The sequence below is a fragment of the Nicotiana sylvestris genome, chromosome 3 (genome assembly GCF_000393655.2).
Source record: "Nicotiana sylvestris chromosome 3, ASM39365v2, whole genome shotgun sequence".
Classification (NCBI taxonomy): Eukaryota; Viridiplantae; Streptophyta; class Magnoliopsida; order Solanales; family Solanaceae; genus Nicotiana; species Nicotiana sylvestris.
Genome location: NC_091059.1, coordinates 86,699,332 through 86,771,420, shown reverse-complemented (window position 1 = coordinate 86,771,420; position 72,089 = coordinate 86,699,332). Strand labels below are relative to the sequence as shown.

General features: G+C 38.4%; 3 protein-coding genes across 7 annotated transcripts; 2 read left to right on the top strand and 1 right to left on the bottom strand.

Annotated features, from left to right (window-relative positions):
* Positions 1-4,639: 4,639 nt before the first annotated feature.
* Positions 4,640-8,424, top strand: LOC104246834 (probable CCR4-associated factor 1 homolog 7). Of its 3 annotated transcripts, none has more exons than XM_009802726.2 (4): positions 4,644-4,842; positions 6,142-6,223; positions 6,410-6,507; positions 7,333-8,424. In XM_009802726.2, exon 4 carries the CDS (start codon positions 7,381-7,383, stop codon positions 8,203-8,205), a length of 825 nt encoding a protein of 274 aa, XP_009801028.1. In that variant the 5' UTR covers positions 4,644-4,842; positions 6,142-6,223; positions 6,410-6,507; positions 7,333-7,380; the 3' UTR covers positions 8,206-8,424. The 3 variants fall into 3 exon arrangements, with proteins under 3 accessions (XP_009801027.1, XP_009801028.1, XP_070026962.1); XM_070170861.1 differs by lacking the exon at positions 4,644-4,842 and adding an exon at positions 4,911-5,875; XM_009802725.2 differs by lacking the exon at positions 6,142-6,223 and having other exon boundaries at positions 4,640-4,842.
* Positions 8,425-8,939: 515 nt separating this feature from the next.
* On the bottom strand, positions 8,940-13,300 carry LOC104246833 (SUN domain-containing protein 4-like). 3 transcript variants are annotated; one of them, XM_070170860.1, is made up of 6 exons: positions 12,857-13,300; positions 12,611-12,705; positions 11,856-12,085; positions 10,332-11,617; positions 10,120-10,205; positions 8,940-9,250 (listed from the first exon to the last, which is right to left on the bottom strand). In XM_070170860.1, the coding sequence occupies exons 3-6, from the start codon at positions 12,016-12,018 to the stop codon at positions 9,022-9,024; spliced, it is 1,764 nt and encodes a 587-aa protein (XP_070026961.1). In that variant the 5' UTR covers positions 12,019-12,085; positions 12,611-12,705; positions 12,857-13,300; the 3' UTR covers positions 8,940-9,021. The 3 variants fall into 3 exon arrangements, with proteins under 3 accessions (XP_070026961.1, XP_009801023.1, XP_009801025.1); XM_009802721.2 differs by lacking the exon at positions 12,611-12,705; XM_009802723.2 differs by lacking the exon at positions 12,611-12,705 and having other exon boundaries at positions 11,856-12,029.
* Positions 13,301-34,814: 21,514 nt separating this feature from the next.
* Positions 34,815-44,121, top strand: LOC138887624 (uncharacterized). Its single transcript, XM_070169391.1, has 3 exons — positions 34,815-35,018; positions 35,250-35,375; positions 43,882-44,121. The coding sequence occupies exons 1-3, from the start codon at positions 34,815-34,817 to the stop codon at positions 44,119-44,121; spliced, it is 570 nt and encodes a 189-aa protein (XP_070025492.1).
* The last annotated feature ends 27,968 nt before the right edge of the window (positions 44,122-72,089 follow it).

Genomic DNA, 72,089 nt, shown 5'->3' with positions numbered 1-72,089 from the left:
GACATTACTTGATGAGTTTTCTTATAGAACCTTCTATTTCAAAGGAATAACATCTCCTAGCCTACGCACACACCTTAATATCATTAACATGCACGACATTGCATCAAGTGTAATGTAACATTGTGCTCAGACCTTTCCTGGTCAACCTCTTTCCTCCTTGTGTGCCTTATAGGATTTAAGAAACCACTCCACTTTCCCTTGTAAACATTCTCGTGATCTCCCTTTACTGTTCAACACCACCCAAAACGCATATCAACACCCTTCGTACATATTCAATTCAGAAAGCGCCACTAGCCCGAACAATATATTGGTACCATCTTTTCTTTCTAAATGGAATATTCATTCCCATTCTATTTTGCTCATCGTGCATAATTGATAGCCTTATTTTGCCACACACTTATCTACCTCCCGTGAACTTGTAATATCATTGTGCCTGGTTTAATGCGTTTATCATATCGCAACTTCACCACCAGTAGTCTTACTTTCCATTATATATAGACATGAACTATCTCTAGCTCCTTTAGTTACCATTCAGTGTCACCCAAGTCGATAGCATTACGGTTAGTCCTTTATACCTTCTATTAACACTTGTGCTCCAGGCAAGTCCACCATTCTGATATGAACTATTTTGCGATAACCATGGACATCTCAATTTATAGATTTTCTTCTTATTTCTTCTCGTCTCATTATTCCTAGATAGTGAATAGCCACGCACTCTTCCACATATTACGTGATCTTTTTCCTTAATTTTTTTTAAACCCGCTCACCTCTTAATTCTTGTTAGGATATTCGTGGGAAAGTGTGTTCATCCACATATCACTTAACACTTATTTGCTTGTAAGGTTTCCATTAAGACCAAATACTCTCTTGGGTTATTATAGCATCATATTTATTTCTCCCACTCGTTCCACCTTTCTTAACGTCTTGGAACTTTAGTTGAATCGCAATTCCTTGACCCCGACCCTGTTAATTGCTATGCGGCCTCTGCTTTCCCTTTCTATTGTTGGGTGTATGTGTAGTCTTGGGTGATGCAGTAGCATTCCCGAGCAGTGCGTTGCTCTCCTTGGATGTTGAATACCCTCTAACGGGTGGAAAATTTGATGACTTGATATAAGATGGAGGGGACGACTTTCATGGTGTGTATCCAAGGGCGACTTATGATGGCGTTGTAGGCCGTATCCTAGTCTATGATGTGGAATGTAGTCTCCAAGGTGACGTCACCGGCCAGGATGGGGAGCGTGATTTCTCCAAATGTCCGCTCAATTGCATTGTTAAAACCTGTTAGTGTGATGCAATGTGGCACTATCCTATCCCCGAGCTTCATTTTGTGAGAACTCGAGGGTGGACAATGCACGCACCGCTCCCATCATCGACCATAATACATTTTACGTCAGTATCTAAGATGCGTACAGTAATAACAAGGGCGTCATAATGATACTCTCTTCGAGTTCGTCATACCATTCATGAGTGATTGACCGTTTCAACTTGTGGGTGGTCGTGAATTTTACGCTATTGGTTGACGCGTCGTTGCCTCCTCTGATGATCATTTGGATGGTTCGAGTTGAGGAGGATGGTTTTGGTGGACCCTGATGCTATTCGCATCCTCGAGCGAAGTTTGTCCTCCCCTAATCACTCAAAAGTTCCTTCAGATGTCCTTAGTGAAGCATGTTCACGACCTCTTTCCTAAGAGCGATACAGTCCTCGATTTTATGGCCCCTTTCCTTATGGAACTCGTAGAGGGCGTTTAACTTTCTGTTGTTTGGGTCGGACTTCATCTTCTGCGGCCATTTCACTTTTGGGCCGAGCTTCTCTAGGGTCTAAACTATTTCTGAAGGAGAAACATAGAAATTATGAGCAGATAGAAGTGGAGACATACCTCTTTTGCTTCGGTGAGTCCCTGTTGGCGGCCTAGATGGGCCGTCGCCATGACGGGGAGGTGGTATAACATTGGCTCTGACATATGGTTGATGTCCTTCACAGTTGAGTCGCGGGCCTGCATGGTCCTTTTTGTTGTCATTTCTTCGGTCTTTCCTGGATTCCATTTGGACAGAAGTTAGCCGTTAAGTTGGCCCGTTAGGTCGTCCTCGTCAGCTTGCACTTTGGCGTAGTAAGCATTGTGTATCTCGTCCCAAGTGGTTGGGGATATTTCATGAGTAGGCTTAATAATTTTCTGGTCGCCCTCGAACCGTTTCTATTTAACCCATTCTAGAAAGCTACTACTGCTATTCCTTTTGATACATTCAGTAAGTTCATCCTCACACGGTTGAATCGGGTGAGGAAATCTCTTAGTCCTTCACCGGGCGATTGTTTGATGGAAAATATGTCATTTACCCTCGCTTCTACTTTCTTAGCCCCGGCATGGCAGTCACAAACTTGTCGGCCGTTTCCTCAAACATTTCAATTGAGCATGCAGACAGCTGTGAATACCAAGTTAGTGTTGCCCTGGTGAGGGTTTCGCCAAACTTCTTTAGTAATATGGAAACACTTGTTCTTTGGCGAGTTTGTTTCCTTTTACTGCGGTGACATAGTGGGCCACATGATCCTCGAGGCCCACCGTTCCATCGTATAATTTCAAGTACGACGGCATTTTGAAGGTTTTAGGTATGGCGTGTGGTGCAGCTTCTTCACTGTATCATTGCTCATTGAACCGACCGACATCCCTTTTTGGTAAGAGTTTTGGGGTGCCTGGTATCTTGTCTACCCTTTCTTGATGCTCTTTCATTTGGTCACAGAGTATTTTGTTCTCGTTCTCCATCACCTCCATCTTCCTCAAAATGGTCGTGAGGGTGTCGTTACCTGCATCACTAACGTTGTGAGTAATAACTGTCACAAGAGGAGGGCTATGCTGATCGTCTGTCAATGGTGTGACGCAGACTCTCGCAGTTTCTCTATTCGTCCTTTGGGCCAGTTTGTCGAGAATGCTGGTCAACGTGTTTGTCAACCACGCATCGTGCAGCTTTTACACTGCTGGTGGTGCCTCTTCCATTGTAGATGTAGAGGCCCCTTCACCGTGTGAGGTTGTGATGCTTCCATGAGGAGGGGGCGAGCTGTTTCGCCGGGGAGATGTATTTGGTATTACATCCTCACCCTCCGTTTCATTAACTTCGTTGATGGCGTTAAGGAGATTAGTGGTGAGGTTGGCTATTGCCTTCCTCTTTTACTCTCCATTACCTGTCATGTTAGATTTGTGTGCACAAGAAAGTGTTGTGTTTTTTGCGTTTTTATATAGATCTAGAGGAAACTAAAATTTTAACTAGAAGGTCCCCACAGACGGCGCCAAATTGTTTGACCAAAAAATATGAACCTTTGGACTAATTAAATAAAAGGATAAGGGGTTAATCCTAGTTAAAGATAATGACCCTAGACCTAAAATCAGTTTATGCAGATAACGTGAGATCGTGTCGAAATGGATTCAATGCAATATACAATAAATATTGTGGTTACTAATGGGATGAGAATAAAGATAATTAATAAATAACAATAAATGGACCTAAATATAAATAAGGAGGAAGATTCACCCAATATTGAATGAGGTGGATAATTCTTTCCTCTGACAATGATGAATGAAAAGAATACGAGAGAATATTGGACACTTTCTCGGATCTGGTGGAAATGATAATGGATAGAATATAAAGATCGAATCTCTCTTAGAAAGTTATTCTTTGTATTTATTTAAAGAGCTTACTTTTTAAAGTGTTCTTATCAAAATGGAATATTACATGTCTTTTGCCTTATCTCTCCTACTATTTTATGAAATATTCCCAAAGAACCCTAAAAGGTGCAATAGAAGGAATATTCAATAGAATATTCCCTTTGAAAGTTCCAAAACCGTTACTTCTGTCCATGCTGCTCGACCTCGGCCTCGATGAGCCACTCAACGTCCTGTTTTATTGACCACTGATCGACCTCGGCCAATCTGCCCACAATAGTTACAAATCTCACGATAATCACCTCCTCGTACTGAATTTCCTCGATCGGATTTTGACCCATACAATATTAACATAATTAGGGAAGAATTTTAAGATTGATTTTGCCGTTTTTGATTTTACTTTGACGATATACATGCTTTGGTATACGATTTTTTTTTTTGGGGGGCTTATTATATAATTTTACTTGTTTAAGTTAGAAATTCATAACACTATCAATTTTATCATGGTTCACATTAAAAGTAGCTATTTTCAGCTAATTTTCAAATACTAACTATTTATTCACAACCATCCGACAAGCTAGCACATATGACTTTGGGCAAGTTACACATTTGGCCAATTAGTCAAAAATAATTATATCCGCTAGACAAATATAAAAAATATATCGATTATTTATAAATATATATATATATATATATATATATAAAATTATAATTATATTTTTTCGACTATTATTTTTGGGAGTGACTATACAATGTTGTTTCCCTATGGTATTTATGCTTAAAATTACTGTTGGGCAATGAAAATGCAGATAGATGGGCTTTGTCAGTTGAATAAGCCCATACTAATATAGTAAACCCAATCCAATTGTTATAATAATTGAAATAGCCCACAGGGCCCCGTTCCGACCACGTCCTAATAATGAATAGCTGACCATTATCTAACGCGCTTTTATAAAATAATAAATAAAATAAAAAACCGTAAACCAAACACAACCTGCCCACTCGTCAAAAGCAGACTTCAAATAAATATAAATATAAATATTAAATAAAAAGCCAAAAAAGAAAAAGCAAAAAAGAAGAAGAAAACACCATCACTACACATCACACTTTTCTCACATAAGGGCCTCTGCTTTTTCTTCTTCATCTTTGATGAGCTCTTTGATTTTGACTTAGCTTCACTCTTCTCAGATCAGGTTATTTTCTATTTTAAACTCTTGATCTATCCATTTTATACCTCAACTTCACTTCCTCCTCTTTTTTTTTTGGAAAAAAATTATTTAGGGTTTTTGTTTTATGTATGTATGAATCGAAAGTAGGATTTGATGAATGATGTTTTATCTATATTTTGAAGTGATTATGCATCTAAGCTGTAACAAAGTGGCTTCAATTTTTGAGTGAAGTTGAAGTTTTGATGTTCGATTTAGCTGAAAGTTAAGCTTTTTCATCTGAATCGAACTCTATGTCTGCTTCTCTGTAGATCCAGTTGACTCAATTTGTCTGGTTAATTTATTTTATTTTTTTGGAAAAAAGTTTTAAGTTAATAGCTTTGGAACGATCAATTTCCTCTTTCATTTTCTGGGTTATAAACAAAAATTGATTTTTTTTATTACACTATGAGTTTTATATTACTATGAATTTTATCTTGCTTCATTTTGCGTATCAATTTCCTGGGTACTATCAATTTTCTTTTTTTCTTTTAATTTGAAGTAACTAAATTTTTGGTCATAAACAAAAATTCAACCTTTTGCTTTACTATTTTTACTTGCTTCATTCCTTTTGTCCCAAAACGGTGATTAGGAGTACTAAGGGTCAAAGCATTCAATCTTTGGTAGAAGTTTGAACAACAATTCTTTAGATCATGAAGTCGTGATTTTTTTTTTTAAGAAATGTTTGAAATTATTATAGTCTGATAAAGAATTATGCGATCTCAAATAGGAAGTGTATCATATGTAAAATGGGTCCCCTAAGAGGAGTACTTCTTTTAAAGGTTAATTGGGATTATGCTAGTTGTTTTTGGTCGCAATCGTAGAGGAAAAGGAGAGAAAACAGTCTTTATGGTTTTAGCTGTTGAAGAGGGAAAATAAGCAGAAGTTTAATTGTGTTTATCGTTCTTGGTTAGTTTTACTTTTAATTTCATTTCCATGTTTTGAGCTCTTTTCATTGAAAAATGGAAATTGGAAAGGGGGTGGAGGAGCAGAGGATTGAAAAAGAAACATTATTGTGCTGGTAATTGAGTTCCTTTGTGTCGGCTTTTACTTGCTTATTTTTGAACTTGAAAAGTATGATTACTCAAATTTCATCCTACTTTACTGTGGTTTGAAACCTCAAAATATGATTCTCAACAACAAGGTTATGCTTTTATGTATGTCGATTTTATATAAAAATGTTCTATACATTTGTATTTGTAAGGTTTATACTATCCACAGATTCTATCTCTTCTTGACAGCTTGAGTGTGCTTTAATCAATTACATTTATTTCCATTATCGTTCAGTTCATTTTACCAGCATGTTTTGGTTGATGAAAAGCAAGATGGAGTAAAACTTACAGATTGAAAGTTATAGATTACACAGAACGTAAGCACATTCCTTTCTTCTTTTAATTTCTGCTTAAATTGTGTTATTGTGTTGTACTGTCTCTTGATACAAGACCAATTTGCTGTGCTTATATAAGGCCCTTGCTTGATGACCTATTCTGCTGTTTGATTTTCAGATTCTGACCTTAGTTGTTTAACTTGTAATGTTCTATGATTGTGTAAGCAGGATAGTCTGTCGTGCCGTGTTAGCTGTCCTGATATTCTTGTAGTTGTAGCTTTGGAGTCAACCATGTGATGAAGATTGTACCCAGGCCTTCTTAATATGTAAGTTATATGTCTTAGAATTGGTGTTTCATTTTTATTTAAAAAAAGGAATTGTGTTTCCTTTTCTATATGTAGTTAATCGAAGTTTTATCAAATGATGTTATAAAGAAAGAGACAAATGGGATCCTTGCTCTGGCTTCTTTGAACAATTTGCAGTCACAATCTGAAGCTAGAACTATCTTTTAGAGGGACTAGTTTCTTGCATTTTAATGACTTGTGACTTGGCTTTAAAAACCATGCCCATAATTTTTTTCTCTTGTATTTTAAAAGAAGCAACTGCTCCTTGAATGGTTAGGTTACTAAAATAGTTCTGCTAAGAATCCATTTACAAGTGATCAGCACTTGCATATGAGTTTGTGCCTATATTTTTGAGGCTTGGTGTATTGCTTTTACTTCCCTTTGCTCACTGGTCTCATGCATAAGTACTCTACCCAAAGCTTTCTGGATAACATAACTTCCTTCTACAAAAATATTAGGAGTGCCTCCACTAGAAATATTCTGGAGAACTGTGGAAGTGGGTAGAGCTTGTCTTGTTATAGATCATGTAATGTGGTAGGAATTTCTATTCTAACAGAAAAACTGTATGCATTAGACATAGCATAAGTGATAAGTAAAACTTGGATAAGTTTGTTTTGTATTTATAAAACTTGCCTTCTCTGTTTCCAATCTCAGAGAAGGCAAGACTATAATCGAATAAGAAAATGTAACTATGCCATCTGGTTGCTATGTCATTCTTGTTCTGCGAAGAGGCTTCACATTGATTTCATCATCAGGCTCTTTAGAATGCTTAGTCTGATTATACTTCGTTTTTCCTTCAAATTGCAGACCTGCTTATTCTAAACATCGCCAGATTCAACTCTTTTTGCTACGAACATGTCTGTGTTACCAAAAAGTGATTCTATCCAAATTAGAGAGGTATGGAGCAATAATCTTGAGGAGGAGTTTGCTTTGATCCGTGAAATTGTGGATGCCTATCCTTACATTGCCATGGACACTGAGTTCCCTGGGGTGGTGCTTCGCCCTGTTGGCAATTTCAAGCATATCAATGAGTATAACTATCAGACCTTGAAGGATAATGTTGATATGTTGAAGTTGATTCAGTTGGGTCTCACATTTTCCGATGAAAATGGAAACTTACCTACTTGTGGGAGCGAGCGCTATTGCATTTGGCAATTCAACTTCCGTGAATTTGACACAAGTGCAGATATTTTTGCAAATGATTCAATCGAATTGCTGATGCAATCTGGGATTGATTTCAAGAAGAACAATGAAATGGGAATTGATGCAAAACGGTTTGGTGAGCTCTTGATGTCATCTGGAATCGTTTTGAATGATGGGGTCCATTGGGTGACATTTCACAGTGGGTATGATTTTGGATACTTGCTCAAGCTATTAACATGTAGGACTTTGCCGGAAACACAAGCAGGGTTCTTTGATTTGCTTAACGTGTACTTTCCACTGGTTTATGATATCAAACACCTGATGAAGTTCTGTAATAGCCTTCATGGTGGCTTGAACAAGCTGGCGGAGCTGTTGGAACTCGAGAGAATTGGTATTTGTCATCAGGCAGGTTCGGATAGCTTACTAACCTCGTGTGCCTTCAAGAAGTTAAAAGATAACTTCTTTAATGGCGCTACCGAGAAGTATGCAGGTGTCCTGTATGGTCTCGGTGTCGAGTATGGATCTGATAATAAATAGATTGACTTTGTGTACTTACTGGAAAATAAAATAGAGAAAGGGGTTCAGTGTATGTCGAGCTGGGTAGGTTATGTATCATGTGTCTGTAAGAAATTAATTGTGATAAAGTATTTGTAAGACAGTTTGGACTTTCACTGCGGGTACTCAGTTTCTAATCCATTGTTTATTCAGCTTTGAGCTTTTAAGCTATACAAAGGTTTCTGTTTCGTTCTTCGGCCATTTCCAATTGTGTTGCAGCTTTCTCATGTAATATTCAGAAACTTAGGGATCCTTAGTGACTTGCTTCATGTTTTTTTATACCAAGGGAAGCTGACGCTTTGTTGGGGAGTTGGGTGCGCGTATGGAGGATATAAATGAATAATAACCTCAAGCATTAAAATTGGCACTTTGCTTAAAATAAATTACCTTAAACTTGAATAATCTTAAAAGGAATACCTCATGATGTGTCGAGATATTGACTTGCTACAAGTTCACTAGCTAAATAAAATCTTCATTTATTTTTTGATTTATCATTACCTGTGCATGATGCTAGATCACTTTTTCAAGTCCAGTTCATGTATTATCCTCTTCCTAAATGACACGATATGGCTTCAGTTCCAGTTTGTCTTGTAGTTTATCTCGAATCAGCTTGCGTGCATCTTAATTATTCCATCGAATATCCGTGCTATCTCCCATCAGCACGTGTATCGAGTAACAGTATCCATCAACACATGTATTCACAAATAGGGAGACGGTTTTTGACATCAAATATAAGGTTTATTTCCAAAGTCAATCATGAAGTTGTATGTATGTGTTGACGTTGCTATATTACATAAATTACAAGGATAGGATGATAATTGTAATGGTACAACTCAAAAGTAGGAAATACCAGGAGTAACTCTCTGAACAAAATTTCCTGGAATTTTCAGACCAATAATTACTCAAAACTGTATCTACGAGAAGCCTGACAAGAGCCAATAATCCAAAAAATGAACATAGAAGAAAAATAACAATTCCTTTGTTCTCCATGTGTACCTGATTCCTCTGAACCTTTTCCACCTCCTTCCTGCATTTTGATGCAAATGTTAGAATAGCAACACAATGCAGAAAAAATGTGGACCGCTACAAATATCGAGCAAAAGTAATACAAATTTGCTATTTATGAATCATTATTATGAGAAATTGGCCAGCTGTTCAAAATATTTACTTCTAGCCATCTAAAATTCAGTGTTAAACATGAAATCCAGGGGAAAATATACTGTTTCATTCGGCAAAATACGGAAAGTAATGCAAACAATTTCACACGCCCTGCCCCTTGCGCCATTACATCTGGGGACAAGAATGAAAAACAAATAAACATCAACGTTACTATGCTAAAATTGTAACAATACATTATTGATGCTTCCTCGCTACATTAGTGCTGGCTGCATATGGATTAGTTCATTTCAAATCCTCTAGTTAATGCATGAACTAATATTTCCGTGTTCATAATTTCCAGATCAATTCTATGTAGATGGGAGCTTAGGTACCTTATAGTACAATGCTTCCTTTTCATACTCTTCTTCTTTTGGTGAGACATAAGTATCAAGCCGTGGGGAAAGGTTTTTTTGGAAACTACAGTTACTGGATGTATAACATGATTTCTGCATTAACTTTTTGTCGTTTAAATGGTTTCCTACTTCATACCTACAGAGCATAGCTCTACTTCACAAAAATGAAATTCCACTATTCTTTGCTTCCCTATTATAAGAGAGGGATGATCATATCACTTTGTTCTGCCTACTATCCTACAAATTCAAACTAAAACATTTCCAGAAAGATGACATAGGACGTCCTACTTTAAAGGCAGAGAGAGAACAGGATCAGGTCAAATAGAGACCTTATAACATGACCTATTTATAATTCACGGATTCCATTATTAGGAGAAAAATATACCTGAGAATATCATTTCCCCTGATAATACCTTCCAGCTGCGTGGAAACAAGGGATTTCCATGATACTAGTTCCGCAACTTCTTTACCCTGAAAGAAGCATTATGATTGAATGTTTTGATCAGCAACATTGGCGTAAAGTTATTAAAAGCTTATGCCATAGACAAGAATCTAGAGAAAAAAGAGAGCAAAGCTAAGAGGAAGAAATTCACATACTAAGGAATCCTTGCTTTCAGATAAACCCCTTATGTCTGATCTGATATTTTGAAGAAGAGCATCTTTTTCTCCCATTTCAGAATCGAAGTCTTTGAAAATTTTGCCATATCTAGAATTTAACTCTTCCAGATATCGTTCCAAAACTGACAAATTGATATCCAGAGACCGTACTTTTTTCATCAGTATCTTCAGACTGTCGCCGGGCATCCTATTTACCTGTTGATGACGAACTTCTTCCACTTGGTCAGGCAAATCAGTTGTCATTACATCCCTTTTAACATCAGATTTTCCAACAGCTAAATCCTTCTCCATTTCATCATCAATATCTTGAATGAATTCACCTTGATTAGAAACATGTTGAGTGGGCACAGATTTCTCGTCACTACTAGTTTGTTCGGGTACAAACAACTTATCTTGATCAGAGATAAGATCCTCAAGCATCTTTTCAACAGCATCAACTCCGTACACCTCCAAAATGCTCAATGTACAGTAGAACTCTGAACCATAATGGCTCAGAAGATTCAATTTAAGATATCTTACCCATTTTGGCTCTGGAAGAAGAAACCTTTGAACATGCCTTACATTTCCAGCAGTAAAATTTCCAACTTTGATCCATGTGTCTGTTGGATAAATGGGACTGCCAAGGAGCTCAAAACCTTTTAGGTTAGACGAGTGATGTTCAAAATTTGCAACCTTGACTGTATCCACGAGGGTTTCTTCTGACAGTTCGATGACAACAAACTTCTCCTCAGCTGAGCAAGGATTACGAAGGTACTTGTCCTTATCTCTGCTCAAGATGTTGGAAGCACCTTTTGCTTCCTTGTTGTAAGCCAGGACTTTCGCTCCTTTTGAAGCAGAAGCATAATTATACTCTGATCCTCCAGGCTCTAACCTATGTATAATCCCTCCGGCCTGGCCACTTTTGCCCTGATTTTTTGTGTTAAATGCCTTGTTTTTGAATTCGTCAAGACCTGGAGGCACGGCACGAGCAAATCTGTCGGATTTTGAAACATCCTTTTCTGAATTTGGAGTTGACTCTGGTTTTCCCTCACTAGCCTGCTGTTGATTCGCAGGAACGGGGTTGCTGTTTTGCACAACATCCGGTGTTTTTCTGTTGATAACTTGATTTTTCCCTGCCTCTGTACATAAAATCCTTGCTGAATCTTCAGAGCTGATTTCCTGTGATGAAGATTCAGTCTCGGGCAAAGAAGCACAAGTGCCGCTACCATATTGAGGTTTATCTTCATCCCATGATCCTACAGGTACTGGAAAATCTCCAGCTCCATCTAAATCAAACAAATATAACATGTTAAAGGCAAACGATAATAGCTTTTACTTACGAGAAATAGTAATGTCATGTAATGAAAGACAAATTTCGACTTCTAAACTAACTAAACAAAGATGCTAATAAATTAGTCGATTATGCACATATTTGCACAATTTGTATGCATCTTAATCACCCCTTTCCAACAAGGTGGAACCTGCGGACTTAATATCAAACTTAAAGCAGTTGATGGAACTAACCTTCATTAACATCACCATGACCGATCCACAAGTTCAAAAGGAAAACAAGTGCCCACAGAACAGCAACCGCAGAAAGAGAAACTTTATAAACACAATTCCTCCCGCAAGCTGTCTCCTCCAAAGCTCTTCTTCTTTGCAGAAGAGCCCTACGTGATCTCTGCATTGCACATCAATCTGATCTGGTGTGACTCAATGATTAATAATTGCAAGACGAGCTAGTAAAAAAAAGCCTACAACAGAAAAAAAGAGACTTTTATACTTCAATCATCTTTCAAAAGGCTGAATTCAGTCATAAGAGAAAATCATAACGATCTCGAGGTGACTCAATGATACATAATAAGACTCAGATTAGGTGCCAAAAATTTTGGGCAAAGATTAGCATTGCAAATTGATCATACCAATCAATTAGAGTCCAGTGATGTACTCATAAATATAAATATGATGTTAAAAAAACTATCAATTTCTAAGAAGTCAAGCATGTAGAGTGCATAACAATTAACAAGTGGAAAAATAAAGCAAGAACATGACTCAACACTATACCAAATAAAGCATTTGATGGTCCTTTACTCTTCATCAATCTCACCACAGCTGTATACTAATAACACAAAAAAAAAATGAAAAGCTTTGCTTCAGGCTAAAGCTTTTACATACAGATACAAAATATTGGAATTAAAGTCAATTCTAAATATATACAAGACGAATAAGAATTGGGAATTTACTACTCATCTGACATCCCAAATAACACCAAAACTTACCCAAAAAAAGGAAATTTCCCCTTAACACGTTTTTGAAGAAGAAAATTAAGGAAAGATCCAAATTTTCTCAGTGACTAGATCATCAGACAGAAATCCTAGAACAATTACAAAAAAAAGATCAAAGAAATTACCAGATAGGAAAGACCCAAAACAGTATATTCAAATTAAACTATGAAAATGGCATATAATTCAGTACAAAGAAAACAAGAAAGCAAGATAAATAAGGCAACAACTAAACAAGATCACCTGATACCAACTGAAGGATCTTCAAAATCCAAGAAAAATAGATCCTCAAAATCGCTGAATTCCAATCAAAAAAACCAAACGGATCTTCTTTTTTTCTGCTTTTGTCTTTGCCGTTTCAACTCTTCTTTATATATATTCAGTCTCAAATAATTCCAATCTAACGGCTTTCTCTTACAATCTACTATTCCTTTTTTTGAAAAAGTCTCTCCTTTTTCTCTCTGTCAAGACTAGGAATTTGAAGAAGAAAAGATGATTTCTTTTATACTATCAAAACTATTGATAAATTTTCTTTTACCATCACAGTGAATAAACATATACTATATTTACATATCCACCCTGAATTTTCTGGGTTCTTTTACTACTGTACATATACATAGAGGTGAGATTGAAGAAGCGAACGATTGTAATTGTAAACGAAAAGGAGTGAGTGGAGAAAGTTTAGGGTAACAGAAGTGTGTAAAGTTTGACAATGACAGTCCAATGATTGAAGATTTAAAAGAGAGAGTGACGTGTAAATGCCAGCTTGGACCGTAAAAAAGGGGCCAGTTGTAGATCTGATGAGCTGGAATCAGCCAGGAAAAGCGTAATCGGCGCACAAACCGAGTTTTCCATTCAGAGTACACTACGTGGGACGTGGCCTGCCCTTTTCTGCTATCTGCCGACTGCCTTGCGTAAATTACCAGATATTCCAAACCTTTTTTTGTATGAACAAAAAATCTAACAAGTGAAATTATTGTATTCCACTTTTTACCCTTTTTTTCATTAGAAAATATGTAGTACTAAATCATATTTTTACACTAATTCATTTTTGTTACTTGGTTTGTCCAAGAGTTAATCCCTCGCATAACTTTACTCTTATATATTCTCTTTCTTGCTTTTTTCGGGTTTATGTCTGATAACTTAGTAGTATTATTCGAAAACCCATAGCTTTAAAGTACTTAGTACCCGCGCGGATGCGCGAACATTAATCATGTCAAATATTTAAGTTATTTGAATTGTATATAAATAATCTTAAAATTTATATTTTCTCAGTAAATATAGATAATCATTGGATATTAACTACATGAAAAAAATTAACCATTTCTTCTATTTTTCCTTTTTGATATCATCCTTGCCGGTGTCATTGGATCCTAAAAATAGTTAGGAAGTAAAATAATAACTCATATTTATGGCAAAACAATCAAATATTGAGACAATGAATGACTCTTTGGATTAGACTTAACTCTTTTACAACTACTTGAACTCTTATTTGGTGTGTTGATATCTCTTAAGAAATATTTCTTTCTTAAATTTCAATTTCTAAAATATTATTTTTTAGTAGTAATTATTTTTATAATAATGTAATTGAAAATATTATTCTTCATTCAAAACTCATTTTAGTTGACTATCTAAAAATATAAAAAATTCTTTAGTTAGTGGATTTTTTTACTCCATTTTGATATTTGACATTAACCATATTAAATATCTGAGTTATTTGAATTATATCTAAATAACCTTAACATTTAAACTTTCTAAATAATTATGGATAATTGTCAGATATTAATTAAGAAACACTACATGAAAAAAGACTAATATTTTCTCCATTCTCGTAGTGATAATTTTATTTTTGCACTATTCTCATAGGTGTAATTGGAACCTAAAAATAGCCACAAAGTGAAATAATAACTCATACTTATGGCAAAGTACAAAGATTAACACGATATAAACGATTCTTTGATTACGACGTGACTCTTATACTACGACTTGAACTCTTATTTGGTATGATTTTATCTTTCAAAAACTATTTCTATTTTGAAATTTTAATTTCTAAAACTTTATATATTTTAATAATGATTATCTTTATAATGATGCAAGTGAAGATATTATCCTTAATTTAAAATTCACTTTAATCGGCTATCTAAAATTTAAATGATTCTTTGGCCGAATTTATTTCAGTATGACTCCACATTAAGTTTTTCTAGCCCCAGAATTTGAATTTTTAATACCCTATATATACAAAAATTTTGTTCTTTGATTCATTAAATGTTAAATTAGTTGATTATTATTATAAAATATTGCATATATTGTCTTAAAATTGTCAAGTAGTTTATTTTTCGACACCATACTTGGCTTAACCTAAATGCAAACAACTCAAATTGCATTCCAATTCAAATTCGAATATCATATCAGTTTGTTAGTAATAGTGATTTTTTTAAAAACGACATATAATGTAAATTAAAAAAAATATTCTAAGATATCCTTATCTTATAATCTATATATTTGAGTTGAAACAAAAATATTTGAAATCGATGAGATTAACTTTCAAATATTTTATACTCAACAAAGATGAAACATAAGAAAAAAATTGTTGTCATCTTTTAGTTCTAGTTTTAACCTTTTTTTCAATATTTATTTTCTTTTATCTTATTTTTTATGTCATTATTTATTTTGTTACAAAAAATTAATTTATTTCACTATAAAAGGATGAGTTTTAATAAAAATTGTCTACATATGAACTTTAATTATATTTTTAGTCTTTGATTGAAATTATTTCATATTTTTCTTTTGGCTTTATCTAATCAACCGAAATAGGTGCTCACTCGACCACTTAAATAAAAAATTGAATGATGTATAATTTATATATAATCTATATATAATGTGTGTACAATAGTGTGTTGTCGGTATATCATCTATTTATATTAGTTATAAAAAGTAAACAATAAATATGGCCGAATATTATATAAATACTCCATAAGATTTTTTTTTTTAATTTATCCATGATATAACTTTTATTATAATAATTTTAAAACTCTCTACTAATGTTCAAAAATATCTTATCTTTTTATTATCTTTGAATTTAAAAAAAAATAAAGGCGTTTTTCAAAATAATTTTTTTACATTTTTAAAAATAATATTTCAAGTCATACCAATTTTTTCTTTATATATACTTTTTGTTACACTTAAAAGTCGTTGTCGAAACTATAAATTAGAAACCAATTTCTCTCTTGTTGAGTTTAAAAAAAACCTTTCACATAATCTAATGATTCAAAATTAATATTTTTCAACGAAAAAAATATTATACCCTTACAATATTGGCTTGACTACAGCTAAATGAAGGGGTTTCAGCTTATACCCATTAATTCCTTGAATGTGCTAAATTAAAATTAATGATAGCAATTGTATAGTCAAAGTTTTGTTATTTGTTTGATGTCCATTTATGCAAGTTGACTCTTCAAACAAATATTCTTCAAGAAGAAAAAAGAAACAACTTTTTTTCTTAATATTGACTGATTTTGTGATGTTTCTTTCTCCAGCATGTATGTTTACATTATTATATCTATAAGTAAACTTTTATTTGGTTTTGTAAACTCTTTTTTGTTATTTAGATAAACATAGACGTGCACCCTATATATTACATTTATTTTAAAAGAATTTCGTTTTATTCAAATCTAGCTACAATGTTTCAAAGAACTATACTTATAAGATTTTAAATGTGAAAGAGTTTTATAGTTATATGAAGTAGTTTTTTTCTTGCTATAGGCGAAGTAGTATTTAAATAATTAGAAAAAATAACAAAAGTTCCTAACATGATTGCATATGATCATTAACCGAATTAAGTATGATAACATGATAAAAAAAGATAAATTTTATTTTAATTTAAATTCAAATTTTAGAACTTTATCTATAAATTCAAAACTTTATATTATATTATATTATATTATATTATATTATATTATATTATATTATATTATATTATATTATATTTGTATTTAACTAAAATAGTTAAATATAAAATAAAGTTACCATATACTATTGATATTTATTAGCTTGCCACTTAGCTTAACCATAATGTCAATAATATATGGTAACTTTCTTGCTTTAATATATATATATATATATGGATATAATATATCGTGCATTCTTTTTTTGTTTTTTTCCTGAAGTTTCAAGCATTTTGTGTTATTGAAGGAGCAAAAAGATATCTTGAAATCGAGTCATCATTTTTCTTGAATTAAATTCTATTATTCTAACTTTCAAATGTTATTATCATCTCATTTTAATCTTACTTCATAGTTATATATATTGTATTTTAATCATTTATTAAAATTTTAATATGCCAACGAAAAATATGAATCAGGTTGTTCAAACTAAAATAAAAGAGTTAAAAGCTATTATAATACTGTCCAACACTTTTTTAGAAGAGATCGATTATAAAAGTTATTAATAATTTTATATCTCAAAATATTAGAAAATAGAATTCAAATATATATATATATATATATATATATACACACACATACACACACGTTGTGTGTGTGTATATGTGTATATATGCGCGTGATTTTTTTTTTTTAAAATAAAGTTTATGGCCTCTTATTAATATTGACTTTAGGCCACAAATACTGTTACGCCGCCCCTGATAAGTAATGCATAGAAAATCATGACATTAGTAATATCAAGGCTATTAATACATGCATTAGTATGGTTAAAGATAAAATTATCCTTAAAGTCCCTTAAAGCTAGAGAATTGGAGGGCATTTTTGTAAATAATTATTTTTCTTTAAAAATTATGCAATGCTTTATAATTTTTAATACATCATACCAAACAGTAGATAAGAAATAATATATGTATACCTAATCCTTGCATTACTAACCTATGCATTACTAATTACAACATTACTAATACACCTTATTCCGCACTATTTTTATACACCCTACCAAATGACCCCTATGAGTTTTTAGCTTTTTTTTTTTTTGTGATAGATTAATAAATAATAATGAAAGTTTATCACTTAAGATAAGACAAATGAATACTATTTTCAAAATCTGCTTAGTAATTATTACTCCCTCCGATCCATAATAAGTAATTTTTTTGCCTTTTTATTTTGGCTCAAAATAAGTGTTCTTTTTGCATAATCAAGAATGAATTAATGTTAGTTTTTCAAATTTGTCATTATTTACATATCCTAATGTGTCAAGCTAACAATATACAAATTTTAATTAAGGATAATTTAATAAAAATATTTATTTTTTTAGGAGTTAGTATTTTCTTAACGAATATGTCAACGACCAAAAAATCACTTATTGTGGAGCAGAGGGAATAATATTATCTTAATTAAGTTCTAAGTTGACAGAATTCACATCATTCATCATTCATAATCGAGTGAGCATAAATACTATTTCAATATTAGCCAAAAATCCTAATCATTTGAATTTCAATATTTGTAGTTTAAATAAAATATTGAAATATTAGTTTAAAATTTATATTTTAAGCAAAATATATATTTCCATTGTCACGACCCGGATTTTCCACCCTCGGGAGTCGTGATGGCGCCTACTCGTAGAAGCTAGGCAAGCCACGAACTTAGAAATCTTTAGCTCTTCTGTTTTAATCCTTTTTACATCTTATATTAACAAGGAAATAAACAGTTAAATAACAACGGAATATGAGATTAAGCGGAAGTCTTAAATAAATATAAAACCAGAATGTTTCGAAAGTCAATACATGCCTCTACCCAGAACCTGGTGTCACAACATCCACGGACTACTAAGAGTACTAAATACAACTGTTTAAAAGAAATATAACACTATTTGTCTCGAATACTTGAGATAACAGAATATATAATAAGATAGAGGAGACGTCGGGCCTGCGGACGCCTGCAAGGCTACCTCGGTGTCTCGGTGGACTGAAGGCTGGCTCTCGAGCTACTGCTGTTGATCAAGTGCCGCTCTGGTATCTGCACAGAGTGCAGAGTGTAGTATCAGCACAACCGACCCCATGTGCTGGCAAGTATCTGGCCTAACCCCGGCGAGGTAGTGACGAGGTTAGGACCAGACTCCAGATAAACCTGTGCAGTTATATAATATACAAAAGAAATATAAACAGGTAACAACAGTTTTAAAGGGAGGGGGAAACATGCTCCGGGGAAACATATCAATTCTATTAGCAATTTAATAAAGTATGGAAGAACACTCGATGTCTACAATCAATACGATAACAATACTGTTGCGGCGTGCAACCCGATCCAATATAATATCTATTGCAGCGTGCAACCCGATCCAATATAACATCTGTTGCGGTGTGTAACCCGATCCAGTATAATATCTAATAATGTTGCGGCGTGCAACCCATTTCAAATATACAGTCAACAATAATTAAAATTAACCTTCCCGGCAAGGGATCAACAATAGATTACACTATCCCGACAAGGGAACTCAACAGTACAAGTATATACATCCCGGCAAAGGAGAAACATCCATAACTAAACTATAACTCAATTAGTTTCAACATCTAACTACCTCAAATATAACTAAACTTGTTACAACACCTAACTACCCAGCTATAACCAAATTTGTTACAACACCTAACACGAAGAATCATCAACCTACCGTAATATCAATTAAGAACGCAATGCAAGGGAACCTCAACTCAACAATAGCCCGACAAAGGGTAACATAATGGTCTCTTCTCTTTCTCACTTTTACTTCACAATTCACTTCACAACTCGAGCCAATGCTCTAGAGTTTCGATTACCACTTATACTTTCACAATTCGTTATACAATTGGAGCCAATGCTCCTCAATGTTCATAGGTCACAATTCTTTCCACAACTTTACACTACAAATAGAAATCTTCACAAGGCATGAATAATACAACGAGATCATGAAAATCACAAGATAAAACTCACGGTCATGCTTGACACCAATGCATAGATACTCGTCACCATGCCTATACGTCGTACTCGACAAGAAACAAATAGAAAATAGGACACAACTCCTAATCCCTCAAGCTAAGGTTAGACCAAACACTTACCTTGATGCCTCGAACACAACTCAAGCTTCAATTATAGCTTTACCCCTTGGTTCCACCGCCAGTTCGCTCGTATCTAGTCACACATTATTTAATTACATCGGTGAACGCTAAATGAATCAACCCCAATGCATGAAAATGAGTTTTTCAAAGTTTTACCTAAAAAGTCAAAAATCGCCCACGAGCCCACATGGTCAAAACCAGAGGTTCGAACCAAAACCCGATTACCCATTCCCCCACGAACCCAAATATATGATTTGTTTTGAAATCGGACCTCGATTTGAGGTCCAAATCCCCAATTTTTGAAAAACCTAGGTTTTACCCAAAACACCCAATTTCCCCCATTAAAATCATTGATTTGAAGTTGAAATCATGTTAAAAGATGTTAATGATTGAAGAAAACTAGTTAAAAATGACTTACAATTGATTTGGAGAAGAAATGTTGTTTGAAAAATCGCCTCTTATGTTTTTGAGGTTTTGAAAAATGAAAAATGACTAAAAATCCCGTCTATTTATACTATTCTCAAGTGCCCTGTGTGGACCGCACAAAATGGACCGCGGCCGCACAGTCCTTCCTGGGTTACTGCAGGTCAGGTGTCCTGTGTGGATCGCGCAAAATCGACCGCGGCCACACAACCCTCCACCGCGGACCGCACGAAGTTGATTGCGGCCGCACAGCTCTCCACCGCGGACCGTGCGAACCTCACGTGGACCGCACTGGCCTTTCGCGGTCGCACACGATTTCTCGCGGACCGCACTAGTGGGTTCAGAGACCTGCAAATTTCTCGGAACCTGCAACAACTATGTTTTTAGACCTAAGGCATCCCAAAACCTACCTGAAACTCCCTTGAGCCCTTGGAACTCCAAACCAAGCTCACGTATTAACTCAACAACATCATATGAACTTATCCGTGCGATCAAATCGCCAAAATAACCTCAATAACAATGAATCAAACCTCAAAATCAAGAACTTTTTCTCAAACGTCATCAAGTATCAAATTTAGCAATTTAGGTTCGAATCACGTCAAACGACGTCCGTTTTCAACCAAACTTTATGTAGATGACTTAAACCATATATAAGACCTATACCGGGCACCAGAACTAAAATACGTGCCCGATACAATCATGTTCTAATCAAATTTCATTTCAAATTTCTTTAAACAATTTCAGAAAATAATTTTCTTTGAAAATTCATTTCTCGGGCTTGGGACCTTGGAATTCGATTCCGGGCATACGCCCAAGTCCCATATTTTCCTAAGGACTCTCCAGGACCGTCAAATCACGGGTCCGAGTCCGTTTACCCAAAATATTGACCGAAGTCAAATTAACTCATTTATAATCAAAACTTATCATTTTTCACAAATTATCATATTTAAGCTTTCCGGCTACGCGCCCGGATTGTGCACATAAATTGAGGTGACTCTAAATGAGGTTTTCAAGGCCTCAGAACACAGAGTTTCATTTTAAAATAAGTGATGACCTAAGGTCATCACATTCTCCACCTCTAAAACAATCGTTCGTCCTCGAACGGACAGAAGAAGGAAGTACCTGAGTCGGGAAAAGATGGGGATAACGGCTCCGTATATTGAACTCGGACTCCCAGGTCGATGCCTCATGAGGCTGACCTCTCCACTAAACACGAACAGAAGGAAAACTTTTCAACCTCAATTGACGAACCTGCCGGTCTAGAATAGCTGCAGGCTCCTCCTCATAAGACAAGTCCTTGTCCAACTGGACAATGCTGAAATCTAACACGTGGGATGGATCGCCGTGATATTTCCGAAGCATGGACACATGAAACACTAGATGCACGGATAATAAGCTCGGCGGTAATGCAAGTCTATAAGCCACCTCTCCACTCGATCAAGAATCTCAAATGGACCGATGAACCTAGGGCTAAGCTTTCCCTTCTTACCAAATCTCATCACGCCCTTCATAGGCGACACCCGGAGCAATACCCGCTCTCCAACCATAAAAGCCACATCTCGAACCTTGCGGTCTGCATAACTCTTTTGCCTGGACTGAGCTGTACGAAGCCTATCCTGAATAATCCTGACCTTGTCCAAAGTCTCCTGAACTAGATCCGTACCCAACAATTGAGCCTCTCCCGGCTCAAACCATCCAACCGGAGATCGACACCGCCTAGCATATAAAGTCTCATAAGGAGCCATCTTGATACTCGACTGGTAACTGTTGTTGTAGGCAAACTCTGATAAAGGCAAAAACTGATCCCACGAGCCTCCGAAGTCAATGACACAAGCTTGGAGCATATCCTCCAAAATCTGAATAGTCCGCTCGGACTGCCCGTCCGTCTGAGGATGAAATGTTGTACTCAACTCAACCTGGGTGCCCAACTCTCGTTGAACTACTCTCCAAAAACGCGAGGTAAACTGCAGACCCCGGTCCGAAATAATAGATACAGGCACACCATGAAGGTGAACAATCTCCCGAATATAGATCTCAGTTAACCTCTCGGATGAATAGGAGACTGCCACAGGAATGAAATGCACTGACTTGGTCAACCTATCAACAATGACCCACACTGTATCGAACTTCTTCCGAGTCTGCGGGAGCCGAGTAACGAAGTCCATAGTGATCCGCTCTCACTTCCACTCGGGAAGCTCAATCCTCTAAAATAACCCACCAAGCCTCTGATGCTCGTACTTGACCTGCTGATAATTCAAACAACGAGCCACATATGCTACGATATCCTTCTTCATTCTCCGCCACCAATAATGCTGCTGCAAATCCTGATACATCTTTGCGGCACCCGGATGAATAGAGTACCGGGAGCTATGGGCCTCCTCTAAAACCAACTCTCGGAGCATATCCACATTAGGCACACAAACTCGACCCTGCAATCTCAAAACTCCATCATCATCTAGGGTAACTTACTTGGCACCTTCGCGCTGCACCGTGTCTCTAAGGACACATAAATGGGGATCATCATACTGCCGATCACGGATACGCTCCAATAAAGAAGAACGAGCGACCGTGCAAGCCAATACACGATTAGGCTCAAAATATCCAACCTCACAAACTGATTGGCCAAGGCCTAAACATCCAAAGCATCCTCTCACCGACCGGAATATAAGCAAGGCTGCCCATACTAGCTGACTTCCTACTCAATGCATCGGCCACCACATTGGCCTTTCCCGGGTGATATAAGATAGTGATATCATAATCCTTCAACAACTCCAACCACCTCCTCTGCCTCAAATTCAACTCCTTTTGCTTGAACAAATACTGAAGACTCTTGTGATCCGTGAACACCTCACATGCCACGCCATACAGATAATGCCTCCAAATCTTCAATGCGTGAACTATGGCTGCCAACTCTAAATCATGAACTGGATAGTTCTTCTCATGAATCTTCAACTGCTGCGAGCATAGGCAATGACCTTGCCATCCTGCATCAATACTACACCAAGCCCAATACGGGAAGCATCATAATAAATCGTATAAAGCCCTGATTTTGTGGGCAATACCAACACCGGTGCCGTAGTCAGAGCTGCCTTGAGCTTCTAGAAGCTCGCCTCACACTCGTCTGACCATCTGAACTGGGCACCCTTCTGGGTCAACCTAGTCATCGAGGCTGCGATAGATGAGAACCCCTCCACGAACCGACGGTAGTAGCCTGCCAATCCCAAGAAACTCTGAATCTCTGTGGCTGACGCTGGTCTAGGCCAGTTCTTGACTGCCTCAATCTTCTTTGGATCAAGCTGAATACCCTCTGCCGATACAACATGACCTAGACATGCAACGAACTCAACTAGAACTCACACTTCGAGAACTTAGCATATAATTGACTATCCCTTAAGGTCTGAAGAACCATTCTAAGATTCTGTTCGTGCTCCTCCCGGCTGTGGGAATATATCAAAATATCATCAATGAAGACTATCACGAACGAGTTCAAATAAGTCCTGAACACTCGGTTCATCAAATCCATAAAAGTTGTTGGGGCATTGGTCAACCCAAATAACATGACCATGAACTCATAATACCCATACCAAGTGTGAAAAGCTATCTTAGGGACATCAGATGCCCTAATCCTCAATTGATGGTGCACTGTAGGACTGCTGATCCGAACACCGCATCTGCAGACCACGGCTACCTGAAGCGCCGTGAGAGACCTGAAGAACTGACTAAAGGGCCTAGGAGGATGGCCTCTACCATATGAATCCCTGCCTCCAGACGAGGCACCACTGAATCTACCTGAATGACGGGGCCTCTTATCCGACCCATGACCACCTCCCTACGATAGGACCATCTCCACTCTACGGGCCACATTGGCCGCCTCCTGAAAAGTGATCTCACTCCCAGCCTCCCTAGCCATCTGAAGGCGAATCGACTGAATAAGACCATCAATAAACCGCCTCACCCTCTCTCTCTCGGTAGGAAGTATGACAAAAGCATGGCGAGCTGAGTCGATGAACCTGGTCTCATACTGGGTAACCGTCATGGAACCCTACTGGAGGCGCTCAAACTGCCTCCAATAGGCCTCTCTCGGAGTAACGGAGAGAAACTTCTCCAGGAATAACACTGTAAACTGCTCCCAAGTCAAGGCTGGCGATCCGGCTAGTCTCGCTAAGCAATGATCCCTCCACCAAGTCTTGGCGGATCCAGACAAGCGAAATATAGCAAAATCAACCCCATTGGTCTCCACAATACCCATGTTCCTGAGAACCTCGTGGCAACTGTCTAGATAATCTTGGGGATCCTCAATAGATGCACCGCTGAAAGTGCAAGTGAAGAGCTTGGTGAACCTATCCAGCCTCCACAAAGCATCGACAGATATAGCCGCTCTATCACCGGTCTGAGCTACCACACCCGGATGAACTGCTCTAGCTGGCTGAAATACTGGAGTCTGAATCTGAGGAGCTACCTGCTCCGGAGTGCGAGAAGTAGGAGTTTGGGCCCCTCCTCCAGCCTGAGAGACGGCTGGTGCTACAGGAATCAAGCCTGCTTGGGTGACACTCTCCATGAGGCCCACTAATCGGACGAGAGCATCCTGAAAGACTGGGGTAGCAATAAACCCCTCTAGGATCTGAGCTGGGCCCACTGGAGTTGCTGGATCCAGAATCTCGTCATCAAAGTCAACCTGAGGCTCCGCTACTGGGGCTACTGCTCGGGGCTGAGCTCTACCCCTACCTCGGCCTCGGCCTCGCCCTCTGCCCCTCGTGGGAGTTACTGCTGGGGGCTCGGGCTGCTGAGCGATAGATGAAGAAGCACGTGTTCTCGCCATTTGCGAAAGAACAAAGTAGAAGTTCAATTAGCATTGAGAAACAAAACCTCACGCCGAGAAAGAACAAATATGAGATTTTCCTAACTCTACAGCCACTGGGGGATAAATACAGACGTCTCCATACCGATCCCTCAGACTCTACTGAGCTTGTCCGTGAATTGTGAGACCTATGTAACCTAGAGCTCTGATACCAACTTGTCACGACCCGAATTTTACACCTTCGGAAGTCGTGATGGCGCCTACTCGTAGAAGCTAAGCAAGCCACGAACTTAGAAATCTTTAACTCTTCTGTTTTAATCCTTTTTACATCTTATATTAACAAGGAAATAAACAGTTAAATAACAACGAAATATGAGATTAAGCGAAAATCTTAAATAAATATAAAACCAGAATGTTTCGAAAGTCAATATATGCCTCTACCAAGAACTTGGTGTCACAACATCCACAGACTACTAAGAGTACTAAATACAACCGTTTGAAAGAAATATAACACTATTTGTCTCGAATACTTGAGATAACAAAATATATAATAAGATAGAGGAGACGTCGGGCATGCGGATGCCTGCAAGGCTACCTCGGTATCTCGTTGGATTGAAGGCTGGCTTCCGAGCTACTGCTGCTGATCAAGTGCCGCTCCGGTATCTGCACAGAGTGCAGAGTGTAGTATCAGTACAACCGACCCTATGTGCTAGTAAGTATCTGGCCTAACCCCGGCGAGGTAGTGACAAGGCTAGGACCAGACTCCAGATAAACCTGTGCAGTTATATAATATACAGCAGAAATATAAATAGGTAACAATAGTTTTAAAGGGAGGGGGAAACATGCTCTGGGGAAACATATCAATTCTATCAGCAACTTAATAAAGTATGGAAGAACACTCGATGTCTACAATCAATATGATAACAATACTGTTGTGGCGTGCAACCCGATCCAATATAATATCTGTTGTGGTGTGCAACCCGATCCACATATATAACTGTTGCGGCGTGCAACCCGATCCAATATAACATCTGTTGCGGCGTGCAACCCGATCCAGTATAATATCTAATATGTTGCGGCGCGCAACCCATTCCAAATATATAGTCAACAATAATTAAAATTAACCATCCTGGCAAGGGATCAACAATAGACTACACTATCCTGGCAAGAGAACTCAACAGTACAAGTATATACGTACCGACAAGGGAGAAACAACCATAACTAAACTATAACTCAACTAGTTTCAACATCTAACTACCTCAGCTATAACTAAACTTGTTACAACACCTAACTACCCAGCTATAACCAAATTTGTTACAACACCTAACACGAAGAATCATCAACATAAATGTCCGTAATATCAATTAAGAACACAATGCAAGGGAACCTCAACTCAACAATAGCCCGACAAAGGGTAACATAATGGTCTCTTCTCTTTCTCACTTTTACTTCACAATTCACTTCACAACTCGAGCCAATGCTCTAGAGTTTCGATTATCACTTATACTTTTACAATTCGTTATACAATTGGAGCCAACGCTCCTCAATGTTCATAGGTCACAATTCTTTCCACAACTTTACACTACAAATAGAAATCTTCACCAAGGCATAAATAATACAACGAGATCATGAAAATCACAAGATAAGACTCACGGTCATGCTTGACATCAACGCATAGATACTCGTCACCATGCCTATACGTCGTACTCGACAAGAAACAAATAGCAAATAGGACACAACTCCTAATCCCTCAAGCTAAGGTTAGACCAAACATTTATCTCGATGCCTCAAACACAACTGAAGCTTCAATTAAAGCTTTACCCCTTGATTCCACCGCCAGTTCGCTCGTATCAAGTCATAAATTACTTAATTACATCAGTAAACGCTAAATGAATCAACCCCAATACATGAAAATGAGTTTTCCAAAGTTTTACACAAAAAGTCAAAAATCGCCCACGGGCCCGCATGGTCAAAACCCGAGGTTCGAACCAAACACATGATTACCCATTCCCCCACGAACCCAAATATATGATTTATTTTGAAATCGGACCTCGATTTGAGATCCAAATCCCCAATTTTTGAAAAACCTAGGTTCTACACAAAACACCCAATTTCCCCAATTAAAATCATTGATTTGAAGTTGAAATCATGTTAAAAGATGTTAATGATTGAAGAAAACTAGTTAAAAATGACTTACAATTGATTTGGAGAAGAAATGTTGTTTGAAAAATCGCCTTTTATGTTTTTGGGGTTTTGAAAAATGAAAAATGATTGAAAATCCCGTCTATTTATACTATTCTCAGATGCCCTGTGCGAATCGCACAAAATGGACCGCGGCCGCACAGTCCTTCCTGGGTTATTGCAGGTCAGGTGCCCTGTGCGGACCGCGAAAAATTGACCGCGGCCGCACAACCCTCCACCGCGGACAGCACGAACCTCACGCGGACCGCACTGGCCTTCCGCGGTTGCACATGATTTCTCACGGACCGCACTAGCGGGTTCAAAGACCTGCAAATTCCTCGGAACCTGCAACAATTGTGTTTTTAGACCTAAGGCATCCTGAAACCTACCCGAAACTCACCCGAGCCCTCGGAACTCCAAACCAAGCACACGTACTAACTCAACAACATCATACGAACTTATCCGTGCGATCAAATCGCCAAAATAACCTCAATAACAATGAATCAAACCTCAAAATCAAGAACTTTTTTTCAAATTTCATCAAGTATCAAATTTAGCAATTTAGGTCCGAATCACGGCAAACGACGTCCGTTTTCAACCAAACTTTATAGAGATGACTTAAACCATATATAAGACCTGTACCGGGCACCGAAACAAAAATACGGACCCGATACTATCATGTTCTAATCAAATTTCATTTCAAATTTCTTTAAACAATTTCTAAAAACAATTTTCTTTGAAAATTCATTTCTTGGGCTTGGGACTCGGAATTCGATTCTGGGTATACGCCCAAGTCCCATATTTTCCTACGGACCTTCCGGGACCATCAAATCATGGGTCCTGGTCCGTTTACCCAAAACGTTGACCGAAGTCAAATTAACTCATTTATAATCAAAACTTATTATTTTTCACAGATTATCATATTTAAGCTTTTCGGCTACGCGCCCGGACTGCGCACGCAAATCGAGGTGACTCTAAATGAGGTTTTCAAGGCCTCAGAACACAGAGTTTCATTTGGGTCATCGCATCCACTCACAAAATTTTATACTTAAGTACAATCAATTCTCTCTATAACAACCTTGTTAGTTCTTATATTTTTTGTCTTTTATAATGAATAACTGTTATATACCTACAACATGTGACATTTAAATTTTTTTGGCCGTTATAAATAAAATTTATCTAATAATCAATTAGTTTTTCTTTGTAATGTACATATAAAAAATAAGAAAATTATTCAAATTTAAAATCTCAAAAGATATGCATATTTCACTAGTTAAATATTGTAGAAAGTTAATACATTATTAATAAATTCATAACTAAATGTACAAGGATTTAAACTCTAAGGCACACATGTTAAAGCTAATTAAAAAAATAAATTCTTTCAAGATTAATGAAAGAATTTTGTATTTTAGCTTGTTTCATAGATTTTATTATCTTGCTAGCGATATAATATTTAAATTGGCGAAAATTCGAACCCAAATTTTCAGCAAAAAGGTATCCATTAGCTTTCTCTTGATGACAATCTAAGAGCTTAACAATTAAATCTTGTATCTAAATATTTTTGGTATTTGTCCAATAAAAAAGATATCATGTGCAAATCTTCAAATCTTATGTCTTATGCAAAATAGAAACTTTGTTCAATAGAAATGTGTGTATATTTTTAGAATTATTATTAGTAACCTTAAAGATTATATATGAGTGTTATGAATGGACAATTTTATTAAATGAGATCTGCTATAAATATGATTGTTGCTGTTATAGGTAAAAAGTTGTTATCAAAATGTAAAATATAACTTAAAAAATTAATTATGAGAAAAAACTTGATCTTTATAGTGAATGAGTATCATATAAGAATATTATTATAGAGATGTCTGGTTATATTCTTTTACACTAAAAAAATTGTTATAGCTTAGTAAAGGGTAAACTTTGGTTAAGGATCTCTAACACTGAAAGTCAAACTATGAGGATAAGTACACTTTGGATTGTCGGAATGTTATTGGTGTTCAAATGTTATTACTGTACATGGGAAATGATCATTTCCCTATTGCCATGTGTCATTCAAGGAATGGTTAACAAATGACATGTGTACATATATATGTTGTCTTTCCGTTGTTCCTGTTCCTACCGTACAGAAGGATATTTATGACCGTGTTTTCCACCACAAAGAAGTAATTTGTACTTCAAATACTCGAGTTTCAGTTTCAACTCTAGTATTGTTCAAATACCTTTATATTACATTCTAACACGTAATTGTATCAGTTCTCTTTACCTTTTGACACACTTTTTCAAGGGTAAGTTAAGGTAATGAGCATTTGCAAATTAAAACTGATAAATAAGGTTAAATCTGTCGAAAAAATTATTTTTGATGTGAATTTGTATCTCTAAAAACACGGTCAGAATAATGTCACCAAATATTAAATAGTCGCTTCACATTGTTAAACATTCATTGAAGATAAATGTTGTGCTAGAATTTTCTTTCTTAGAAAGTTGTTGTATAGCAAATGGAAGTGTTTTTACAAGAAATTTTTATCTGCTATAGCAAAGGTTAACACCTTATTTATTTTAAATAAATACCATTTAAAAAAATTATATTCTATATATACATTTTAATATTTATAGCAAAATATTTAATTTTGATTACCTCTTATCCCTAAGCCACTAAATACGCTATTCAGTTACACTATTTTCTTTCTTTCTCTATTTTGATACACTATTCAATAATGAACCGGACTCACACAAACTCTGCTTCACCGGCGTGGAATTAAGCAAATCATCATCACTTAGTAGGTCAAGAATGGCATCCTTGCCTCTTTTGGACTTGGCATTTCTTGAAGAAAAACTAGACTCTAAAAAAGACGACGACATCCTTGTTTTCTGATCAGATTTAGAGGGAGTTTTAGATCCATTATCACCTTTTGAATTTAGACCCGCACTTTTTTCCTCCTCATCACACAACACTTCGGATTAGAACTGTTGGTGTAGCTGACTTTAAAGTTGATTCACTAGTTTCAGGCCCCGCATCAACAACTTCTTTTCCTTGCTCATTAGATACATCCTCAATGGACTACCGGCTTCCGGTGAACGGCGGATTCACCGAAAATTAGGGTTTGTTCTTGAACAAAGACGGCGGAGTTTGGGGCTGAGCAACTTGATTTTCTGTTAATATATTTCAATGTATTTTCATGTATTTTATTGTATTCATTGTCTTTTTTTTTTCATTGTAATTCAATGTATCTCGTTGTATTCCATGTATTTCATTGTCTTTTTTTTCATTGTATTTCAATGTATCCCGCTATATTCTATGTATTTGATTGCATTCACTGTCTCGCTATATGCCATGAATGTATTCATATATTTTTTTTAATTAATATAATTTATGTATTCAGATGTATTATATAATTTCTCTGAAGATTGCTATCTTTTGGGGGTATTTTTCGGTTGAGAATCTTTTTAATAACTGAAAATACAAAATTTGTGTGTTATAATTGAGTTTGTTGAGTTATATTAGGAGTCTTTTATGTTAATTATTCACTTTCCGTTTTAAAAATAGTGTAATCCCCTATTTCACGCCGTGAATACAGTCAAATACAATAATCTGTCCAGCTGTAATCCTATGTTTCACTCCATGAATACAGTTGTGATGACCCAAAAGGTCATCACTTATGTTGCAATGAAATTCTACATTTCAAGGCCTTAAATACCTCCTTTAGTACTACCTCGATTTGCGTGCGCAGTCCGGGCACGTAGCTGAAAAGCTTAAATGTGAAAATCTATGAAAAATGATAAGTTTTGACTGTAAAATGAATAAATTTGACTTCGGTCAACGTTTTGGGTAAACAGACCCGGACCCGTGATTTGACGGTCCTGGAGGGTCCGTAGGAAAATATGGGATTTAGGCGTATGCCGGAATCGGATTCCGAGGTCCCAAGCCCGAGAAACGAATTTTTTAAAGAAAATTGTTTTCTGAAAGTGTTTAAAGAAATTTGAAATGAAATTTTCTTAGAACATGGTGGTATCAGGCCCGTATTTTGGTTCTGGTGCCCGGTACAGGTCTTACATATTATTTAAGACATTTATGAAGAATTTGGTGAAAAACGGATGTCATATGACGTGATTCAGACTAAAATCGCAAAATTTATGTTTAAGAAGTTTTGAGAAAATTCCATTGATCTCGAGATTTAAGTTGATGTTCATGACGTTATTTTGATGATTTGATTACACGAATAAGTCCATAGGATATTTTTGAGGTTTTTTGTGCACTTGGTTTGGAGTTTCGAAGGCTCGGGTGAGTTCGGGTAGTTCCGGGATGTTTTAGGCTTAAAACCAGAAGTTGCAGGCCTCTGAACCCGTCAGTGCGGTCCGCGGTCGACCTTGTGCGGTGCGCAGTGTAGGGCTGTGCGGCCGCAGTCGACTTTGTGTGGTCCGTACAGGGGCACCGTTGTGCGGTCGCAGTCAACTTTGTGCGCTCCGCACAGGGGCACTAGATTGTAGTATCCTCAAGAAGGGCTGTGTGGCCGCAGTCCATTTTGTGCGGTCCACACAGGGGGTCTGAGAGGGGTATAAATAGACGGGATTTTCAGTTATTATCATTTTTCAAAAACCCCATAAACATTAGAGGCGATTTTTTAAACAACCCTTCTTCTCCAAAACGTTGGTAAGTGATTTCTAACTCATTTTCTTCACTCTTTAACATTTTTAACATCATTTCAACTCAAAATCAATGATTTTCATGGAGGAAATTGAGTGTTTTGGGTAGGACCTAGGTTTTTCAAAAATTAGGGATTTGGACCTCGATTTGAGATCCGATTTCAAAACAAATTACATATTTGAGCTCGTGGGGGAATGAGTAATCGGGTTTTGGTTCGAACCTCGGGTTTTGACCACGTGAGCACAGGGGAGATTTTGACTTTTTGGGTAAAACTTCGGAAAACTCATTTTCATGCATTCAAATTGATTCATTTAGCGTTTATTGATGTAATTAAGTAACTTGTGGCTCTACGAGCGAATTGGCGGAGGAATCAAGGGGTAAAGCTATAATTGAAACTTGAGTTATGTTCGAGGCATCGAAATAATTGTTCGGTCTAACCTTAGCTTGAGGGATTGGAAGTTGAGTCCTATTTGTTAATTGCTTCTTGTTGAGTACGACGTATAGGCATGGTGACAGGTATCTATACGTTGGAGTCGAGCATGACCGTAAGTCTTAAATTGATAGTTGTTGTGTTCTTAAATGTTACTACGGATGCTTTAATTGATGATTCTCGATATTGAGCAAAGATTTAGTTTATTCTCGTGGATTTTATTTATGACTGAGTATTGGTATTAATTGAGCTGGGTAGAAGTTAAGTTAGGATTGGTTATAGCTGACTCTCCCTTACCGGGATATTGTTGAGATATAATTGTTCCCTTGCCGGGATATTGTTGAGATATTATTGTTCCCTTGCCGGGATATTGTTGAGATATTATTGTTCCCTTACCGGGATATTGTTGAGATATTATTGTTCCCTTGCTGGGATAGTGTTGTGATATCATTGTTCCCTTGCCGGGATGTTTGTTTGATATTATTGTTCCCTTGCCGGGAAGTTATTATATTGCTTTTGTTCCCTTGCCGAGATTCCTTGTGATTTTGTGCTGGCTTGTAAATGGGAGCGGGTGGTACGCCTACCACAAGATATGATGAAATGGGAGCGGGTGGTACGCCTACCACAAGATAAGATGAAATGGGAGCGGGTGGTATGCCTACCTCGAGGTTTGATGAAATGGGAGCGGGTGGTACGCCTACCACGAGATTTAATGAAATGGGAGTGGGTGGTATGCCTACCACGAGATTTAATAAAATGGGAGTGGGTGGTACGCCTACCACAAGATATAAGAAATGAGATCGGGTTGCACGCCTGCAACAAGATGTAAACTAAAAGTGAAATTTGCCTTTATTTTCCTTATCCTTGTTAGAAGTTAAATTTTGGTTTCCTTTTTATTTTATTGAGATTCTGCCTTATCTGTTATTCCTTGATGCATGTTTCCCCTCCCCAGTTTTAATTGTTTGTTTCCGTCTATCTTTCCGCTATATATATATATACATAACTGCACAGGTTTATCAGGAGTCTGGTCCTAGCCTCGTCACTACCTCGCCGGGGTTAGGCCAGACACTTACCAGCACATGGGGTCGGTTGTGATGATGCTACACTTTGCACTTATGTGCAGATACAAGAGCAGTGCTTGGTCAGCAGCGTAGGGGAGACAGCCTTCATTCCATCGAGACACCGAGGTAGCCCTGCAAGCGTCCACACGCCCGACGTCTCTTCTATCCATTTAGATATTCTGTTTTCTTTTGTATCTGAGACAGACTATATTTCCTTTTTCAGACACTTGTATGTAGCAATCCTAGACGGTCTGTGAATGTTGTGACACCAGTTTCTTGGTAGAGATATATGTTGGATTTTTCTTCATATCGGTTTTGGTATAATATTTATCTAAGTTTTCCGCTTAAATTTCATCTTTCGTCATAATATAAATGCTAATTACCTACTAATTTAATTGGTTAAAAAGGCTAAAATGAAAGAGGTTGAATTTTCCGCAATGCGTGGCTTGCCTAGCTTCTATGAGTAGGCGCCATCACGACTTTCAAGGGTGGAAAATCCGAGTTGTGACAAGTTGGTATCAGAGCTCTAGGTTACATAGGTCTCATAATTCACGGACAAGCTTAGTAGAGTCTGAGGGATCGGTACAAAGACGTCTGTATTTATCCCAGAGGCTATAGGGTTAGGAAATCTTCACATTCGTTCTTCCTTGTCGTGCGGTTTGTTTCTCAATGCTAATTGAATTTCTACTCTATTCTTTCACAGATGGCAAAAACACGCGCTTCCTCATCCACCGCTCAGTAGCCCGAGCCCCCAGCAGCAGCTTCCATGAGGGGCAGAGGGCGAGGCCGAGGCCGTGCTAGAGGCCGAGGTAGGGGCAGTGCTTAGCCCCGAGCAGCAGAACCAGTTACAGAGCCTTAGGTTGATTTCGATGAGGTGGTTCCGGCCCTAGCAGTTCCGGTGGGCCTAGCTTAGGTGCCAGAGGAGTTTATTGCTGCCCCAGTTCTTCAGGATGCTTTGGTCCGATTAGTGGGCCTCAAGGAGAGTGTCACCCCGGGCATGTTTGCTTTTGTAGCACCAGCCGTCTCTTAGGCTAGAGGAGGGGCCCAGACTCCTGCTACTCGCACTCCGGAGCAGGTAGCTCCCCAGATTCAGACTCTAGCAGTTTAGCCAGTTGGAGTAGTTCAGCCGGGTGTGGTAGCTCAGACAGATAATGGAGCGGCTATGTCTGCCGATGCTTTGTGGAGGCTAGATAGGTTCACCAAGCTGTTCACTACTACTTTCAGCAGTGCATCTGCTGAGGATCCCCAGGATTACCTAGACAGCTACCACGAGGTTCTCAGGAACATGGGTATTGTTGAGACCAATGGGGTCGATTTTGCTATGTTTCGCTTATCTAGATCCGCCAAGACTTGGTGGAGGGATTATTGCTTAGCTAGACCAGCCAGATCGTCAGCCTTGTCTTGGGAGCAGTTCACACAACTATTTCTGGAGAAGTTTCTCCCCATCACTCAGTGATAGGCCTATCGGAGGCAGTTTGAGCACCTACAGCAGGGTTCCATGACTGTTACCCAGTATGATACCAGGTTCATCGACTTAGCTCACCATGCTCTTGTCATACTACCTACCGAGAGAGAGAGGGTGAAGAGGTTTATTGATGGTCTTATTCAGCCGATTCATCTTCAGATGGCTAGGGAGACTGGGAGTGAGATATCTTTCCAGGAGGCGGCCAATGTGGCCAGGAGAATGGAGATGGTCCTATCACAGGGAAGTGGTCATGGGTCAGATAAGAGGCCCCGTCATTCAGGCAGATTCAGTGGTTCCTCGTTTGAAAGTAGAGATTCATATGGTAGAGGCCATCCCCCTAGGCCTTTCCAGTCAGCACTCCAGGTTTCTCATGGTGCGTCAGGTAGCCGTGGTCCTTAGATGTAGTATTCTGATCAGCAGTCCTATAGTGCGCCACCAACACCTATCAGTGCACCACCGCTTCAGAGTTTCCAGGGTCGTCAGCCCCAACAGTCGAGGGCTTGTTTTACTTGTGGCGACACGAGGCACATTGCTAGGTATTACCCTCGAGCTTCGAGCAGTTCTCTGCATCAGGGTTCCCGTGCTATGGTTCAGGCACCAGGTGTCCCACAGGCCACTCAGCCAGCTAGAGGTGAGGGTAGAGGTGGAGGTAGAGGTGCTAGAGGTGGAGCTCAGGCCGCTAGAGGTGGAGGACAGCCAGCTGCAGGCAGTCCCAGAGATGTAGTTCAGGGTGGTGGGGCCCAGCCCCGATGTTATGCTCTCCCAGCCAGGCCTGAGGCTAAGGCTTCAGATGCAGTTATTACAGGTACGGTTCTGGTTTGTGATAGAGATGCTTCAGTGTTGTTTGATCCAGGGTCTACATACTCGTATGTGTCATCTTATTTTGCACCGTATTTGATCATGCCTAGTAATTCATTGAGTGTTTCTGTTTATGTGTCTACACCGGTGGTTGATTCTATTGTGGTCGATCGAGTCCATCGTTCTTGTGTTGTGGTGATTGGGAGTCTTGAGACTCGTGTAGATTTGTTGCTTTTAGACATGGTCGATTTCGATGTTATATTGGGGATGGACTGGTTATCACCTTACCACGCTATCTTGGACTGTCATGCCAAGACTGTGACCTTAGCTTTACCGGGCATGCCTCGTTTAGATTGGAGAGGGACTCTTGTTCATTCTACCTGCAGTGTTATCTCGTATGTGAAAGCTCGGTGTATGGTCGAGAAAGGGTGTTTGGCCTATTTGGCATATGTTCGCATTTCCAGTGCTGAGGTTTTATCTATTGATTCTGTGCCTGTTGTTCGTGAGTTCCCTGAGGTATTCCCTTCAGACCTACCGGGTATGCCACCCGACAGGGATATTAACTTTTGCATTGATTTGGCTCTGGGTACTCAGCCTATTTCTATCCTGCCGTATCGTATGGCCCCGCCTGAGTTGAAAAAACAGTCAAAACTTGCTTGAGAAGTACCCAGTGTTTCGACTTGGGTTGCGCCGGTGTTGTTTGTTAAGAAGAAGGATGGGTCGATGAGAATGTGTATTGATTACCGGCAGTTGAACAAGGTTACGATCAAGAATAAGTATCCATTGCCGATGATTGATGACTTGTTTGATCAGCATCAGGGTGCCAAGGTATTTTCAAAGATTGACTTGAGATCTGGCTACCATCAATTGAAGGATTAAGGCATCCGATGTCCCTAAGACAGCTTTCCGCACTCGGTACGGGCATTATGAGTTCTTGGTTATGTCATTCGGGTTGACAAATGCCCCAGCAACTTTTATGGATTTGATGAACCGAGTGTTCAAGCCTTATTTGGATTCGTTCGTGATATTCTTCATTGATGATATTTTGATACATTCTCGCAGCCGGGAGGAGCACGAGCAACATCTCAGAGTGGTTCTTCAGACTCTGAGGGATAGTCAGCTATATGCTAAGTTCTCGAAGTGTGGGTTCTGGCTAAGTTCAGTTGCATTCCTGGGTCATGTTGTATCAGCAGAGGGTATTCAGGTGGACCTGAAGAAGATTGAGGCAGTCAAGAAATAGCCTAGACCAACATTAGCTACAGAGATTCGGAGTTTCTTGGGATTGGCAGGTTACTATCATCGGTTCGTGGAGGGGTTTTCATCCATTGCAGCCCCGATGACCAGGTTGACCCAGAAGGGTGCCCAGTTCAAATGGTCGGACGAGTGTGAGGCGAGCATTCAGAAGCTCAAGACAGCTCTGACTACGACACCGGTGTTGGTTTTGCCCACAGGTTCAGGACCTTATACAGTTTATTGTGATGCATCACTTATTGGACTTGTGGCAGTGTTGATGCAGGAGGGTAGGGTCATTGCCTATGCTTCACGGCAGTTGAAGATTCACGAGAAGAACTATCCGGTTCATGATTTGGAGTTGGCAACCATTGTTCACTTATTGAGGATTTGGAGGCATTATCTGTATGGCGTGGCATGTGAGGTTTTCACAGATCACAAGAGTCTTTAGTATTTGTTCAAGCAAAAGGAGTTGAATTTGAGGCAGAGAAGGTGGTTGGAGTTGTTGAAGGATTATGATATTACTATCTTATATCACCCGGGAAAGAGCAATGTGGTGGCCGATGCCTTGAGTAGGAAGTCAGTCAGTATGGGCAGTCTTGCTTATATTCAGGTCGGTGAGAGGCCGCTTGCTTTGGATGCTCAGGCCTTGGCCAATCAGTTCGTGAGGTTGGATATTTCTGAGCCTAGTCGGGTATTAGCTTGCACGGTCGCTCGTTCTTCTTTATTGGAGTGTATCTGTGATCGGTAGTATGATGATCCCCATTTATATGTCCTCAGAGACACGGTGCAGCGTGGAGGTGCCAAACAGGTTACCTTAGATGATGATGGAGTTTTGAGATTGTAGGGTTGAGTGTGTATGCCAAATATGGATGGGCTTCGGGAGTTGATTTTAGAGGAGGCCCATAGCTCCCGGTACTCTATTCATCCGGGCACTGCGAAGATGTATCAGGATTTGCGGTAGCATTATTGGTGGCGCAGAATGAAGAAGGATATTGTTGCATATGTGGCTCGATGTTTAAATTGTCAGCAGGTTAAGTATGAGCATTAGAGGTCTGGTGGTTTATTTTAGAGGATTGAGCTTCCCGAGTGGAAGTGGGAGCGGATCACTATGGACTTTGTTGTTGGACTCCCGCAGACTCGAAGGAAGTTCGACGCAGTATGGGTCATTATTGATAGGCTGACCAAGTCAGCGCATTTCATTCCTGTGGCAGTCTCTTATTCATCCGAGAGGTTAGCTGAGATCTATATCCGGAAGATTGTTCGTCTTCATGGTGTGCCTGTGTCTATCATTTCGGACCGAGGTACGCAGTTTACCTCATGTTTCTGGAGAGTAGTTCAGTGAGTTGGGCACTCAGGTTGAGTTGAGTACAACATTTCATCCTCAGACGGACGAGCAGTCCGAGCGGACTATTCAGATTTTGGAGGATATGCTCCGAGCTTGTGTCATTGACTTTGGGGGTTCGTGGGATCAGTTCTTGCCTTTAGCAGAGTTTGCCTACAACAACAACTACCAGTTGAGTATCTAGATGGCTCCTTATGAGGCTTTATTTGGTAGGCGGTGTCGATCTCTGGTTGGATGGTTTGAGCCGGGAGAGGCTCGGTTGTTGGGTACGGATCTTGTTCAGGAGGCCTTGGACAAGGTTAGGATTATTCAGGACAGGCTTCGTATAGCTCAATCCAGGCAAAAGAGTTATGCAGACCGCAAGGTTCGAGATGTGGCTTTTATGGTCGGTGAGCGGGTATTGCTCCGAGTGTCTTCTATGAAGGGCGTGATGAGATTTGGGAAGAAGGGCAAGCTTAGCCCTAGGTTCATTGGCCCGTTTGAGATTCTTGATCGAGTGGGAGAGGTGGCTTATAGACTTGCTTTGGCGTCGAGTTTATCAGCCGTGCATCCGGTGTTTCATGTGTCCATATTTCGGAAGTATCACGGCCATCCATCCCACATGTTAGATTTCAGCATTGTTCAGTTGGACAAGGACTTATCTTATGAGGAGGAGCCGGTGGCTTTTCTAGACCGGCAGGTTCGTCAATTGAGATCGAAGAGTTTTCCTTCTGTTCGTGTTCAGTGGAGAGATCAGCCTCTTGAGGCATCGACCTAGCAGTCCAAGTCTGATATGTGGAGCCGTTATCCCTATATTTTCCCCGACTCAGGTACTTCCTTCTTCTGTCCGTTCGAGGACAAACGATTGTTTTAGAGGTGGAGAATATGATGACCCAAAAGGTCATCACTTGTGTTGCAATGAAATTCTACGTTCCGAGGCCTTAAAAACCTCCCTTAGCACCACCTTGATTTGCGTGCGCAGTCTGGGCGCGTAGCCATAAAGCTTAAATGTGAAAATCTGTGAAAAATGATAAGTTTTGACTGTAAAATGAATAAATTTGATTTCGGTCAACGTTTTAGGTAAACGGACCCGGACCCGTGATTTAACAGTCCTGGAGGGTCTGTAGGAAAATATGGGACTTGGCGTATGCCCAGAATCGGATTCCGAGGTCACAAGCCCGAGAAACAAAAATTTTAAAGAAAATTGTTTTCTGAAAGTGTTTAAAGAAATTTGAAATGAAATTTGCTTAGAACATGGTGGTATCGGGCCTGTATTTTGGTTCTGGCACCCGGTATAGGTCTTATATATGATTTAAGATATTTCTGTGGAATTTGGTGAAAAACGGATGTCATATGACGTGATTCGGACTAAAATCGCAAAATTTATGTTTAAAGAAGTTTTGAGAAAATTTCATTGATCTCGAGATTTAATTTGATGTTCATGACATTATTTTGATGATTTGATTACACGAATAAGTCCGTAGGATGTTTTTGAGGTTTTGTGTGCACTTAGTTTGGAGTTTCGAGGGCTCGGGTGAGTTTCGGGATGTTTTAGACTTAAAACCAGAAGTTGCAGGCCTCTGAACCCGCCAGTGCGGTTCGCGTCCGACCTTATGCGGTGCGCGGTGTAGGGCTGTGTGGCCGCAATCGACTTTGTGCGGTTCGCACAGGGGCACTGGACTGCAGTATCCTCAGGAAGGGCTGTGCGGCCGCAGTCCATTTTGTGCGGTCCGCATAGGGGGTCTGAGAGGGGTATAAATAGACGGGATTTTCAATTATTATAATTTTTCAGAAACCCCATAAACATAAGAGGCGATTTTTCAAACAACCCTTATTCTCCAAAACGTTGGTAAGTGATTTCTAACTCATTTTCTTCACTCCTTAACATCTTTTAACATGATTTCAACTCAAAATCACTGATTTTCATGGGGGAATTGGGTGTTTTGGATAGGACTTAGATTTTTCAAAAATTGGGGATTTGGACATCGATTTGAGATCCGATTTCAAAACAAATTACATATTTGAGCTCGTGGGGGAATGGGTAATCGGGTTTTGATTCGAACCTCGAGTTTTGACCTTGTGGGCCCAGGGGCAATTTTGACTTTTGGGTAAAACTTTGGAAAACTCATTTTCATGCATTCAAATTGATTCATTTAGCGTTTATTGATGTAGTTAAGTAAATTGTGGCTAGATACGAGCGAATTGGCGGAGGAATCAAGGGGTAAAACTATAATTGAAACTTGAGTTGTATTCGAGGCATTGAGGTAAGTGTTCGATCTAATCTTAGCTTGAGGGATTGGGAGTTGAGTCCTATTTGTTAATTGCTTCTTGTTGAGTACGATGTATAGTCATGATGACTGGTATCTATACGTTGGAGTCGAGCATGACCGTGAGTCTTAAATTGATAGTTGTTGTGTTCTTAAATGTTACTACAGATGCTTTAATTGATGATTCTCGATATTGTGCAAAGATTTAGTTTATTCTCGTGGATTTTATTTATGACTTAGTATTGATATTAATTGAGCTGAGTAGAAGTTGAGTTAGGATTGGTTATAGCTGACTCTCTCTTACCAGAATATTGTTGAGATAATATTGTTCCCTTGCCGGGATATTGTTGACATATTATTGTTCCCTTGCCGGGATATTGTTGAGATATTATTGTTCCTTTGCCGGGATATTATTGAGATATTATTGTTCCTCTTGCCGGGATATTGTTGAGATATTATTGTTCCCTTGCTGGGATAGTGTTGAGATATCATTGTTCCCTTGCCGAGATGTTTGTTTGATATTATTGTTTCCTTGCCGGGAAGTTATTATATTGATTTTGTTCCTTTGTCGGGATTCCTTGTGATTTTGTTCTTGCTTGTAAATGGGAGCGGGTGGTACACCTACCACAAGATATGATAATGTGACGACCCGAAGGGTCATCACTGTAGTTCTTCCTTGTTCCGCGCTTTCGAGGCCTTGAAAACCTCGCTTTTAGTTGCCTCGATTGGCGTGCGCAGTTCGGGCGCGTAGCCGGAAAGTTTTTATGTTAGAATATGTGAATTATGTGAAACATTTGATGAATTTTGGTATTAATATGCATAATGTTGACTTCGGTCAACATTTTGGGTAAACGGACCCGGACCTGTGATTCGACGGTCCCGGAGGGTCCGTAGAAAAATATGGGACTTGGGCGTGTGCCCGGAATCAAATTCTGAGGTCCCAAGCCCGAGAAATGAATTTTTGAAAGAAATTGTTTTTCTGAAATTTGATATGAAAATTTGAAATGAAAAGGAGTTAGAAAATATAGGTATCGGGCTCGTATTTTGGTTCCGACGCCCGGTACAAGTCTTAAATATGTGTTAAGCACTATCTGTAAAGTTTGGCTAAAAACGGACGTCATATGACGTGTTTCAGACTAAAAATGGAGAATTTGAGTTATGAAAGTTGAAGAAAGAAAATCATGTGTTTGAGGCTTGATCCTATGTATATGATGTTATTTTGGCGATTTGATCGCACGAGTAAGTCCGTAAGATGTTTTTAAGGTTGTGTGCATGCTTGGTTTGGAGCCCCGAGGGCTCGGGTGAGTTTTGAATGGGGCCCGGGAGGTCTTGGACTTAGAAAAAAATATACAGGTTCAGATGTTGTAGGCCCAGCGCGGCCGCGGCCATTTCTGCGCGGTCCGCGCTGGCAGCCACGCGGCCGTGGTGCTTTTCGGTACGGTCCGCGTGGTGGGTTAAGAGGGTCGACCAGCGTGGCCGCGCACCAAATCAGTGCGGTCCGCGCTGGGTGGGTTCAGAGAGAGCCCACTTCTCCCCTCCCTCGGTGCGGCCGCGGTGCATTTCTGTGCGGTCCGCGCCAGCCCCAGAAAAATGTATAAATTCGGGATTTTTAGTCATTTTTCCACTTTTCAAAAACCCAAAACCTAAGAGGCGGTTTTCCAAACAACTTTTCTTCTTCAAAACGATTGGTAAGTGATTCTAACTCATTTTTCTTCACTTCTTAACATCTTTTAACATGATTTCAACTTCAAATCAAAGATTTTCATGGGGAAAATTGGGTGTTTTGGGTAGAACCTAGGTTTTCTACAAATTGAGAAGTTGGACCTCAATTTGGGGTCCGATTTAAAAACAAATCATATATTTGGATTCATGGGGGAATGGGTAACCGGGTTTTGGTCCGAACCTCGAGTTTCGACCACGTGGGTCCGGGGGTATTTTTGACCTTTTTGGGAAAAACCTTGAAAAATCTATTTTCATGCATTGGGGATGATTCATTTAGTAATTATTAATGTGATTAAGTAACTTATGACTAGATTCGAGCGGATTGGTGGTGGAATCAAGAGGTAAAGCTATACTAGAAGCGTGAGTTGAGTTTGGAGCATTCGAGGTAAGTGTTTGTTCTAACTTTGGCTTGAGGGAATAGGATTAGGATGATATTTGCTACTTGCTAATGTGGAGTACGGTGTATAGGCATGGTGACGGTTATCTATGCACCGGAGTCTAGCATGACCGTGAGTCTTGATTGCTTTTAATTCGAATAATGTGACACAAGCTCCTTGTTTATTTGATGAGTTTCATATAATGTGAACGGTTGAGGTAAAATTGTGATTGGTGTACTTTTGGAGCGTTAGCTCGAACATGAATGTGTTAGTTGAGGAAGAATGGATTTAAAAAGGAGAATGTGTTGTGAATACTCCCTTGCCGGGATGTGTAGACTGATATATATATTCTCCCTTGTCGGGATATTTTGGGCTGTTAGCTGTACCCTTGCCGGGTTAAAGGTATTGAGTTGTTATTCTCCCCTGAAGGGGTCTACTATATGAAGTCAGATATTATGAACTATATTATGGGATCGTGTGGCACGCCGTCCACTTATATATGATATTATGGGATCGTGTGGCACGCCGTTCACTTATATATGATATTATGGGATCGTGTGGCACGCCGTCCACTTATATATGATATTATGGGATCGTGTGGCACGCCGTCCACTTATATATATATATATACATCATGGGAACCAGAGTCTCTTCTGCTTATTTCCGATATTTCATTTTTATCTGTTACTCCCCGATAGCATGTCCCCTCCCAGTTTTACTTTGTATTATCTTGTTATTGTTTCTTGCATTTGTTGTATATATATATATATATATATCTGTACAGGTTAATTGTGGTAGGTACTGTCTAGCCTCGTCACTACTTCGCCGGGGTTAGGCCAGGCACTTACCAGCACATGGAGTCGGTTGTGCTGATGCTACACTCTGTGCATTTTTGGTGCACAGATCAGGGAGTAGCTTATAGACCGCAGCAGTAGGACTTCTGGGAGCTATCTTCAGTCCAGGGACTCTCGAGGTGGCCTAGCTGGCGTTCGCAGGCCGACGGCCCTTTCCATGTTTTTCGTTTGTTCATCTTGTATCAGACAAACATGATGTATTTCCTTTCAGACATTGTTTGTAGTATTCTGTAGTAGTCCGTGAGCTAGTGACACCAGACTCTGGGTAGCATTTTGGTTCAAACTTCCGCACTTTTGGTTTTCAGTTGCTTTAGATTTAAAGTCTTCCGCTTAAATCTTGTCTCATTTATTATATTGTTTGAGAGAAAGCAGGAAAGGTGTTTTAAATATTTGGCTTGCCTAGCTCCGATAGTAGGCGCCATCACGACACCCGATGGTGGGAAATTCGGGTCGTGACAAGTTGGTATCAGAGCACTAGGTTAATTAGGTCTCACAACTCACGGACAAGCTCAGTAGAGTCTGAGGGATCGGTACGGAGACGTCTGTATTTATCCCGCAGAGGCTACTGAGTTAGGAAAACTTCACCTTGTTCATTCTTGTCGTGCGATTCTGTTTCTCAAGTACTGATTGTCTTTCCACTCTGTTCTTTCGCAGATGGCGAGGACACGTGCTACCTCTTCTACCGCGCAACAGCCTAATCCCCTAGCAGCAGCCCCTATTAGGGGCAGAGGGCGAGGCCGTGCCAGAGGCCGAGGCCAGGGTAGAGCTCAGCCCCGAGCAGCATTTCCACCGAAGGAGCCTCAGGTCGATTTTGAGGAGGAGGTTCCATCCCCAGCTGTTCCAAGGGGCCCAGCTCAGGTCCCAGAGGGTTTTATAGCCACTCCAGTGCTTTAGGACGCTTTGGTCCGACTGGTAGGCTTTATGGAGGGCATTTCTAGAGCGGGTATGCTTCCCGTAGCTCCAGCCACATCTCAGGCTGGGGGAGGAATTCAGACTCCCGATACTCGTACTCCAGAGCCGGTAGCCCCTCAGGCTCAGGTTCCAGTAGTTCAGCCAGCTGTGGCAGCCCAGCCAGGTATTGCGGCTCAGTCCAACGATGGTGCGGCTATGTCCGCGGATGCTTTGTGGAGGCTTGATCGTTTCACCAAGATCTTCACAACCACATATAGTGGCACCCCCTTAGAGGATGCTCAGGATTTCATATTCAGCTGTCATGAGGTTCTACGGACTATGGGCATTGTAGAGAACAATGGGGTCGACTTCGCCACTTTTCGCCTGGCAGGATCCGCCAAGACTTGGTGGAGGGATCTCTATTTAGACAGGCCAGCAGGGTCACCATCATTGACCTGGGATCAGTTTTCAGAGTTATTTCTGGGGAAGTTCCTTCCAGTTACTCAGCGAGATGCTCTTCGCAGGCAGTTTGAGCGTCTCCAGCAGGGTCCTATGACGGTCACCCAGTATGAGACTCGGTTCATTGATCTTGCTCGTCATGCCATTATGATACTCCCCACCGATAGAGAGAGGGTGCAGAGGTTTATTGATGGGTTGGCCCATCCGATCTGTGTTCAGATGGCCATGAGTGCCGGTAGTGAGATTTCATTTCAGGAGGCGGCAGATGGTGCCCGCCGGATAGAGATGGGACTTGCCCAGGGAGGTGGTCATGGGTCTGATAAGAGGCCCCGTCATTCTGGTAGATTCAGTGGTACCTCTTCTGGAGGTAGGGATTCTTATGGTAGAGGCCATCCTTCGAGGCCCTTTCAGTCAACTCTCCAGGCTTCTCATAGTACACTAGGTGGTCGTGGTTCTCAGCCGCAGTATTTTGACCAGCAGCTCAGTTCACCATTAGCACCTATCAGTGCACCACCACTTCGTTATTCTCAGCAGCCGAGGGCTTGTTATACTTGCGGCGATGTGAGTCACATTGCGAGATATTGCCCTCAAGCTTCCAGCAGCTCGCAGCGGCAGGGTCCTCGCCCGATGATCCAGGCACCAGGTGCCCCACAGCCTGCCCAACCAGCTAGAGGCGGGGGTAGAGGACATAGAGGTGGAGGTAGAGGTCTTAGAGGTGGAGCTCCGACCGCTAGAGGTAGGGGTCAACCAGCAGCAGATCGTCCCAGGGATATGATTCAGGGAGGTGGGGCCCAGCCCCATTGTTATGCTTTGCCAGCCAGGCCAGAGGCTGAGACATCAGATGCTGTGATTACAGGTACTATTCTGGTTTGTGATAGGGATGCTTCTGTGCTATTTGATCCCGGATCTACGTATTCATATGTGTCGTCCTATTTTGCACCCTATTTGGTTATGCCTAGTGACTCGTTGAGTATTCCTATTTATGTGTCAACACCGGTGGGTGATTCTATTGTGGTCGACCAAGTTCATCGTTCTTGTATCGTAGTGTTTGGGGGTCTTGAAACCCGTGTTGATTTGTTGCTTTTGGACATGGTCGACTTTGATGTTATATTGGGGATGGATTGGTTATCCCCGTACCATGCTATCTTGGATTTCCATGCCAAGACCGTGACCTTAGCCTTACCGAATTTACCCCATTTAGAGTGGAGAGGGACTTCTGGTCATTGTACCCGCAATGTTATCTCGTATGTGAAAGCTCGGCGTATGGTCGAGAAGGGATGTTTGGCCTACTTGGCGTATGTTCGCGATTCTAGTGCGGAGGCCCCTTCTATTGATTCTGTGCCCGTCGTTCGGGAGTTTCCTGAGGTTTTCCCTTCAGACTTGCCGGGTATGCCGCCCGACAGGGATATCAACTTTTGTATTGATTTGGCCCCGGGCACTCAGCCCATTTCTATCCCACCATATCGTATGGCCCCGCCAGAGTTGAAAGAGTTAAAGGAACAGCTGCAGGATTTGCTTGAGAAAGGTTTCATTAGACCCAGTGTTTCACCTTAGGGTGCGCCGGTGTTGTTTGTTAAGAAAAAGGATGGTTAAATGAGAATATGCATCGATTATAGGCAATTGAACAAGGTTACAATTAAGAATAAGTATCCACTGCCGAGGATTGATGATTTATTCGACCAGCTTCAGGGTACGAGGGTGTTCTCGAAGATAGATTTGAGATCTAGTTATCATCAACTGAGGATTAGGGCGTCTGATGTCCCCCAAGACAACATTTCGCACTCGGTATGGGCACTATGAGTTTTTGGTCATGTCATTTGGATTGACTAATGCCCCAGCAACGTTCATGGAGTTGATGAACCGAGTGTTCAGACCTTATTTGGACTTGTTCGTGATAGTCTTCATTGACGATATTCTTATATACTCCCGCAGTCAGGAGGAGCATGAGCAGCACCTCAGAGTGGTCCTTCAGACCCTAAAGGATAGTCAGTTGTATGCTAAGTTCTCAAAGTGCGAGTTTTGGTTGAGTTCGGTCGCATTCCTAGGTCATGTCGTATCAGCAGCAGGTATTCAGGTAGACCCGAAGAAGATAGAGGCAGTCAAGAACTGGCCTCGACCAGCTTCAGCTACGGATATTCGGAGTTTCCTGGGGTTAGCAGGTTACTACCGTCGGTTCGTAGAGGGGTTTTCATCCATTGTAGCCCCTATGACCAGATTGACCCAGAAGGGTGTCCAGTTCAGGTGGTCGGATGAGTGTGAGGTGAGCTTTCAGAAGCTCAAGACGGCTCTGACTATGACACTGGTATTGGTTTTGCCCACAGGTTCAGGTCCATATACGGTCTATTGTGATGCGTCTCGTATTGGGCTTGGTGCAGTGTTGATGCAGGAAGGCAAAGTCATTGCCTATGCTTCGAGGCAGTTGAAGATCCACGAGAAGAATTATCCGGTTCATGATCTCGAGTTGGCAGCCATTGTTCATGCCTTGAAGATCTGGAGGCATTACTTATATGGCGTGACGTGTGAGGTTTACACTGATCACAAGAGTCTTCAGTATCTGTTCAAGCAGAAAGAGTTGAATTTGAGGCAGAGGAGGTGGTTAGAGTTGCTAAAGGATTATGATGTTACTATCTTATACCACCCGGGGAAGGCCAATGTGGTGGCCGATGCATTGAGCAGGAAGTCCGCCAGCATGGGTAGTCTTGCTTATATTCCAGTCAGCCAGAGATCGCTTGCTTTGGATGTTCAGGCCTTGGCCAATCGTCTTGTGAGGTTGGATATTTCTGAGCCTAGCAGAGTGTTAGCTTGCACGGTTGCTCGTTCCTCACTATTAGAGCGTATCCGCAAGCGGCAGTTTGAGGATCCCCATTTGTGTGTCTTGAGAGACACGGTGCAGTGTGGAGGTGCCAAGAAAGTAACCTTAGATGATGATGGTGTATTGAGATTGCAGGGGCGAGTTTGTGTGCCCAATGTTGATGGGATTCGAGAGTTGATCTTAGCGGAGGCCCACAGTTCTCGGTATTCTATTCACCCGGGCGCCGCGAAGATGTATCAGGATCTGAGGCAGCACTATTGGTGGCGTAAGATGAAGAAAGACATCGTTGCGCACGTGGCTCGGTGTTTGAATTGTCAGCAGGTTAAGTACGAGCATCAAAGACCCGGTGGTCTATTTCAGAGGATTGCACTTCCCGAGTGGAAGTGGGAGAGGATTACGATGGATTTCGTTACTGGACTTCCGATGACTCAGAAAAAGTTTGATGCAGTTTGGGTCATTGTTGATAGGTTGACCAAGTCAGCGCATTTTGTTCCTGTTGCAGCCACCTATTCGCCCGAAAGGTTAGCCGAGATTTATATCAGGGAGATTGTTCGCCTTCATGGGGTGCCACTATCTATCATTTTGGATGGGGGTACACAGTTTACCTCGCATTTCTGGAGAGCGATTCAGCGAGAGTTGGGCACCCAGGTTGAGTTGAGTACAACATTTCATCCCCAGACGGACGGTCAGTCCGAGAGGACTATTCAGATTCTTGAGGACATGCTCCGAGCCTGTGTCATTGATTTTGGAGGCTCGTGGGACCAGTTTTTGCCTTTAGCAGAGTTCGCCTACAACAACAGCTACCAGTCCAGCATTCAGATGGCTCCGTATGAGGCGTTGTATGGTAGGCGATATCGGTCTCTAGTTGGATGGTTTGAGCCGGGAGAGGCTCGATTATTGGGTACAGATCTGGTTCAGGAAGCCTTGGACAAGGTCAGGATTATTCAGGATAGACTTCGTACAGCTCAGTCCAGACAGAAGAGTTATGCAGACCGCAAGGTCAGAGATGTTGCTTTCATGGTTGGTGAGCGGGTATTGCTCCGTGTATCGCCTATGAAGGGCGTGATGAGATTTGGGAAGAAGGGCAAGCTCAGCCCTAGGTTCATCGGTCCATTTGAGATTCTTGATCGTGTGGGAGAGGTGGCTTATAGACTTGCCTTGCCACCTAGCTTGTCAGCTGTGCATCCCGTGTTTCATGTATCTATGCTCCGGAAGTATCGCGGAGATCCATCGCACGTGTTAGATTTCAGCACTGTCCAATTGGACAAGGATCTGTCATATGAGGAGGAGCCGGTGGCTATTCTAGACCGGCAGGTTCGACAGTTGAGGTCGAAGAGTTTTCCTTCGGTGCGTGTTCAGTGGAGAGGTCAGCCTCCTGAGGCATCGACCTGGGAGTCCGAGTCCGATATGCGGAGCCGTTATCCTCATTTATTTCCCGACTCAGGGACTTCTTTCTTTTGTCCCTTCAAGGACGAACGATTGTTTTAGATGTGGAGAATGTGACGACCCGAAGGGTCATCACCGTAGTTCTTCCTTGTTCCGCGCTTTCGAGGCCTTGAAAACCTTGCTTTTAGTTGCCTCGATTGGCGTGCGCAGTTCGAGCGCGTAGCCGGAAAGTTTTTATGTTAGAATATGTGAATTATGTGAAACATTTGATGAATTTTGGTATTAATATGCATAATGTTGACTTCGGTCAACATTTTGGGTAAACGGACCCGGACCTGTGATTCGACGGTCCCGGAGGGTCCGTAGAAAAATATGGGACTTGGGCGTGTGCCCGGAATCAAATTCTGAGGTCCCAAGCCCGAGAAATGAATTTTTGAAAGAAATTGTTTTTCTGAAATTTGATATGAAAATTTGAAATGAAAAGGAGTTAGAAAATATAGGTATCGGGCTCGTATTTTGGTTCCGACGCCCGGTACAAGTCTTAAATATGTGTTAAGCACTATCTGTAAAGTTTGGCTAAAAACGGACGTCATATGACGTGTTTCGGACTAAAAATGGAGAATTTGAGTTATGAAAGTTGAAGAAAGAAAATCATGTGTTTGAGGCTTGATCCTATGTATATGATGTTATTTTGGCGATTTGATCGCACGAGTAAGTCCGTAAGATGTTTTTAAGGTTGTGTGCATGTTTGGTTTGGAGCCCCGAGGGCTCGGGTGAGTTTTGAATGGGGCCTGGGAGGTCTTAGACTTAGAAAAAAATATACAGGTTCAGATGTTGCAGGCCCAGCGCGGCCGCGGCCATTTCCGCGCAGTCCGCGCTGGCAGCCACGCGACCGCGGTGCTTTTCTGTGCGGTCCGCGTGGTGGGGTTCAGAGGGTCGACCAGCATGGCCGCGCACCAAATCAGTGCGGTCCGCACTGGGTGGATTCAGAGAGAGCCCACTTCTCTCCCACTCGGCGCGGCCGCAACACATTTTTGTGCGGTCCGCGCCAGGTCCTCAGAAAGGTATACAAGTTCGGAAAATCTCAGTCATTTTTCACTTTTCAAAAACCCAAAACCTAAGAGGCGATTTTCCAAACAACTTTTCTTCTCCAAAACGATTGGTAAGTGATTTCTAACTTAATTTCTTTATTCCTTAACATCTTTTAACATAATTTCAACTTCAAATCAAAGATTTTCATGGGGAAAATTGGGTGTTTTGGGTAGAACCTAGGTTTTCTACAAATTGAGAAGTTGGACCTCAATTTGGGGTCCGATTTAAAAACAAATCATATATTTGGATTCATGGGGGAATGGGTAACCGGGTTTTGGTCCGAACCTCGAGTTTCGACCACGTGGGTCCGGGGGTATTTTTGACCTTTTTGGGAAAAACCTTGAAAAATCTATTTTCATGCATTGGGGATGATTCATTTAGTAATTATTAATGTGATTAAGTAACTTATGACTAGATTCGAGCGGATTGGTGGTGGAATCAAGAGGTAAAGCTATACTAGAAGCATGAGTTGAGTTTGGAGCATTCGAGGTAAGTGTTTGTTCTAACTTTGGCTTGAGGGAATAGGATTAGGATGATATTTGCTACTTGCTAATATGGAGTACGGTGTATAGGCATGGTGACGATTATCTATGCACCGGAGTCTAGCATGACCGTGAGTCTTGATTGCTTTTAATTCGAATAATGTGACACAAGCTCCTTGTTTATTTGATGAGTTTCATATAATGTGAACGATTGAGGTAAAAATTGTGATTGGTGTACTTTTTGAGCGTTAGCTCGCACATGAATGTGTTAGTTGAGGAAGAATGGATTTAAAAAGGAGAATATGTTGTGAATACTCCCTTGCCGGGATGTGTAGACTGATATATATATTCTCCATTGTCGGGATATTTTGGGCTGTTAGATGTACCCTTGCCGGGTTAAAGGTATTGAGTTGTTATTCTCCCCTGAAGGGGTCTACTATATGAAGTCAGATATTATGAACTATATTATGGGATCGTGTGGCACACCGTCCACTTATATATGATATTATGGGATCGTGTGGTACGCCGTCCACTTATATATGATATTATGGGATCGTGTGGCACGCCATCCACTTATATATGATATTATGGGATCGTGTGGCACGCCGTTCACTTATATATATGATATTATGGGATCGTGTGGCACGCCGTCCACTTATATATGATATTATGGGATCGTGTGGCACGTCGTCCACTTATATATATATATATACATCATGGGAACCGGAGTCTCTTCTGCTTATTTCCGATATTTCATTTTTATCTGTTACTCCCCGATAGCATGTCCCCTCCCAGTTTTACTTTGTATTATCTTGTTATTGTTTTCTTGCACTTGTTGTATATATATCTGTACAGGTTAATTGTGGTAGGTACTGTCTAGCCTCGTCACTACTTCGTCGGGGTTAGGCCAGGCACTTACCAGCACATGGGGTCGGTTGTGCTGATGCTACACTCTGTGCATTTTTGGTGCACAGATCAGGGAGCAGCTTACGGACCGCAGCAGTAGGACTTATGGGAGCTATCTTCAGTCCAGGGACTCTCGAGGTAGCCTAGCTGGCGTTCGCAGATCGAAGTCCCTTTCCATGTTTTTCGTTTGTTCATCTTGTATCAGACAAACATGATGTATTTCCTTTCAAACATTGTTTGTAGTATTCTGTAGTAGTCCGTGAACTAGTGACACCAGACTCTGGGTAGCATTTTGGTTCAAACTTCCGCACTTTTGGTTTTCAGTTGCTTTATATTTAAAGTCTTCCGCTTAAATCTTGTCTCGTTTATTATATTGTTTGAGAGAAAGCAGGAAAGGTATTTTAAATATTTGGCTTGCCTAGCTCCGATAGTAGGCGCCATCACGACACCCGATGGTGGGAAATCCGGGTCGTGACAGATAAAATGGGAGCGGGTAGTATGCCTACTACAAGATATGATGGAATGGGAGCGGGTGGTACGCCTACCGCAAGATATGATGAAATGGGAGCGGGTGGTACGCCTACCACAAGATAAGATAAAATGGGAGCGGGTGGTACGCCTACCACGAGGTTTGATGAAATGGGAGCGGGTGGTACGCCTACTACGAGATTTAATGAAATGGGAGCGGGTGGTACGCCTACCACAAGATATGAGAAATGAGATCGGGTTGCACGCCTACAACAAGATGTAAACTGAAAGTGAAATTTGTCTTTATTTTCCTTATCCTTGTTAGAAGTTAAATTTTGGTTTCCTTTTTATTTTATTGAGATTCTGCCTTATCTGTTATTCCCCGAAGCATGTTTCACCTCCCCAGTTTTAATTGTTTGTTTCCGTCTATCTTTCCGCTGTATAAATATACATAACTGCACAGGTTTATCTGGAGTCTGGTCCTAGCCTCGTCACTACCTCGCCGGGGTTAGGCCAGACACTTACCAGCACATGGGGTCGGTTGTGCTGATGCTACACTCTGCACTTATGTGCAGATACAGGAGCAGCGCTTGGTCAGCAGCGGTAGGGGAGCCAGCCTTCAGTCCATCGAGACACCGAGGTAGCCCTGCAAGCGTCCGCACGCCCGACGTCTCTTCTATCCATTTAGATATTCTGTTTTCTTTTGTATCCGAGACAGACTATACTTCCTTTTTCAGACACTTGTATGTAGCAATCCTAGTTAGTCTGTGAATGTTGTGACACCAGTTTCTGGGTAGAGATATATGTTGGATTTTTCTTCATATCGGTTTTGGTATAATATTTATCTAAGTCTTCCGCTTAAATTTCATCTTTCATCATTATATAAATGCCGATTACCTGCTAATGTAACTAGTTAAAAAGGCTAAAATGAAAGAGGTTGAATTTTCCTCAGTTCGTGGCTTGCCTAGCTTCTATGAGTAGGTGCCATCACGACTCCCGAGGATGAAAAATTCGGGTCGTGACAACAGTCGAATACACTCAAATACAACAACTAATTAGCTGAACTTTCCTGATTCACACCACTATTTGCTACTGTATTCATGAATATAATAGCTTAAATACATCAAATACATCTTATAACCACAAAAAATATATCTATAATCCGTAATATAGCAAATGGTATCTATAGATAACTAATTACTACTAAAAAATAATGCTTTATGAAAATTTCTCTTTTTACAACATCGACATAGTTTACAAAGGAAAAAATCAGTTAGGCATAATTTACGCCACGTGCAATAAACAATTTTGTCAAGTCAAATGTGGAGGGTGTTTGTTTTAAGTTCTTTTTAGTTTTTTTTCGGTATTTGACAAAGTTAAAAAATACTTAAAATAAATTAAAATCATTTAAAACAAGTCAAAAAAAAAGTTGGGCAACCTCAACTTATTACCTTTTGGTTTAAAAATTATTTATGCCGAAAAATCACTTTTTTCGAGCCAATTCAAACGGACTCGTAATCTTCGCTATTCTAAATCCAGTCATGAGTCAACAGCTTGTCTACGATTATCCGAATCTCAAATTAGTGAAGATGAGTGATTGTGTTATTAGAAAATAAGAGTTGTTGGAAGTTGGAACATAGACTAGCTATACATGGAATTTTTTTAAATATTGATGGCCGTGATGTTGGAATATATACTATTAATCATGCTTTAGGTTTAGATATATTGTTTATTATGAAACAATTGTTTATTCAGTTTTAATAAAGTTTTAGATAGATCGTATGTTAGTCTGTGTCCTTTGCTTATATAGTAGATGATTTAGTGTATAGAGTTTAGCTTATACATGGAAGATTAAATCATCAGTTCCTATAAGTATAAAGTTTGACTTCACAATCTAATGATGGAATTTGACAAACAATCATGAATGATTGTAACACAAGATTAAATATAATTTATCTTGATTATGGGAATGGTTTAATTCCAACTTCTTGTGCTAGTATATTTTGTATGTATTGAATGGACCAAGTAGAGATAAGTATTTTATACTGACTTAATAAAATAAACTCTCTGGCCATTAAATGTACTTATACTCTTAATCTTGATATAATTATTATTAGTTGTGTACATTATTATTATTTTGATTTATTAAAAGGCGAGATTCTTTCATGGATCAATATGCCTGATAAATTGGATAATAATAATAATGTACATTGGCGAAATAATAGTTAGTTGATGGAATCCATGTCTCGGTTTAGAGATTGATGATACACCTTTATGAAAGTTTATAAGTTTTCATGTGTAGACCCGACCAGCGAATTTTGTATCCGACACATGAAATAAATTAAGCGAAAGTCTAAAGGAAATAATTAATAAATTAAATCGTCAGTAATTTAATTTAATTGATTAGTATCTGAATCTTAACATGGGGAGTTAAATAAGATCTAATGGATGAAATTCAAAATTGAATAAGGAGTGCAATTACGAATTTTTAGTGGAATAATTCGTAATTAATTATGGTGGATATTAATTTCGAAAATTACAAATCAATTCCATAATTGGAAGCCTTGTTAATTAAATTCTGTGGTCCCTATTGTGCCTAAATAATAGGAAATAAATGAATCCTTTTTTCTGGTGGAAAAGAAAACCCAACAGGTTATGGAAAAGGGTTTTAACCCTTAACACTTATGCTATAATTATACATAAGGTTTCCACCTAGAGGAATGAGCACATGGTGGCCGTATTTCAGCCCATTTTCCTTAGAAAATTTCGCCCACACGAAATTGCTATTTTTGGGTATTATTTGGGTAACACAGTAGAAGACTGTGGTACGTTCGGAGATCGTGATCACGCGAATGACGGAGAATTCATTGAGTTGCTGTGGAATTGAAAGCTCACGTGATAAAGGAGCTTTGTTCATGCTTCAAGAGGTAACCCGTGAAATTTCGTTTATGCTAGTTGTCTAGATTACATGTAATTTTGATACTTGGATTGCTTCCACTGCTTATTATAATCCATCAGTTGGTATCAGAGCCCACTCACATCTAATTAGATAACTAAGTTTTTCCTGAAACAAGAATATCGTGTTTATGTGCGTTTTTTAATTACATGTATGTGTTATTTTCTGAAAAACTGCACTACTGTTTTATGAATTAACTGTGCAAAATTTTTGGATTATTCTTGTAATCATGAGATATTTGGTCTTTTAATTGATATTTGATTGAGATTATCTGAATTTTTTTGGTAAACCCTAGAAAAACGCAAAACCTGATTTTGACTGAATTGCCGGTATTTTCAGAGGTCAGAAAACTTGATGGACTCCGATTGAGCTGAAATTTGGTGGGTCCATCGGAAACGACGCGGTGAGAAAAACTCACTTTTTTGCAGTGAATCATGGTGTTTTTCGGTGTTTTGAGGTCGTTTGGACTGTGTTTTAGACGTTTTTCTATTTCGTGAAAATTATTTCTTGATAATTTTAATTCATTTTTAATTCAATGGTGGTGGGGTGACTCCCCATGGTCTCCATGATTAAATACTTGTCATATAATTGGTTTACACATTTGCTATTAGTAAATAGACGTGTTGTTGTATTAATTAAATTCAATAATAGAGGTGTAGGATTTTATTGACTAGGTTTTACAAGGTATAATTGATATTGTGTGATGATATAATTATTTTGTAAGAAAGTGAAATCCTCTATTTGATATCCTGGATGACTAATGATTGGATCGTTTGGCATATTTGTACATAAAAAACTTTCTCAAATTTTAGTTTATGTTTTCATGCCCTACGTGATTACTAGTCTTGGATTTTCGATGAAAATTTTGTTCTCTGGTTGGAGGATGTAATTAAGTGATATATGACGGTATTTTATATGAGTTTTATATTATTGGCATGACTTTTAAGCTGTGGTCCATAATCTGCCATAAAATAATTTTATGAGCTACATGTATCTTCACTCGTAAATTAAAAATTCTGTGAGTAATAAATAGTTACCACTAAAGTGGTTTGTTTATTTGAACTCATGAATTTTTTTTAATAAATTTGTACATGTGAAATTGTGTCTATTCATGGATTGAACATTATGATTAATAAGTAGGATCCACAAAATGGTCTATTTATTTGAGTTATTAAAATCTGCTTAATGTACTATGTGAAAATTATCCTTGATAAATCTATATTAGTGGTGGAAGTTCTTAACTTGAAAAAGAGTTTTATCTTTGGGTACTAGTGATACCAACTCCACCCATGAGAAGAGATATTAAGTTTTTCGCCGAACAGGAGAAAATATAATATCTTAGGTTCTTGTGTATTTAATAAAAGGATAATTTATTGCAAAAGGAGATATTATGTATCCTAGAAATAGGAAGAACAAAATATATGCCTTGAGCTCATAGTATAATTATAAGGAGAATGGAAATCAATATCATTTTAATTTTAATTCATGAAACTACTTAAAACAATTATTCTCCGAGTTTGGTTACAGGCTGGTGGTCATGAATTTGACGGACTCCAATTGACCTAAAACTTGGTAGGTTCATAAAAAACGATCTAGTGAGAAAAAATCACTGCTAAGCAGTGAATCATGTTCTTTTCGGCATTTTTAGGTCGTTTAGATAGTTTTTCAAGCAGTTTATTAAATTGAATTTGTTATAAATATGAAAAATTATTCTTTATATATCAGCTATATTTGTGTTAAATCTGAAACATGTTGATTTAACTTATGATATATAGCAAGAATGCAAATCACATGGATTTAATCCTAACTACGCCAAAAATAATTTATTCGAATTTGGTCAAGTTTTTGGTATTCGTGAATTTCACGATCTCCAAATGACCTGAAATTCGATAGGATCATTGGAAACAATCAGTTAAGAAGAACTCAGTGCTATGCAGTGAATCACATCGTATTTTGACGATTCGAGATCGTTTAGATGAGTTGTTTGGAGGTTTGACGGATTAAAATGTGATTTACATACGAAAAGTAATTATTTCTATCATTTTATTTATGTTTAATCTGTAACATGATAACGCATGGTGATTTGACATGAATAGGTATATGATAAAAATGTAGGTCATATTTTAAATTATTAAAAAAATGCTTAAAATGGTAATTTTTCAAATTTGTTTGCAATTTTTGGAGATTGTGATTTTAACGATCTCCGATTGATCTAAAATTTGGTAGGTTTATCAAAAATACCCAGTGAACAATACTCACTGCTATGTAGTGAAAAATGCTAATTTTAGCATTTTAAGACTATTTAAATTGGGTATTGAGCATTTTTTTAATTATGAAACGTAATCCTTAGAGAAAGGTTCGTGATTGTGATAAGTGGTGAAAGGAATTAACTCCTATGGTCTCCATTTTTTTATTTATAGTAAAATAATAAATTTACGCGTTAAAATTAGGTCTTCCTCCATCGGATAAATTTATTATGAACTCACTGGATATAGTTATTAGTTATTGATAACCTGTATTAACTCTCTATCTGAGTTGAAAGAGTTGAATCAATTTTGTAACTCAAATACAATCATGATTAAGTGGTGATAGAAACATGTTTCTATGGTCTTCCACTATTAATTTTAAGTGAGTAATAAGTTTACGCGTTGACTTTAGGTCTTCCTCCATATCGGATAAACTTATTGTAAGCTCACTAGGTGAAATACTAGTAACTGATATCGTGTACTTACTCTCCATATGAGTATACATATTGGATCAATGGAACTAGAGCTATTAATTATGATGTTCACTTGACTTAAATTAATAGTATACTCTCCATCTAAGTTGGGTCTGTTTTAATTATTGGAGTGAATAATCTGGCATTTTATATGTATGTTGCATGAGTAGTTCTTTTCCTATCGAAATTGCTATTCAAGATGCATGACATATATGTGTAGTGTGTTTAAAATTATTGTACTAAAATGTTATATACAATTGACTGAAAATAATAGTATACTCTCCATCTGAGTCGGTTCTATTTATTTTTGGATTGTATAATTCTTGCATTATATAATTGTGATGACCCAGCCAGTCGTCTCATGAGTTACTGCTCTATTTCCCCCATTTCTGCTTCTTTATGTTTTGTTATCCGTGTTTTATGTGATCAGATTGATCAGTTTGAGTTTCGAAGAGGATTTGGTAAGAAATGAGACACTTAATCTCTTTTAAGAAGGTTTAAGTTGGAAAAGTCAACTGGATGTTGACTAATGTGTTAGAGAGCTAGGATGTGAGTTCCGATGGTTCGGTTAGCTTCGGGATGTGATTTATGGCTTAGGAGCGTGATCAAAATTAGTTTTGGAGGTTCGGAGTAGAATTATGCTTGAATTGGCGAAGTTGATATTTTGGCGATTTCTGGTTGATAGGTGAGATTTTTGATATAAGTGTCGGAATGGAATTCCGAGAGTTTCAATAGCTTCGTTATGTCATTTGGGACGTGTGTGCAAAATTTCAGGTCATTCGGACGTGGTTTGGTTGGGTTTTTGATCAAAAGCGTGTTTTGGAAGATTTTAGAAACTTAGGCTTGAATTAGATGAGTTTTGGGTAATTTGATGTTGTTTGAGGTATTTTTGATGATTGGACCAAGTTTGAATAAGGTATTGGGTCATGTTTGTTCTTTTGGTTGAGGTCACGGGAGCCTCGGGGTGATTTCGGATGGTTAACGGGAAGAATTGGGACTTAAGAGATTTAAGAAAATTGCTGCTTCTGGTATTTTCGCACCTGCGGCTTGGCCTTGAACCATTTTCCCTTGAAACTTGAACTGTCTTCCTTCGAAACTGCTTTCCCGTGAAACTCGAGTTGTCTTCCTTCAACACTGCTTTCCCTAGAAACTTGAGTTGTCTTCCCTTGTTCTCCAGGTGGGCGCCTGATTACAACAAAACAGACAAGACAAAAGAAATTTTTTCTACCCCAGTTTGCACTAGGAAGATTTGTGAGTTGTTAGCAAAATTGTAAACCACTTATACTATTGACGCAATGATGAGAGTAAACTAAAGAATAGACTAGGAAAACTATAAACTAAGCTTGACTAAAGTAAAAATTGACCCTATTCTCAAGGCGGGACCCCCTGATTTCAGGAAAACTAAACATTGATAATTTTAAGAAAACTAAAAAAATGACCCCCCTTTTTTTTCAAATTTAGACTTCCTCTTCTTTTTTTTCCAAAATATCCTAGGAGAAAATTCGTCAGACTAGGTTTTCTATCTTAGGAGAAAGATTCATCAGACTAAGACGTCAATCCTAGGAGAAAATTTATCAGACTAGGTCATTTTCTTTTTTTTTTTGTTTTTCTTTTGGTATCTTAGGAGAAAGATTCATCAAACTAAGACGTTTGCCTAGGGGAAAATTCATCAGACTAGGTTTTCTATCTTAGGAGAAAAATTCATCAGACTAAGATCTTGATCCTAGGAGAAGATTCATCTGACTAGGTTTTCTATCTTAGGAGAAAAATTCATCAGACTAAGACATCTATCCTAGGAGAAAGTTCATCAGACTAGGTTTTCTATCTTAGGAGAAAAATTCATCAGACTAAGATTTTGATCCTAGGAGAAAATTCATCAGACTAGGTTTTCTATCTTAGGAGAAAGATTCATCAGACTAAGACGTTTATCCTAGGAGAAAATTCATGAGACTAGGTTTTGATCCTAGGAGAAATTCATCAGACTAGGTTTTCTATCTTAGGAGAAAAATTCATCAGACTAAAATTTCTAACCTATGAGAAAATTCATCAGACAAGGTTTCTTATCTTAGGAGAAAAATTCATTAGACTAAGATTTTTTTTTTTGGAGAAAAAATCCATCAAACTAGGACTTTTTATCCTAGGAGGAAAAAACGTGAAGATCAATGGCAAGATTTTATGCACAATAGCAAGACAAATAAAGGCAAAGATTTGAGAAACTTCCCTTTACCGACTCTTTTTTTTTTTTTATATTTTGTTTTGTTGTTTTGTTTTCTTTTTCTTTTGTTTTTTTCCCTTTTTTTTGAATCACTTTCCTTGCACTGCTTTGTTCCTGTGTCACACAAAGAAAACTTTGTCAGTTTTTAAAAGGTGGTGGTCGGTTTGTGGCCTTGAGTCTTGAGCAGCTTGGCTTTTGCTCGATCAACTTGAGTTGGCTTCAAGAGACTTTTGCTCTGCATCAACCCTAATTGTTTCACACCCGGTACCATTGTATTTCTGGCTCAATCAGCATTATCCCAACTGGAGATCTTTTCTTAGATGATCTTTTCTGATATCTTGAATGACTTCTTGCTTTTGAGAAATTTGTCTGTCAGAACCCTTGTCAGAGAGAATCACCAGTTATCTTCCTTGAGCCAAGTAGACTGATAAGAGCCTTTTTTGGGGAGCCTTTGCATGAATACTCAAGGTATATTGACAATAACAACTGGGTGCAGGCCAAATTTACTTTATGCAACTGAAAAACTGGTAGCAGATTTTGAAATCTTTTCTTGCTTGTTTTGACAAGGACTGACTCAAAGTGAAGGACACAAATAACGCAAAGCAACAAGTATTAACAAAAAATGCCCCTGTCGGAAGGACAGAAGGAAGAGTTTTTTTTTTATTTCTTTTCTTTTTTCCCAATAACTAGCCTTAATGGTCATGACATGCATTTTGGACTTAGTGGATGATCTATCAAACTAATTCACTCTTCCCTTTTACTATTCTTATGACCTTTGAAGTCGGGCTTGTTTATGTCGATTCTTCGCACCAGCTTTATGACTCACTTTTCGATTAGTGGTGCCCTGAGGAGTTTTCAACAACAAGTCTCTCTCATTTATTCATCTCTGCTTACCATCGCCTTACAATGCCCGTGAGGGTTTTCACTATCAGACTCTCTCATTTTTCTTTTTCTTTCCCTCTTTTTTGAGCAACTCGACGATGTTCTACGTCGTGTGACAACTGTTGCTTATTGCATGCATCTCTTGGCATTCTTGAAGGCATATTGGGAGGTCTTTATTTGGAAGGTTTTTGGATAGGGTTGGAAAGAAAGGTTGGCATGAAGGCTCAAAATAAACTCAAAATGAGGGGTTGTAGACTTACAACTTTTGGAATCGACTCTTTCAAAAAATGAAATAAAATCTTTGCCCCAGTTTCAGATGCTGGGGATTTTTGGATTTTTCTATTTTTTCTATTTTTTTTCTTTTTCTTCTAAATTCTTATTTGGTTGGACCGAACCGTGAGGCTACCTACGTATCCTTATTTTTTAAGGAATCAGGTCAAACGTAGTTCAAACATCTGACCTAAACTATTTTTCCCTTTTCTTTTTTTTGTTTGCCCCAGCTTCTATTTTTGAGGGCATGGACCTTTGATAATTCTTTTTATTCTTTTTTATTCTTTTTTTTTTCCTGAACTTTCTAAGAATTGCCCCAATTTGTACTTTTGAGACATGGATTTTTTTTGACTCTAAACTTGATTCCAAAAGAAGGTAGTCAAAGAAAAATAACACAGGCTCAAAAGGGGTAGCAAAGGATATAAAGTATTTGCGTAGCAGAAAAAGGGCCTCCCAACCTCAAGAACGTCAAACATGACATCTTTCGCGATCACAACATTGACGAGCATGTCTGTCTTCTTGGTGTGCCGTAGTCACAAGACATTTTTCATCCCTTAGTGACAAACTTTTACAACAAACATCAATTGATTAAACATCCTCAAGCCCGATTTTCACAATGATTTGAAGGTGAATTTTACTCGACCTTAGTTCCAAAGTATTCCAACTCTTTATTCATCCTCAAAAGTATTTTTTTTAGTTATCGGATTCCAGATTAAATCAGTTCCTAAGATCTAGCCAAAATTTCCGCATGCATGTCATTAGAACTAGCGAGAAAAGAACTAGGAACATAATGACACAAAAGGACAAACTGTATTTTATTGAGTAAAGGATGAAAGGGTTTTACAACTAAACAAGCAACCTAAAATACAAGTTACAACCCTAAAATAACCCGAATAATGAAAATAGCAACAGAACAGACAGACAAGACTCACACAAACAGAATGGAGGGATAGAAGGGTTTGACTCAATAAAATAAATAAATCTGGATCACAACTCTGAAATAACCCAGATAATATAAAAACATCAAAACAAGCTACCAAGATTTCTTCCTAGTGAGGAGGGAATGATTTTTCAATTGCTAGGCTTGACATTTAGCCACAAATTTGCTCATCAGAATCAGCAGAGCCTTCTCCAATTTCAACATCATTAACTTCAGTTAGCAAGTTTCCGAGAGGATTCTCATACTCCATGTCACTAGGCATCATCCCCACAAAGTGTGCATCATGATGTGCAGGTAAAGGATTCTGTGCGACATTTTGGGTGTCATTACCTTGGATCACAATCATGTTTTCCTGGATCATCCTTTCTATTTCTCTTTTCAAATCCTGACAGCTTTCAACATTGTGCCCCTGGTCATTGGAATGGTATTCACACCTTTTAGAAAGGTCAAAGCTTCTTGCACGTGGGTCCACATGATTTGGAGGAATAGGTGCAATCATGTCATAATGCTTTAACTTCTCAAATAAGCTTGCATAGGACTCTCGTATTGGTGTAAAATTATCTTCCAACCTTTGTTCCCCTTTATAACTCTGGCTTGGATGTGGGTTATAGGGCACCTAAAAATTTTGTGGAGGCTGTTGGAGATTTTATGGTGCTCATGCTCGCCTTCTGGGGTGTTTTGGTGGCTGGACAACATACTGAGGTGGAACGATAGAGTATTGAGGTTTCTGAGGTGGATAATACTGCTCAGGGGAGTCATGGAAAACTTGAGGAGGTTGCTCATGCCTTCGAAATGTTCTCTTGGGACCTCTTCTCGACCCTGATGTCATCATGATTTCTTCAACCTTCTCATTTGTGTCACTAAAATTATCAAACTCAACCCGGACAGCGTGAGTTGCGGCTTTAAAAACTGCTTGACTTATAATTTTGCCTGTCTTAAGACCATTCTCTACCATTTCTCCCATTTTGATTGCTTCCGAGAAGGATTTGCCCAATGCGAACATCATGTTTTGAAAATAATCTGGCTCTTGAGCGTGAAGGAAGACAGTGATTAGCTCGTGGTCATCCATGGGTGGCTTGACTCTAGCTGCTTGCTCTCTCCATTTAATGGCATATTCCATGAAAATTTCAGTTGGTTTCTTCTTCAAGTTTGAAAGGGAATTGCGGTCTGGGGCAATGTCAATGTTGTATTGGAACTGTTTGACAAAGGCCTGTGCCATGTCATCCCAGACATACCAGCGAGACGTGTCTTGATCCATAAACCATTCAGAGGCTACTCCCGTAAGGCTTTCCCCAAAATAAGCCATCAACAATTCTTCATTTCTTCCCGCACCTCTCAGTTGATTGCAGTACCTTTTCAGGTGGGCTATGGGATCTCCATGTCCATCATACTTTTCAAATTTGGGAGCCTTGAAACCAGGCGGCAAGTGGACATCAGGGAACATACATAGATCTTTGAAGGCAATACATTTTTGACCGGCCAACCCTTGCATGTTTTTCAACCGTTGTTCTAAGCTTTTCACTCTTTGGGTCATTTCTTCCTGTACCATCTTTCGGGCAGCCTTCTCAATGTTTGCAGGAAGATCAAACGAGTACGAGTGGTAATTAGGAGAGTGGTACTGCTCTTGCTGTGTAGTAAATTGTGACTCATGACGAGGCTGTCCTTGACCACTGGCCCACGCTTGACACATTTTGGTCATTTGCTGTTTCAGTATTCTATTTTTCTCAAACACATTAGACTCTTGTTGAACCCTCTGACCCTGAGTCTCTTGAGCACTTGTAACAGCTTCGATGTCAGTTATCATTTTTCCTTGGATCTTGTGTTTCCAGATTACCACAAACCGACCACTTCAACTTTATTTACAATTCAAAACAAAACATGTTAGAATGGACTCAGTCGGTCCTTATTATTATCAATATTTTTCATTTTTTTTTTCATTTTTTCTTATTTTTCTTTTCAATGGTTGATCGAACCTGATGTGGGTTGCCTACGTATCATGTGGGAACATGAATCAGATCTTGCATAGTTCGGGAAAATCATGAATAAAGTAAATAAACTAACTTTTCTTTTTGAGTTTTTTATTTTATTTTTTCAAAAGAAAGACTTATAAAGAAGAAAGGGAATATTTTTGGATTTTGATTTTTCTTCAGCATTTTTGCAAAGAAAGACTTCTAAAGAAGTAAGATTTTTTTTTGAATTTGTTTTTCTGGAATTTCGAAAGAAAAACTTCTAAAGAAGAAAGAAATATTTTTGGATTTTTATTTTGAATTTATGAAAGAAATGCTTCTAAAAAAAGAAAATATTTTTGAATTTTGAATTTTCTTTTCAATTTTTGTATATTTTTTTTAAAAAAACAATTAGAGTCTAAAAAAAGGCTATCTAAAGAAGCAAGTAATGGAAAATATTTTTGGATTTTTTGAAAATTGGGGTATAAAAAAAGACTTTTCTAGAGAGGAAGTAAAGGAAAATATTTTTGGATTTTTTGAAAATTATGGGCCGGAACCAATGAGGTTTGCCTACGTATCTCACATCCGGTGAAAATCAGACTCGCGTAGTTCGCCCATTTTTTACGGAACAGAAAAATATGACTTATTTTGAAACGACTTTTCTCTTCTTTTTTTTTCAAAATTTCAACAGAATTTTAGGGTAATTCAAATACCTACCTCTCACTTTTTTTTTTTGATTTTCATTTTTATTGATTTTCTTTCCCTATTCTAGAAGCCAGTCAGCATGCAAGCCGAAATAGACAGATACGCAAGTAGCACGTAAGATGCATCAGGATGGTCTTTTCATTTCGGGTACACCTATCCTAGACAGACTCAACCCCTGTGTTGACTCTCCAAAGTCAAATGCACATGATGCAAACAAACGTTCCTACTAGGGATCCGGCATGAGACTGAGTTATTCTAGGTTCAAAACCTGGGTATATGTTCTAAACTGTGTACCCGAGCGGACAACTCGAGCTGAGGAGGGGGCTACGTACCGGGAACCAAAAGGCCATCCGGCTTAGTAACTTATCCGAGCCTCTTTCTTATTTCAAGGTATGACACTAACAGAATAGAGAGTCTCGACCAGCGAGCACATCCCCGAAGATGAGAAGAGAAGAGTTTCGTAGCAGTTTATATATAGTTCAGATAATATCAAAGCGGTAAAAGCCTCATTTAATACATTAGGCCCAAGTATGTAATAAAATCAGATAACTGATAAAGTCAAATACAACAATTCATCTAAGCTCGAATTCTGAACCCTGAACCAGAGATTCTATGTTGTTGTCCCCAGCAGAGTCGTCAGAGTTGTCTCACCTCCTTTTTCTTATACCCCCGAGAAGGGTATAAGTAGGGAGTTTTTTTCCAACTTAAAGTGACAATTGAAACGGAATTAAATTTAAAAGATTCAGAGTCGTCACTTGGGAGATTTATGGTGTCCCAAGTCACCGGTTCCAATCCCGAATCGACGAAAAGATTGACTCTGTTTAACAGTCCGCGAACACAGAAATCCGGGTAAGAAATTCTATTAACCCGGGAGAAGGTGTTAGGCATTCCCGAGTTACGTGGTTCTAGCACGGTCGCTCAACTGTTATATTCGGCTTAATTGTCTGATTTTAAACAATTCCGAACCTATGTGCAAATTTTAATTTTAACCGCTTTTATTCATTTCTACAGAAAATTGCAACGTTATTAAAACACGTCTCGAACCACGTCACATAAATGCACCCATGATTTTGACATATTTTAACATCGTTGAGATTTGAATTTGGGTCACATAAATGCGCATCTGAGTTTAGGAAGGTAAGTTATTAAAATAATGCGCCTAAAGCAACTACGCGTTCATGATTTCCATTATCCTAAGATTTGGGACTCTTGCAAGGTTCGGGTATTATGAAATTGACATAGTGAAGGAAATGCTTGATTTAACTAAAAATTATGAACAATATCAATTGTGCTAATCACTAGCCAAAGATAAAGCAAAACTACAATTAATTCTTAGAATTAGTCATGCTAATAGTAGTGAAAGAAACTATAAACCTTTAATCATACCTTTCGCTAACAAGAACGTCCAGTATAGAAGATGAAAATTAAACTAATAAATTATTCTCAAAGCTCATTCTTTCTTCCATTATCAAATTGTTTAAATCTTAGAGATACTAAATAATACTAGAACGAAAAAAATAGAAGGCTATGGAATTGCTTAAATAAAGCACAAGTATAACACATATTCACTTAAACATTAAGTTAAAATAAGCTCAACAGTACATGGCATTAAGCTAAGTTCATATGAAACGACTAAACACACAAAAAAAAAAAGCAATAAAATACTTAAGTTAAAATAAGGCAAAAGGGCTAATAAGTCAAGGAAACAGTAGGACATGTAATTAAGGAGAAATAAATAAAACAACAATCTTGTTAAAAAAAAATAATAAAATAAAAGATGGACCTTTATATTATGAAATCTAATGCCAACCATTTTTGTAGCACAGGAGCTGTAAAAACTATTAACCAAAGTTTCGAACATATACCGCGAACCAAACCTCTCGAACCGCCCTTAACTGAGACCTCAAACCCAGAATCAGACAGTTTTTCCACCTCCTTATCGCTCAGATCGGGCATTTGAAACCTCAAACCCAAAGAATTTTGCTCAACTAACAGAAGCTTTAATCAATCAGAGAATATTTGAAATAATAATAGAGGCCCAAGGTGGTGATGTGGTGTGTTTCACATCGCTAAAAACCAGTGGTGTCTAATGGTGATTAATAGAAAAGGGAGCTATGAAGATGGTATTTTTTGAGAAAAAAGCTGCGGCTCTATGGATCTAAAATTGCTGGGTTACCTTTCTCCTCCAGTTGTTGCCTAATCTCTCTTTTTACAGCGGCTAGATTTTCAAGTTGATTTTTTGGAATCACTCTATGGTCTGTTACCGTTCGAAGTCAGGGGGTGGGCGTTCTTCTTAATTCCTTATTTTTGTTCCGAAAGAGATGAAAGCTCAAATGATTTTAAGAGGGGAGGGGCGTTTTTTGGTGTGTGTATATTTAGGTGTTAGGTACTATTATATAGGGGTAGAAATTAGCTTAGGGGTATGGGCCTAAGAATTATGGGCTTGAGAATTATGAGCTAAGTCCAAAATTGGGCCTAAAAATGGATTGCTCGAGCTCAAGTTTTATTCTTTCCTTGCGAACGAGATTAAAAATAGGATCTCATTTATTAATTAATTAATCCTACTATTAAAATAATTATTAAAATAAAACTAAACATTTAAACAAACCTATTTTTGGTATTTTCAAATATCATATTAAAATAAAAATACGATACTATTGTTTTGTATTTTTTAAGATTAAAAATGACTACAAAACATTAATAAACCTATTTTTGTAATTTTTATTTTCTTGTAATAAAATAAAAGTAAAAGAGTAAAAATGAGTTGAAATATTTACATGCTAAAATATGTAAAATCTTGGGGAGGGTCAAAAATCACATGTCTATAGTGACAATAATATACTTTGCATGAATGATTCTTTTCCCATCGAAATTTTTTATTCGAGATGCATGTATGTATGTAAATATTGAATGCAGTCTGAATTTTAATATTCAGTGTTTTGACTTATTATGATCTATTTAATGTTTTTATCTCAATTCTACGATAACTTTATGCAATTTGTCGTATTACTTGTTAAAAATTTCTTTTAGTGATAAGACATTAATTTAAAGGATGCAATATATGTACTTTTTGTTAGAAGGAATTTAATTCCGATTTCTGGGCAAAATAAGAGATGAATATTTGTTTTATTTTTCGAATAACTCTTGAGTTATTGAGCTTGATAACATTTTATCTCTTGTGGTACATGAATGCATGCCCTTATTATTGTATATTAATGTCTCTCCTGAACAGAACAATATTAGTCTACCTCATCAGAATATGTTCTTCAAAATTGAGTAAAACTTATCTGTGCACTTTTGTCTAAGTCATATTAATCTGGATAGGATTTCAAGTTGGTCAAGGATGGACCTTAAGGTTCATTGAAAGTAGAGGCATTATCAACTTGTAGATCTTGTTTGGAAGGAACTTTAACTAAAGGTTGTTTCCTTTCAAAAGAAAATAAAGCTAGTGATAAGTTAGAAGGAGACCCTTCTGATTTGTATGGTTAAATGAACACAATGGTAAGAGATAGTTTTGAGTATTTTTGTGACGTTCATAAATGATTACTCAAAATATTAATATATTTATTTGATGCACCGTAAGTCTTAATGAATTAAGTAATTCAAGATTTGAAGACTTGAAATGGAGAAGCACCAAAGAAATATATTAACTTACTGCAGTTTGATTGTAGTGACGAGCACCTCTCTAAAGAATTCTTTTGCTACTTATCAGAATAAAGGATTACATCTCAAGTGACTACACCGTAAACTCCATAATATAGTAGTATAGTAGAAATAAGAAATAAGTCTCTTTTGGACATGGATAGATTAATGACGTGTTATTCAGATTTGCCTTATTTGTTTTTGTAATAATTCTTGGAAACTGCAAATTACATTCTGAATTTAGTTCCTTCTAAGTTAGTACCTGGGATATCTATAGAACAGTGGACTGAATGTAAGCTCAGTCCGTGACATGTTCAGATATATGATTGTCCCGCATATGTGCTGAAAGGGAAAGCAGATATGTAAGTTGGAACTAAGAATGGATAGATGCATGTTTATTGAATATCCAAGAAAACGAATGGAGTTTTATTTTATTGTCCTAAAGAAAATAAGGCAATTGTTAAAACAAATGCATTTTTCTAGATAAGGACTGTTTAATAAAACATGTTCCTAGAAGTAAACTATTTTTACAGGAACTGTGCAAAAAAATAACTAGATGCTCAAGAACATCAAAACCCACACGTCGGAATTGACGTTCCATTGCATTTAAGTAGTGAGAGAAAGTTAATAGACATGATATGCCGGGGAGTGATGTTTGAACAATGAACGCTATTGTAGAAGACACTAATATTTCAATATCGTAAGGTAATGAAGGTAATATTAGTAGTACTTCGTCGTAGTGGGAGAATGCTAAAGAAAATCATAGTTCGGTGCACACTCTTGGTATAGTTTCGATAATAGGATCCTTGAAGAGTTTAATACCAAACTAGATAGTTACGATAAAGCACTACTGGACAAATATTGCATCAGATATAACTTGGTAAGATTCTTTAAAAAAAACCTTATTTGATGAAGACTTTTAATAGTCATGTAAAAGAATGCCTGAGAAAGTTGTAGATGCATGATTATGAGTCTAAGTGGGAAATTATTGGGGCATATACTATTAACCATGCATTTGGATATAGTATATTCTAATAATTGTCATGGTTAAAAGTCTAAGTGGGAGATTGTTGGGATATATACTATTAACCATGGGTTTGGTTTAGATATAGTATTTATTATGAAACAATTGTTTATTCAGTTTTAATAAAGTTTTAAATAGATCATATATTAGTCTGTGTCCTTTGCTTATATAGTAGATGATTTAGTGTATAGAGTTTGACTTATACACGGAAGATTAAATCATCGGTTCTTATAAGTATAAAGTTTGAGTTCACAATCTAATGATGGAATTGGACAAACCATCAGGAATGATTGTAGCACAAGATTAAATATAATTTATCTTGATTATGGGAATGGTTTAATTCCAACTTCTTGTGCTAATATATTTTGTATGTATTGAACGGACCAAGTAGAGATAAGTATTTTATATTGACTTAATAAAATAAATTCTCTAGCCATTAAATGTACTTATACTCTTAATCTTGATATAATTATTATTAGCTGTGTACATTATTATTATTTTGATTTATTAAAAGGCGAGATTCTTTCGTGGGTCAATATGCCTGGTAAATTGGATAATAATAATGTATATTGGCGAAATAATAGTTAGTTGATGGAATCCATGTCTTAGTTTAGAGATTGATGATACACTTTTATGAAAGCTTATAAGTTTTCATGTGTAAACCCGGCCGGTAGATTTGAATACGACACATGAAATAAGTTAAGTGAAAGTCTAAAGAAAATAATCAATAAATTAAATCGTCAGTAATTTAATTTAATTGATTAGTATCGGAATCTTAACATGGGGAGTTAAATAAGATTTAATGGATGAATTTCGAAATTGAATAAGGAGTGCAATTACGAATTTTTAGTGAAATAATTCGTAATCAATTATGGTGGATATTAATTTAGAAAATTACAAATTAATTCAATAATCGGAAGCCTTGTTAATTAAATTCTGTGGTCCCTACTGTGCCTAAATAATAGGAAATAAAAGAATCCTTTTTCTAGTGGAAAAGAAAACCCAACAGGTTTTGGAAAAAGGTTTTAACCCTTAAAACTTGTGCTATAAATACATAAGGTTTTCCACCTAGAGGAATGAGCACATGGTGGCCGAATTTCAGCCCCTTTTCCTTAGAAAATTTCGCCCATACGAAATCGCTATTTCCGGGTATTATTTGGGTAACACAGTAGAAGACCGTAGAACGTTCGGAGACCATGATCATGCGGGTGATGGAGAATTCATTTAGTTGCTGTTGAATTGAAAGCTCACGTGATAAAGGAGATTTGTTTGCGCTTCAAAAGGTAACCCGTGATATTCCGTTTATGCTAGTTGTCTAGATTACATGTGATTTTGATACTGGGATTGCTTCCACTGCTTATTATAATCCATCACGTGATACTTCAGGTAAATTGACATTTGAATAGCACCCCAAATCATATCATACAATATATTAATATTACCACTATTACCAATATAATTTCATGAGTTTGGTTATTTTCCTTTGAATATTCATGTCAACCGAAGAGGGTGATTGAATGGAATTTTGTGAAGAGAAAATGAATTGTGGGAATGTGTGACTTGAACTATTGCTTGGTTTGTGTAGATATGTGCATGCCAATTGAGAAGTTGTTGAGTTTTTTAAGCTAAAATAAGCTTAAACGAGGGTAAATGGGAAATGGAGGGAAAATGAAATATTTGAGTTTCCCTCCTTGACAAAGGGAAATTGTCCCATATTGGAGGAGGAAAATATTTTTGATGAGTATATATACAATTGCTCTTCTTCTAGCTCTTATAGAGTTAAGAAAAAGGCAAGCCTCATGCCGTCGCCGTCGTCGTCGTAGCTCGCTCGGCTTCGGCTTCAGATTTGGTCGAATGATTGATTGATTAATTTTTTGGACTAAATTGTTAATAGTAAATTTTGACGTAATATTATTAAATATCCGGTTTTTGTAAATGGAAAATTAATATTAAATCCTTTTCCGTTTTTGTAACGGAGAATTAAGTTTCCGTTTTTGTAACGGAAAAATAAGGTCTTGAATTCCCATTTTATTGTGGTGTAAATAGCCATTTACGTTATGGCCATTTTTCATAAACGGTCATGATAACCCTTCTAAAGAGTTGCACCTCGTCAAATTTGAACTCAATATATTGGCTATATATATCAGCTCATTCTCTCAGATTTTCTATATGAATTTCTGAATACTTCTCCTTTCTTCTGCATTATTTTAACTACAAAGAACTCAAAAGTAAATGTGATTTGCTACCAATTAAATTCAGTGGGCTCAGATTAAATTTTATTTCTGGTTTTCATTTATGTTTATACGTTATTTTATATTCTCTAGAATTATTTTACAAATATAGTATAATAACAAGCTTAAGTTCTGTATTTGTGTTATACTCACTGTTTTGGAGACTAAACTCTTTGTGGTTTTCTACTTCATTGGAGATTAAAATCTACGTGATTTTAACGTTTGTTTGTGTTATTCTTTTACAGAAATGACGAATGATAACGGGAACCAGACTGTTCCTATGGTGACTGCCAATGCATCGACAAGCCGAACAATACCGATATTGGCACTGGTAGAAAAACCCAGAAAATTTTTTGGGATTGATTTCAAGCGGTGACAGCAAAAAATATTCTTCTACTTGACGACTTTAAGTCTACAGAAGTTCATTAAGGAAGATGTTCTTGTTCTGCCCGACTAAACTCCAGAGAATAAACGCTTTCTCGTGATTGAGGCGTGGAAGCATTCTGATTTTCTATGCAAGAATTACATTCTTAGCAAACTGGAGGACGATATGTATAACATCTACAGTAATGTGGAGACGTCAAAAGAACCGTGGATTGCGCTTGAACGGAAATACAAAACTGAAGATGCCGCGTTGAAGAAATTCGTTGCCGCTAAATTTTATGACTACAAAATAGTATATAGCAAGTCTGTTATCACCCAAGTCCAGGAATTGAAAGTGATTATTCACGATCTCCTTGCTGATGGTATAAATCGAATTAATACGAATGTTGAAAGTATTAATTATACTATTTGTACTAACAGAATTTTCATTGAAGGTCTTGTAATTAATGAAG

Excerpts from the sequence above, each read along its gene's own strand:
- LOC104246833 (XM_070170860.1), bottom strand. The coding sequence starts at position 12,018 with ATGCAGAGATCACGTAGGGCTCTTCTGCAAAGAAGAAGAGCTTTGGAG. Across the intron at positions 11,618-11,855 it reads TCATGGTGATGTTAATGAAG|ATGGAGCTGGAGATTTTCCA; the intron begins GTTAGTTCCATC and ends TGTTTGATTTAG. Across the intron at positions 9,251-10,119 it reads AGGGGAAATGATATTCTCAG|GAAGGAGGTGGAAAAGGTTC; the intron begins GTATATTTTTCT and ends ATCAAAATGCAG.
- LOC104246834 (XM_009802725.2), top strand. The coding sequence starts at position 7,381 with ATGTCTGTGTTACCAAAAAGTGATTCTATCCAAATTAGAGAGGTATGG.
- LOC138887624 (XM_070169391.1), top strand. The coding sequence starts at position 34,815 with ATGGCTAGGGAGACTGGGAGTGAGATATCTTTCCAGGAGGCGGCCAAT. Across the intron at positions 35,019-35,249 it reads CTTTCCAGTCAGCACTCCAG|GCACCAGGTGTCCCACAGGC; the intron begins GTTTCTCATGGT and ends GCTATGGTTCAG. Across the intron at positions 35,376-43,881 it reads CTGCAGGCAGTCCCAGAGAT|ATGGCGAGGACACGTGCTAC; the intron begins GTAGTTCAGGGT and ends GTTCTTTCGCAG.